At 33.8% G+C, this 72,089-nt stretch overlaps 5 protein-coding genes, 1 long non-coding RNA gene and 1 pseudogene across 10 annotated transcripts; 3 read left to right on the top strand and 4 right to left on the bottom strand.

Annotated features, from left to right (window-relative positions):
• Window positions 1-12,821: 12,821 nt before the first annotated feature.
• Window positions 12,822-14,342, top strand: LOC121225404 (galactinol synthase 2). The gene is made up of 2 exons (XM_041109712.1): window positions 12,822-13,267; window positions 13,364-14,342. The coding sequence occupies exons 1-2, from the start codon at window positions 12,950-12,952 to the stop codon at window positions 14,060-14,062; spliced, it is 1,017 nt and encodes a 338-aa protein (XP_040965646.1). The 5' UTR covers window positions 12,822-12,949; the 3' UTR covers window positions 14,063-14,342.
• Window positions 14,343-15,965: 1,623 nt separating this feature from the next.
• LOC107919279 (ADP-ribosylation factor 2-like) lies at window positions 15,966-22,054 on the bottom strand (annotated as a pseudogene).
• Window positions 22,055-33,957: 11,903 nt separating this feature from the next.
• On the top strand, window positions 33,958-37,197 carry LOC107920134 (alkaline/neutral invertase A, mitochondrial). 2 transcript variants are annotated; one of them, XM_016849668.2, is made up of 7 exons: window positions 33,958-34,802; window positions 35,385-35,544; window positions 35,620-35,831; window positions 35,909-36,227; window positions 36,321-36,402; window positions 36,492-36,540; window positions 36,635-37,197. In XM_016849668.2, exons 1-7 carry the CDS (start codon window positions 34,173-34,175, stop codon window positions 36,959-36,961), a joined length of 1,779 nt encoding a protein of 592 aa, XP_016705157.1. In that variant the 5' UTR covers window positions 33,958-34,172; the 3' UTR covers window positions 36,962-37,197. The 2 variants fall into 2 exon arrangements, with proteins under 2 accessions (XP_016705157.1, XP_016705156.1); XM_016849667.2 differs by having other exon boundaries at window positions 35,909-36,402.
• A 65-nt stretch (window positions 37,198-37,262) lies between these two features.
• Window positions 37,263-38,000, bottom strand: LOC107920136 (uncharacterized). The gene has a single exon (XM_016849672.2). It carries the CDS (start codon window positions 37,998-38,000, stop codon window positions 37,548-37,550), a length of 453 nt encoding a protein of 150 aa, XP_016705161.1. The 3' UTR covers window positions 37,263-37,547.
• LOC107920135 (intermediate cleaving peptidase 55, mitochondrial) lies at window positions 37,375-45,096 on the bottom strand. Of its 3 annotated transcripts, XM_016849671.2 has the most exons (15): window positions 44,795-44,838; window positions 44,144-44,218; window positions 44,031-44,053; window positions 43,646-43,909; window positions 43,268-43,360; window positions 42,929-43,135; window positions 42,548-42,651; window positions 42,336-42,402; window positions 42,106-42,213; window positions 41,735-41,827; window positions 41,024-41,114; window positions 40,810-40,880; window positions 40,505-40,560; window positions 39,848-39,908; window positions 37,375-39,370 (listed from the first exon to the last, which is right to left on the bottom strand). In XM_016849671.2, the coding sequence occupies exons 4-15, from the start codon at window positions 43,904-43,906 to the stop codon at window positions 39,275-39,277; spliced, it is 1,308 nt and encodes a 435-aa protein (XP_016705160.1). In that variant the 5' UTR covers window positions 43,907-43,909; window positions 44,031-44,053; window positions 44,144-44,218; window positions 44,795-44,838; the 3' UTR covers window positions 37,375-39,274. The 3 variants fall into 3 exon arrangements, with proteins under 3 accessions (XP_016705160.1, XP_016705159.1, XP_040965645.1); XM_016849670.2 differs by lacking the exon at window positions 44,031-44,053 and having other exon boundaries at window positions 44,795-45,096; XM_041109711.1 differs by having other exon boundaries at window positions 43,646-44,053; window positions 44,795-44,847.
• Window positions 45,097-45,498: 402 nt separating this feature from the next.
• On the bottom strand, window positions 45,499-49,115 carry LOC107920652 (rhodanese-like domain-containing protein 6). 2 transcript variants are annotated; one of them, XM_016850459.2, is made up of 9 exons: window positions 48,798-49,115; window positions 48,534-48,695; window positions 48,244-48,361; window positions 47,925-48,123; window positions 47,569-47,650; window positions 47,306-47,388; window positions 47,008-47,140; window positions 46,716-46,881; window positions 45,499-46,346 (listed from the first exon to the last, which is right to left on the bottom strand). In XM_016850459.2, the coding sequence occupies exons 1-9, from the start codon at window positions 48,945-48,947 to the stop codon at window positions 45,613-45,615; spliced, it is 1,827 nt and encodes a 608-aa protein (XP_016705948.1). In that variant the 5' UTR covers window positions 48,948-49,115; the 3' UTR covers window positions 45,499-45,612. The 2 variants fall into 2 exon arrangements, with proteins under 2 accessions (XP_016705948.1, XP_016705950.1); XM_016850461.2 differs by having other exon boundaries at window positions 48,256-48,361.
• Window positions 49,116-52,799: 3,684 nt separating this feature from the next.
• LOC121225402 (uncharacterized) lies at window positions 52,800-53,533 on the top strand. Its single transcript, XR_005923276.1, has 2 exons — window positions 52,800-52,917; window positions 53,241-53,533. It is a non-coding gene; the product is annotated as an uncharacterized lncRNA (long non-coding RNA).
• The last annotated feature ends 18,556 nt before the right edge of the window (window positions 53,534-72,089 follow it).

Genomic DNA, 72,089 nt, shown 5'->3' with positions numbered 1-72,089 from the left:
TCCAAATAGACAACTTACCTTATTTCCATTCATTCATTTAACTAATACATACCTGCAGATAAAATTCATTCACATGTCCGACTGCATTCAATATTACATTGACAAGAACTTTCAAAACACATGTTTTGAATAAATTCACCGGCACATAGCCTGCTAGGCTTAAAGCCTGCTTCCGTACACCGACATTAAGCCTGCTAGACGTAAAGTCTGAATATTTCACCGGCATTAAGCCTGCTAGGCACAAGCCTGAGAATCTCAAATACAAAGATGATCTTTCGTATAGTTCTTTATAACTACATAAGTCTTACTCAATAACTGTATATCCGTAACATTGGATTATATTTGATTCTTCGTAGTAAACTTACATTCGGATCACATAGGTATAACTCAAAAATATTACATTCAGCACAAAGGGTTTTGTAACCGATGTTCGAACTCCCCTATGTATATAAAATTCATACATTAATTTCCAACTTAGGAACTTGAATATATATACATGTTTGAACTACATGCATAAAAATATAAATAATTCATAATATTAATTTTAACTTAAGAACTTGTATTATACTTTTGAACCATATATTTATAACTCATAATTTTAAATTCAACTCAAGGAATAAGCCTTACATTCGATTTGCATATCTATGTACATATATATATATTCTACTGCTGGTTTCATTTCATTGAACTTAAATCATATTTAGCTAACATACCTAAAATTTGTATCATTAAAATCAACCTACCAAGACCATCTCATATATTCGGCTATCAAATCGAAAAATAACAAAGTTTTATTCAAATTACATATTTTAAGTTTCAACTTATCATTTGTATGATAAATAAATAAATATATATTCAATTTAAATAAAATTTAATTGCTAATTGACTTTCCTCGGATATCGACGGACACGATCGACTACTTGACTATCTTCGTTTTTCCCCGATCTAATTCTGTTCTCTTTATTTCTTAATCTAAACATTTTCAAATTTAGCTTTTTTATTCATCAAATCATTCAATTAAATCCAAAAATACATAAATGGGAAATATACCATTTTGCCCCTAACATTGTACACTTTTTGTAATTTAGTCCTTTTTGCACAAAACACAAAATACACAAAATTTAAACACACCATACTAGGGCCGAATGTTCCTAGTGTTCATACAAGTCCACACATTTCATTATTTCACCTTTTAGTCCCTGAAAATTTTATTTTCACAATTTGGCCCTAATTACTCAATTTCACCAAAAATTCAAAGACAAAACATGTTAATCTTTCACAAATCTTTCATATTTCATCATCAACCAACACAAAGCTCAAGCATTCATCAATGGCACATTTCAAAATCATCAACAATTCATAAAATTAAAGCATGGGTTTTGTAGTATTCGAAACAACGATCTCAAAAACGTAAAAATTATCAAAAACCGAAACAAAACCAACCTTGAATCAAGCTTTCTAATAGTCGAACCCTTGCTTGAGTTTTTTTTCTTTCTTTTCTTTTCTTAGTTTCGAATTAGGGAAGTTGAGAACATGGTTTTTAATTTTTTTAATTAACATATATTATTATGCATTATTAATTTACTATTTTAACCTAATTAAATAAATTACAAAACATATAACTTAAGGGCAATATTGACCATTGCCGCCCACTATCAACTAAATGGCCTAATTGCCATTTAAAACCCTCATTTTTAAAAGACAACAACAATTGGGTGCTTTTAAATTTGACCCCCTAAATTTCTATTTTACATGATTAAGTCATTTTATCAAATTGAGCACTCAAACGATTAAATTTTCATACGAAATTTTCACACATAGTAAGTCACATACTGCAAATACCAAAAATAATTTTAAAATATTTTTCTGACTCGGATTTATGGTCCCGAAACCACTATTTCTGATTAGGGTCAAAATTAGGTTGTTACAACTCTCCCCCATTAGGCATTTTCGTCCCCAAAAATCTTACCGGTGAATAGGTTTGGATAACACTCTTTCATTGCATCCTCAGGTTCCCAAGTTGCTTCTTCAAATTTGTGTTTATGCCACAGTACTTTGACTAACGGAATTTTCTTATTTCGTAATTCTTTAACCTCACGAGCCAGAATGCGAATCGGTTATTCTTCATAAGACATATCGAACTTAATCTCAATTTCTATCAGACTATTCACATGTGAAGGATCGGTATCTACGGAGCATCGAAACATGAAATACGTTGTGGATCTTTTCTAGCTCAGGTGGCAACAGCAATCTATAAGCAATCGACCCGATACGCTCTATAATCTCATACGGTCCAATAAATCTCGGACTCAATTTGCCTTTACGATTGAATCTAAGTATTTTCTTCCACAGCGAGACTTTCAAAAACACTTTGTCCTCAATCTGACACTCTATATCTTTTCTTTTCAAGTCTGTATACAATTTTTGACGATCCGCTATTGTTTTCAGACTATTGCGTATCACTTCCACTTTTTGTTCAGTCTCTTTAATAAAATCGATCCCATATATCTTGTTTTCACTGAGTTCAGACCAATACAAAGGTGTATGACATTTAGGACCGTACAAAGCCTCATAAGGTGCCATTTTGATACTCGATTGAAAGCTATTATTGTACGCAAATTCAATTAGAGGCAAGTATCGATCCCACATACCTTTGAACTCAAGAATGCAACATCTCAACATATCCTCAAGTATTTGAATGATTCGTTCGAACTGACCATCTGTCTAGGGATGAAAAGCAGTGCTAAAATACAGTTTAGTACTTAGGGCATCTTGCAGTTTTTTTCAAAATCGTGATGTAAACCTCGGATCTCTATCCGAAACAATAGAAATAGGTACTCAATGCAATCTCACAATCTGAGAGATATATAACTCAGCAAGCTTATCAAGCGAATAATCCGTACGGACCGGAACAAAGTGAGCTGATTTAGTCAATCTATCAACAATAACCCAGATTGCATCTTTCTTGCTCAGTGTCAACGGTAAATCAGATACAAAATCCATCGTGACTCGATCTCATTTCCATTCAGGTATCATGATCGGCAAAAGCAATCCAGAAAGTACCTGATGCTCGGCTTTTACTTGCTGACATATTAAACATTTTGAAACAAAGTCAAAAATGTCTCGTTTCATATCGTGCCACCAATAGTGTTGTTTCAGATCGTTATACATTCTCGTGCCACCCGGACGAATAGATAATCGACTATTATGAGCCTCATTCAATATCATCTGAATTAACTCTGAATTTTTGGAACACATAATCGATTTTTGAATCTCAAACAATCCTCAGCGTCAACTAGAAACTCTGAATCAACATTCAAGTCACACTGAACTCGTTTTGCAATTAAATCATCATCGGCTTCTAAGCTTCACAAATCTATTGAACAAATAACGGTTTTGCTTTTAACTCAGCTATTATCGCACCATCATCAAACATAGCTATATGCGCATTCATTGCATGCAAAGAAAATAATGATTTTTGACTTACAGCATCAGTAACAACATTATCCTTTCCCGAATGATAACCAATCACAAGCTCGTAATCTTTTAGCAACTCCAACCACCGTCACTGTCTCAAATTCAGATCCTTCTGTGTCATCAAATATTTTAGGCTTTTGTGATCAGAATAAACATGACATTTTTCACTGAATAAATAGTGGCACCATATTTTTAAAGCAAACAAAATAACTGCCAATTCCAGGTCGTGTGTCGGATAATTCTTTTCGTGCAGCTTTAGTTGTCTAGAGGCGTAAGCTATGACTTTGCCTTCCTACATCGAAACACAACCCAAGCCACTCAAAGATGCATCACTATAAATGACAAATTCTTTACCGATGCTGATACAACATGGCCTAGAAAACTTACTTCGTGTAACCAGAACTCACATTTACTGAACTTTGCATACAACTGTTTATCTCACGAAGTTTGTAACACAAGTCTCAGATGTTCAGCATGCTCGATTTTATCATGAGAGTAGATTAAAATGTCATCTATGAATACTACCACAAACCAATCCAGATACTGTCTAAAGATCCGATTTATCAAATCCATAAAAATAGCAGGTGCATTAGTAAGTCCGAAAAGCATAACCAGGAACTCGTAATGTCCATACCTCATTCGAAAAGTTGTCTTTGGCACATCAAAGTCTTTAACTCGCAACTGATAGTAACCCGATCTCAAATCTATCTTCGAAAACATTGAAGCCCCTTTTAGCTGACCGAACAAGTCGTCAATACGTGGCAACGGATATTTATTCTTTATAGTCACCTTATTGAGCTGCTGGTAATCAATGCACATTCTCATCGTTCCATCTTTCTTTTTCACAAATAGAATTGGCGCACCCCAAGGAGAGAAACTCGGTCGTGCGAAACCTTTATCTGTCAACTCTTGCAACTGTGCTTTCAACTCTTTTAATTCAGTTGGTGCCATACGATACGGAGCTATCGAAATCAAAGTCATCCTCGGTACTAACTCAATACCAAACTCTACCTCTCGAATAGGTGGCAAACCCGATAATTCTTCGAGAAACACATCCGGATACTCACACACAACTGGTACAGATTCAATCATCTTTTCAGTCACTTTACTATCAAGAACATATGCAAAGTAAGCTTCATAAATTTTTGTTACATACTTTTGAGCCAACATCGAGGATATCACTGCCGATAATCCATTCAGATCATTAGATTCAATCCGAATAATCTTGCCATTCTGGCATCTTAAATCCGTAGGACATCCAAGACCAACACCTCGAAACGGTAATAATCTATGACATGTCATTTGTATCCTAAGTATTCACAAGGTTCATATGGGCCTTAATTCATATCCATATCATTTAATTACTTATGCATTACTTCATCACATGAATTCAACTATATAATTTTCCACTTTCAATCATAACCCTTAACTATAATATCATTGCAATATGATTCATTCCACAATTAAATATTTACTATGCAAATAAATCCAATCAGAAACATACATAGATATTTAGTAATTCACAAAAATAACAAATAAATCAATTTATTCACTATACAAACTTACCTAAATCGAATCTGAAGCAAATACAACACCGATGACTACTCATCAATTTTTCCTTTTCTTCTTTTGTCTACCGATTGATCTATTTCTTGATATAGATGATAATTTTAATCCAATTAACCATTAAAATAACTTAAACATTTAAACTTATGCATATAAACCCTTTTATTTATATTTTATAATTTTACCCTAAACTTTTATCATTTAAAAAATTTAGTCCCTAAAGCCAAAACTTATATATTTTTCACAATTAGCCCAAAAACCTCTATGCTGAATTCATTATAGTCCATCTATAGCCCCTAAACAACTGAATTTTACAAAAATTCCATGTTAATTTGTAATGGCCCAAATTTAATGTTATCGGAATAGTGGTTTCGAAACCACAAATCTGATCTAAAGAGAAAATTTATTATTAATTTTTATGATTTATCGAGTGATTAGATATAAGTATTAGAGTATTGATAAGAAATTTTATTGATTGCATGCCTAAATTGCCTATTAGGACTTAAATGCAAAAGTGGGTAAATATGAGTTTTAGATGATAAAGGATTTATTTGAAGTGCATAATTAAAGTAGAGGTGCTTAAATAGTAATTAGACCATAAAATTTCCATGGTCAAAAATAGACATGCATAGATAAAAACAACTAAAGTTTTAATGATGGGTATTTTAGTAAGTGAATAATAAAAAGAATAAAAAAGGGAAAAGATGGCAAAAATATCATCTTCTCCATATGCTTGCTGCCGAATTTGAAGAGACTCCATAGCTATGGTTTTCATACTTTTTCAAGCTCATAGTAAGTGATTCTAAGCCCTGTTTTTAATATTCTTTACGTTTTTGAGATCCCGGTAACTTAATTTAGCTTATTCTAGCAATTATTTAACCTAGGGTTTATATTTGGAAAAATACCCATAGTTGAAAAGTGTTTATTTTGATGTTTTAAGGTATAATATGAAGCTATAAATTATGTTAAACAATTTTTGCTAGTCGATTTTAAGCGAAAACGAGTAAAACTCCATAATCGGTAAAATACCTAATGTTCACAAGTACATGCTAGAGTGGGAATTTGATGTTGTCATAGAAGCGAAAAATGTTCAGCATGTTATAAAACATAAGAATATGAGATGAAGTTTAATTTCCGAGCCTTGGGGAAAAAATGTAATTATGTAAAAGTTTAGGGGCAAAATCGTAAGTTTGACAAAGTTAGAGTCTAGGGCTGTTTTGATAAATGTGAGTATTAAATAAGTTAAATTTTCTATTTTAGATCAAGAAGAACGAAACTCGAAGTTAGACAAAGGGAAGAATAAAGTTGAAGACTAAGTTGGTGAATTGGGTTATATTTGATACCGATGTAAGTTTACGGTAAATAAATACAATATTTCAATAATTTTTATTAATATTGTTATTTTCCAGAAAATATGAATTTATATTATGAATTTATTTAATGTTGATCCAAGCATGAAATGATATAGAATTAAAATTAAAAAGTCTTGTTGATACATAAGGATAGTACTGGATACGAATGTCATGACATTTGGGTAAAGAGGTCCCATGTAAGACCATGTCTGGGACATGGCATTGGCACCGAGATGAGAAGTCCCATGTAAGACCATGTCTGGGACATGGTGTTGGCACCGAGATGAGAGGTCCCCTGTAAGACCATGTCTGGGACATGGCATGGGCACTGACATGAGAACATCCCATGTAAGACCATGTCTGGGACATGGCTTTGGCATGTTATTATTAGAAGAGACCCGAGTATCCTTATTATTCCAATGTAGCTCAACGGGCTAATAAACGAATCATGTTTAGGAAGGTTCAGTTAAAAACATAAATGGCAAGCTCAGGTAAGTTATAAGAGTTAAGAACTTATTATATTATCAATTGATACTCAACGTTTCAACAAGGGAAGAGTAAGTTTGATCACGAGTTAACTAAGTAAACAAGCAAGAGAATGAGAATGAGATTAATTAAAGAGTAAATTAGAGACCTTGACATTTGAGTATAATCATTTCTGTTAAATGTTGTTATTTATTTGCTAGTAAACTTACTAAGCTTAATGCTTACTTCTTTTATTTTTCTTTCTCTTATAGTATTGCAAAGCTGCTTCAAGGATCCTAAAGAAGTCGGAGATCGTCTACACTATCAAGAACAACTGCTCGGTATTTTATGATGAAACACGTTTGAGTTATGGCATGTATAGGGATTTAGTTATTTTGCATGTTTGTAATTATGATTTTGCTAAAGAATGGTGTGTAGGTATTTAATGATGAATGGTTATTAAAATGGTTAAGTATGAAAGTGTTTGTTGTTATAAAAGTCTAGGTGATAAATTATGTATGGAAATCATGAAAGGGTGAAATTTTGTAAAGAAACAGAATTCAGGCAGCACAGTGACGTGGCTTTGAAAAATCACCTAGGATGGTATAAAATGAATTAGATGGTGAATGATATATGGAATTAATTATTTTTGAGTCTATTTTCGTGGAAAAGTAACGGTATAGACAAAGAAATTTTATATTTTGACATATATGAATTTTAGTGAGACAGGGTCAGAACTATCTTTGGAGTCCCCTGTTCTGATTTTAGAAAATCACTACAAATTGTACAAAAAGATTTATGAGTTTTAATTTATATGTATTGATTTCTTATTGAGTCTATTTTCTGTAGGAACAAGTGAGAACACCATATGAAAATCCTACAATGATAAAATTTATTTTTAGTAACAAGAGGTCAGAACAGTCAATTAGTGAAACAGGGGAGATTTTAACTAATAAACTGTACTAATTTGCTGAACTAAAAATTCTAAAAATTTTATGGTAAATATATATATGAGTCTAGTTTCAGAGAAAATTTACGGAGCTAAATTTTGAGTTCCATAGCTCGAGTTATAATTAATTTAGTAACTGCTGCGCGATTGGACAGGTTTGCTATAAATAGTGAAATTAATTTTCAAAGCAAATTTTTATGCTCCGAATTAATAAGATAAGCTAAGTAATGCCTCGTGCTCGACTCCAGCAACGGTCTCGGGTAAGAGGTGTTACATAATTTTTATATTATAACAATTCAATCATTAAGTTCAAAACTAACTAAAATTACTTTATAAAATGATCCTATTTGGCCATCAAACTCATGAATCTATCAACTAACTTCAAAAACACTTAAAATTCATTCATGTCAAGTCCTAAAAATTTTAACAGTTTTACAAAATAGTCCCTAGGTTAGCTAGATTAAGCTACAACGATCTCAAAAACATAAAATTTACTAAAAACGGGAGCCAAAATCACTTACAGGCACACCTAGAAGCTTGGATGAACCTTAAGCATGTTTAAAAATGGTGTAAACGGTGTTGGAAAAGAATGAAGAAGAAGTTGACCATCTTTTTCTTTTGTTTATGTTAACATATTTACCTATTTACTAATTTAACCTTAAAATTAACCTTGAATTTTAATCAAATCATAACCTTAACTGTCCATACTAATGGTATAATTAACTAATAAGGCCATTCAATCATGTTTTTTTAGCCATTCAACACATTTAAACTAATAGTGATCGACTCTTTCAACTTTTACAATTTAGCCCTTTTACTTAATTAACAAACCAAACATAAAAATTACTAAATCAAACTTTAATACGACACTCTAATGGACTCGTAAATATTAAATAATTAATATTTACCAACTTACTGATCAAAATTATGTATTCGACACCACTGAAAAATAGGCTGTTACAATTGTCCTTCACTTCTACAAAGAATCCCATAAGCACTAACGTATAACATTTGACCAGAGTACTTGGCCTGTTTTAGAGTTCATCAACTAGATGTCGTTAGATAACTCTCATGTTGCTTTTGTAAGGTAATGCTTATTTTGGAAAAAAATATAGGAATGAGATATCTCAGTAGAGTCCCTCCAATAGGCCCTAGCCTCACGTTGGTTAGAAGAGGGCATTCAACATTAAGGACAAACTTGTGTTTTTTCCCAGCTCAAAACAAAGTGTAGGTTTTGTTTTCATTTCTTATAATTGTTTTCGTTCAATTTGTGTTATATTATATTATAAGTTGTAGCAGGGTTTATTTGACTATTATTTGTAATTTTGTATTATATTAATAAATCTGCCAATAAAATTTCAATACAGAGAAAACTTTAAAAATGATTACAATAATATTTTTAACAATAAAACTCTTAAATAATAAAATATTATCAAATAATAATTGTCAAAATTAATATTTACAAAGTAAATATCATACCCACATATATATTTATAACTATCATGATGATTTTTTATTTTAAATTATTTTGTAAAATAGAGGTTGTTTTACATTTATATAATCATTATAACAAATTAGATATAAGGAAGATTTGAAAATATGTAATTATGATTTAAATATTATTATAATGTGATAAATCATGAAAAAAAAACATGTTTAAATCTTAAAAATAAAAGTATTAAAAGGGTAGGTAAAAGGAAAATAATTAAATAATTTTTACGATAGTAGATGTAGAAGGCATGCATTGTCGTAAGTGAAAGAAACATGATAGCAGAGGGTTTCCTCCTAACAAATGGGGTGGGGTCTTTGGCATTTAGATTATGGCCACGAAATAGATTAATAAAAGAGGTAGTGACAGTTGTTAATTTACAAGTTACAAGCAACCCAAAGTCTAATCTAACCCCACCAAACAGAAAAATAAACGTAAAACATGGGGTGGGAGTTCAAAAAAGAAAATTATCACACCAATTTGGTCGGTGAGTCAATTATCAATATAATAAAAAAGATTATCCCATTCATTATGTGGGTCCTAACTAACTTAACTAGAAACTTTGAATTTTAAAATAAAACCGTTGATTCAAACAAGAAAATCACCGACTTCTAAACATGGAGATGACACATGGCTTGTCACCCCACACGAAATAAATAGAGTGGATTACCGACACCCCTTGGTGATGTTGCTTGTTTGTATTACACCATGGAGAATGAATATTAATCAATATAACATATGTATATAAAACCAAAAATAGAGGAATATATGTAAGAAGAGGCACTACTTTTTTTAACTGCAATAATTTAATCATATTTTCTTTAACATGTCTTCCTTCAATGGTATCATGATCTACGTCTTTTGAAGGTTTTTGACGCGCACAAAACATATTTTTGTGAAAATTCACTAGACATTCACCATATCTTTTCTTATAAAATTGTAGGAAGCGAAGAAATTTTAAAAATGTGGTTTCAGAATCCCACCTCGATGGTCCAATCACTGTTATAGAATCCATGCTTGTAATCTTTTAATTTTATTTTACATAATTTCTCCAAAGTTTTATATTTTATTCAATTTAGTCTCTAAAACCGAACCAAGTATAACTTTCACAATTGAGCTTTGTTTTTCATTCCAGTTTCAGTTACGTCCTTCCACAACCCTCAAAAATTCAAATTTATAGAAATTTAAAGTCACTTTTGACATGTTCACAATTTAGTCCCTAAATGCAAAAATTAACAAAATTTATTTTATCAAATAATTCTTAAACATTTCATAACTTCCAAATCTACCATAAACATTCAAAAACCTCAAATAACATCAATGGAAGCTTTTTATATCTTTGACAGTTTTGAAAATGGAGAAATGAGTTAGCTAGACATAATTGTAGCGATCTCAAAAATATAAAAATTACGAAAAATGAACATCAAAAGTACTTACATGCATCGTTGAAAGCTTGGACAAAGTTGCCTAATCTCAGCAATGGTGTTCTTCAGTTGGAAGAGAAGAAAATGATAAAAAGACAAAAAATGTAACAAAATATAATTAAGACAAAAAATGTGAGCACTAACCATACAAATATTTAAAAGATGTTAAATTGTTACATTAGGCCTTAATTAATTATTAATTAAGCCATTTAACCTTTATAAATAAAAAGCGATAAAATTTTACGATTTTTATGATTTAATCAATTTTCCTTAATTAACTATCAAATCATTAAAACTTCCGGACCAAAATTAAATACACCTATACAACAACTCTGTAAATATCTCAATTTATGGAACAAGGTCCTAATACCTCATTTTCCGAAACCACTTGACTTTAGAATCGAACCACTTGTACTTAACTAATTATCCAATTAAATGAAATTATCAAATCAAAATTCACTATATCATAATACTTGGCTCGTAAATATTAAATAAAAATATTTACGGAATCACTCGTTGGAATTGTGGTCTCGAAACCATTATTTTTGACACCACTTAAAAATGGGCTATTAAAACTTTGCCCTGTTAGGAAATTTCGACCTTTAAATTTTTACCTGCGAATAGATTCGGGTAATGTGATCTCATAGATTTTTTTTGTTTTCCCACGTAGCTTCTTTAGTATCATGTCAGTGCCACAAAACTTTCACTAACGATACTCATTAAATTCCATAGTTCTTTTATTTACAAAGCTAAAATTTTGACTGATTCTTCTACATATAACAAGTCAGGTTGTATTTCTATCTCATCGAGAGTAATCATGTAAGAGGAATCTGTTCTATACCGTTGTAGCATCGAAACGTGGAAAACATTATGAATCTTTTCGAGCTCCGAAGGTAATACTAGCCTGTAAACCATAGGACTAATTCTCTCAAAAACTTCATACGGCTAAACCGGAATACCTTCTTTCAAAGGGAGACTTTCAGAAATAATTTGTCACCAATCTAAAACTCGATATATTTTCTGTTTAGATCAGTATACAATTTCTGACGATCAGAGACAACTTTCAAACAATATCAATAAACTGAACATTTCCTTCTGTTTCACATAACAATTCAGTTTCTGCTAATTTATTATCATTCAATTCTGATCAGTACGAAGGAATTATGTAATTGCATCTTCATAAAGCCTCATAGTGCCATTTTGATATTCCACTGATAACGATTATCAAATACAAACTTTGTTCACGGTAGAATTTCTTTATACAATACTGTAGTTGCCTTCTAAAATCTGAATAACACGTTCAGATTGTTTATCAGTTTAAGAATGAAATGTTGTACATAAATTTAGTCTAGTATCCAAGGTCTTATGTAACTTACTCCAAGCCTGGAAGTAAACCTTGGATCAGAATAAGAAATAATATATATAACGGCACGGCGTGCAATCTAACAGTCTCAAACGTATCAACTACAATATTAGCTTTACTTGGGAGATAATCAATCACCGGATCAAAATCTTTTAATAATTCTAGACCTCTATACTATTCCAAATTAAATTCTGAAACTTTTGTTAGCATAGCTTTCAATTGTTCGAAACTCTGCTGATATTCACTTAGCCAAGCAAAACCGACATTTTTCTATAACAATGATAAAACTATCATTAAAAAACCTAAACAACGCATCTGTAATATATAATAAATCCAAAAAACTACACACTTATGCATTATTCCACTGAGGGTTCCTAATTCACAATTATCAACTTGTGTGCTCTCGCATATACACACGTATATGTAAAAGTAATAATTAGTGAATAGTCTCCCATCACATATGCCCTTGCAAAGTGAGACATACTTGAATAGACTAATTTATATTTGGATGAGGACATATTTTTGTGAATGAAGTATATAATTTTATTTGTAAAGGAATTTAAATAAAATTTAGATTTGATGCAGGGTTCAATATGTATATATTAAAAGTATAATAAAAAAGAGTAATATCGAAATTTATATTAATTATTAAAAAAGAAATATTATCGCTTTACTTTTTTTGGGTGGGCCAACGCGTTGTTTAGATTCCTAATTCCTATATAAACCCCCCCACCTCCCCACATCCTTCAGCACCTCAACTTCCACTTGCATAATACCAACTACCAAACCAAAACACCAATTTCCCCTCAAAACTAGAAGTCCCAACCTCATTTTCCTTCAAACCAAACACACCCTTTTACCATCATGGCCCCTAACATCACCACTACCAAAGCTGCCACTGTCACTGCCAAGGCTCCCAAGAGGGCTTATGTTACGTTCTTGGCTGGGAACGGAGACTACGTCAAGGGCGTGGTGGGTTTAGCCAAGGGACTGAGGAAGGTGAACAGCAAGTACCCACTTGTGGTGGCGCTTTTGCCCGACGTCCCAGAAGAACACAGGAAGATTCTGGTGGACCAGGGCTGCATAATCCGGGAGATCGAGCCTGTGTACCCACCTGAGAACCAGACCCAGTTTGCCATGGCCTACTATGTCATCAACTATTCCAAGCTGCGTATCTGGGAGGTATATTTTCATATCTTCTTTTTTCTTTTTTTGCATGTTTGAAAATGAATCATTTTCTTACTTTTTATATTCAAAAATAAAAATAAAAATCTGCAGTTTGTGGAGTATTCCAAGATGATATACTTGGACGGAGACATCCAAGTATTCGATAACATAGACCACTTGTTCGACATGGAAGATGGTTACTTTTATGCTGTGATGGACTGCTTCTGTGAGAAAACATGGAGCCACACCCCTCAGTACAAGATCGGCTACTGCCAGCAGTGCCCTGATAAGGTCCAATGGCCTTCGCAGCTTGGTCCTAAACCTCCTCTTTACTTCAACGCTGGAATGTTTGTATATGAACCTAGCCTTTCTACATATGATGACCTCTTGACTACCCTCAGAGTCACCCCTCCTACCCCATTTGCGGAGCAGGATTATCTGAACATGTACTTTAGGGACATTTACAGGCCCATCCCTCCCATTTACAACCTGGTGATGGCCATGCTATGGCGCCACCCTGAGAACATTGAGCTAGACAAGGCCAAGGTGGTTCACTACTGTGCTGCTGGCTCCAAACCCTGGAGGTATACCGGCAAAGAAGACAACATGGACAGGGAAGACATTAAGACGCTGGTGGCTAAATGGTGGGAGATTTACGATGATGAGTCGCTTGACTACAACAATGTCGTGGCTTCTGGCCAAGCAGCAGAAGCTGATGAGGATAAGCAAAGCGGCCTGCAACTGCTTTTGGCAGCTTTGTCAAAGGCCGGCGGCTTTGTTCACCGTATTAACGCCCCTTCCGCTGCTTAATTTGGTGACGATACAGATTAGTAATACAATACAATCCACCTAAGCTAAAGCAGTGTAGGAATGAATGTAAATGTGTTCTTTTTCTTGTTTGTAGTATGTATTTGATCTGTCCTTCCATTTTTGAAATGGACAGATGTTTTATCATCAGGAACATAAGGACTGTTATATGTTGTCCTTGTGTCTGGTTTGATTGGTTTTTTTTTTGTTTTTTTTTACATAAAAATGAATATTGGTATACCATTTATGGGATAATATATAGTTTTTTCTTTTAAATTTGTTATTCAGCCTCCAATGCACCAACCTTTTTCCTAGAAGTTGAATAATGAAGTAAATAAAATTAGCCCTTGTTTGATGGACTTGTCACGTACAAGTGAGGAGCTCCGCATAGCAGAGTCTGCAAAACGTGTATTACATTGTATAGTTACAACACAAGGAGTTAATTCAAGTCAGAAGTATATGAAAAATGAAAAATATGGTAGTTGATTCCCTATTTGAACCGCAAAAGACACTCACTTCGGTAAACACATTTAAGGATTGGAATATTGGATTACCCAAAGTTGATCGAAATATGAGAATATTTGGACTCGAAATTTGATGTGGGCTAAATTATTAGGTCTGTTTTTATATTATGGTCAGCCTTGCATAAACATTTTTTTACGCCGACTTGATCCTAAAATTTAATGATAATTAACCCAATTATCATTTCATGAAATCTAACCCAAACTTCCTTTAAAAAAAAAAGGGAATCTAACCCTAACCCTACTTCCATATCCTAATTCGCAAAAGCCCAAACTCGTAAGTCCATCACTCAAAAGAAAATCTATTTCTGTTTGCAGGAGAATATAATCACCGTCCATTCTAAAAATTTTAGTCGACAAAAATGCAACATATAATAAGGGATTCAATTTTCCTTTACCAATGGCCCATAACGACGGTAATCCTCGTACATACATACAAACATGGGCAGTTGCGATGCATAATTCACCCACTCATCCACTAGAATTTTTAGATCAACCAAAACTACTTGGTCTCAGTCTGTCATTCATGCAATTCACTGCACCGTCTCAGAACGTAGTTACGCAGGAGCCACTACTTAATACTAAGCTGCCCCTTGATGGTGCAGTGATGGGTAAAGAAAGAGAGTGTACCAGAAGCAGAGAGCAAAGGAAGAAGAAGATGATTAACAACAGCGGGTAAAAAATGATGTGGAATGCCACATTAGACTCCATTAGTGGGTTAGTAGTGGGGTGCCTAAAATATTAAAATATTTAATTATTGTAACAAAAATGATTAAATTATAAATATTTTTATTTGGGTGATTATAAAAATTGAATGATGAATCAAGTAGTATACTTTAATTTTAAAAAAAATTGGATAATTGAAGCAGATCCTTTAACTAATAAATGCATTTTGTATAAAACATGTCAATGCAAATTGTGTGTTTGTCGGATCATTTGGGTTGATTTCGTTCCACCCCGACTTATTATTACTATTATAATTATACAGAAGGGATTCTTGAAACTCAGAATTGCTTGGATAATACTGGTATTGAGAAACATTTTAAGTCTGTTGAGTGACGGAAAGCAGTCACATTGTCACTGGCTCTCCTCTTGTCCTCAATGGTTAGGTGCTTTGTGGCTTTAACCTTGCAGCAAACAAACCAGTCACATTGTCCAAAACAAAACTACTTTAATGTCTCTAAGGTATAAACATGTGAAATGGCCGAGATCCTAAGAAGTGAAGGAGACTTTTTTAACAGTTAAAACCTTATGCAAAATAAAATGAAATGGCCTCACTCTTCCCACCTCAGCTCAACTTGCTTAAAACTTTTCTTGGACAAACAAGAATCAACATAGTATTGATAATGGAACAAGTAAAACACATAAAATGTAACATGTTACTATGAAATGTCAACAATGAATTCGTTAATTAACTCTGAACAATGAATTCCATCTACAAAGCATATCTAAACACAAGCTCATCCATTTCATTTAAAAGTTGTCGAGCAAAAACAAAAAAACAAAACCCCAATAACGCAACGTATCATAAAATAGAAATATACATATCCGAATTCCACAAAGATTGCTACCCCAAATGTAAATGTCACCGACCTTCTACCAACCACCTCAAGCCTAGGAAAAATACAATGAATGGCAGAGAGAATTAGAACAGAACAATATCAATAAAGGACACACGTATCAGTCTGAACCTACCTTGTTAGCTATGTTGTTGGAGAGCCAGTCCAGACCCTCATACAACCCTTCACCAGAGGTAGCGCATGTACTCTGAATATACCTGTGACTCACAAGAGAGATTTTAAAACAGAACAGACAACTGGCAGACCAATCTAGAAATAAACAAACAGGGAAAAGGTTATACCAGTGGCGCTGACGGAGGGAATGAAGACCAAGTTTATCAGTGATCTCAGCAGCATTCATAGCATTTGGTAGATCTTGCTTGTTTGCAAATACAAGCAGCACAGCATCCCTCAGCTCATCCTACACATATTATAAGCAACAAAATAATTGAAAATAGTAATTACACATGCATAACAGCTACATGTAGACCTCATTATTGAAAATTTCAAGTTAACAGAGAAACCAAACCAACGAAGTTCAAAGAAGCAAACTGGCACCTCATTTAGCATACAGTGAAGCTCATCCCTGGCCTCAACAACACGATCATGATCATTGCTATCCACAACAAAGATTAGCCCCTGAGTATTTTGGAAGTAGTGCCTCCACAAAGGTCGAATCTGAAAGTTCCCATAAAGCTATTAGAACAAGACATGCTATCAGACTCGAGATATTTCACTCCTAAATTTTAAGAAACAGGCAAATGCAAGTGTTGAGAGCTGGACTGCAATGCAACATGGCGCCAACCACTGTCGAGATCAACAGCAGCTATCGAGCTCAACTGTTTTTGCTTGGCATGCAAGGTTGATTTTTGGACCGAATGAAGCAATCAGTTTTTAGCTATTTTGTTGTAATGTTATTTAGCTTAGTCCAATTGTAACTAACTCTCAAAGTTAGTAGGATTAAGTTTGTGACTTGATTTTTGATGTAAAAGCTAGTATGTCAGCTTATCTTTGTAGATTGTTTAAGTTTGTATTAGTTTTAGTTAAGTGAGAGTAGTTGTGTCATTAGGTAACTGTCAAATTAAGCCAAAAATGTAACTCTTTTATATTTTCAAAATTTGAATGAAAATCGTGATGTTCAGTTACAATTTTCCTGCTGTACATTCAAGTTTCATTTGCTGCTCTGCCAATTTTTCTTTTTTCCTTTTTTTTTTGCTTCGATCAATCTTGCTTCTGCTTGGTAAATTTGTTTGCTCGATGCTGCCAATGTTCCAACAAATGGTATCATGAGCTTGAATCTTTGAGGGGCCTATGCATTCTGTTGTTTTTCAAACCAAAAGCAAAGCTAAAATTTAGAAGTGATCGAGGCCTTTGAACTCAGTCTAGCAAAATGAGTTTCACTCCACCACCTCCACCACTGGAGAAAACTATCACATTTGGATAGTCAAAATGAAGACTTACCTCCAGGCACACGATCTCTAGAGTGTAATCGATAATGAAGCTGAACCACCTCCATTGAGGGCCAATCCCACTATTGCACAGATGAGGCAGCATGCTGAGGAGAGAGCCAAGAAGCATAAGGTTATGACCTGCTTGCAAAATGGAGTCTCTGATGTGATATTCACTCGCATCATAGCCTGTGACTCACCAAAGCAGGCCTGGGAGAAGCTGAAGGAGGAGTTCATGGGGACTGATAAGACAAGGCAACAGCAGGTGATCAATCTCAGGAGAGACTTTGAGAATTTGAGGATGAAAGAGTCTGAGACCATCAAGCAGTACTCAGATAGGATAATGGCCATTGTCAACAACATAAGGCTCCTGGGAGTGGATTTCACAGAGAGCAGAGTTGTTGAAAAGGTCGTCACAACTCTCCCTGAGAAATTTGAGTCAAAAATCTCTTCACTTGAGGACTCGAGGGACTTATCAGCCATTTCATTGTCTGAGCTGATAAACTCTCTGTATGCACTTGAGCAAAGGGGGGCAAATAGGCAGGAGGAGAATCCTGAGGCTACTTTCTAGGTTAAAGCCAGTGAAGGCTCGAGTGTGAGTACAAAAGGCAAAAAGCCTTGGCACAATAGAAGGGCAAAGTCAGGAAGAGATGAAGCAAAAAGGGTTTTCCCACCATGTGTTCACTGCAAGAAGACAACACACTCAGAAAAATACTGCTGGTTTAGGCCAGACATACAATGTAGAAAGTGCAAGCAGTTTGGTCATGTGGAGAATGTATGCAAGGGCAAGCCAAAGGAAACCACTCAGCAACAAGCTCGACCTGCTGAGTATTTGCAAGCTCAGGAGGAGCATGTATTTATTGCAACTGCTTTGTTGGCACAACAAAGGCCAACAATGATTGGCTGCTAGACAATGGTTGTTCACACCATATGGCAGCAGATGAGAAGCTGTTCAAGGGCCTAGACAGAAGCTTCCACTCGAGGATCAGAATTGGGGATGGCAAGCTGATTGAGGCTAAGGGCAAGGGTAATGTGTTGGTTAGCACTGGTTCAGGTAACAAGCTGATCTCAGATGTGCTTTTTGTACCTGACTTAGACCAGAACCTGCTTAGTGTAGGCCAATTAGTTGAAAAGGGCTATACATTGGTTTTTAAAGATGGCTGCTGTAGTGTTCAAGATATGCATGGTCAAGAGTTAGTCACAGTCTCTATGACTGATAGGTGCTTTATGCTGGATGTTAGCCAAGTGGAAAGAAAGGCATACACCAGCCTTGTTGATAGCACTGACTTGTGGCATAGAAGACTAGGTCATGCCAATTTCAGATCTATTGATCTGTTGCATAAACTAAATTTGGTTGATGAAATTTTAAAATTTGAGGCTAGTGGGAATGTTTGTGAGGTTTGTCAGCTTGGTAAGCAGGCTAGACTGCCTTTTCCTGCTGAAAGTGCTTGGAGAGCTCAAAATAAGCTCGAATTGGTGCACTCTGATGTCTGTGCCCGTATGAGAACACCTTCAATCAATGAGAACAGGTACTTTGTCCTGTTTATAGATGATTTAACAAGGTTGTGTTGGGTCTACTTCTTGAAGCAGAAGTCAGAAGTGTTTGAGGCCTTCTGCAAATTTAAGGCATATGCTGAAAATCAGTCAGGCATATGATAGAGCCTTGAGGACTGATAATGGCTCTGAATATGTGTCTGAGAGATTTCAGAAGCTTTATGATAGTGCTGGGATTCACCATCAGCTTACTACAGTTTATACTTCTCAACAGAATGGTGTCTGTAAGAGGAAAAATAGGACTGTGCTGAACATGGCCAGGTGCCTATTGTTTCATGGCAAGCTTCCAAGTCAGTTTTGGGTTGAGGCAGTTAACACCTCAGTATACCTGCTCAATAGGCTGCCAACTCGAGTAGTCAAGGATAAGACTCCTTTTGAAGCTTGACATGAAGCCAAACCAGTGGTAACACACCTGAAAGTGTTTGGTTGTGTGTGTTATGCTCTTGTTCCAGTGGAAAAGAGAACCAAGCTTGAGAGCAGGGCAACTCCAGGAATCTTTGTTAGCTATAGCAGCAACAAGAAGGGTTATAGAGTGTATGATCCTACAGCAAAGAAGGTTTTAGTCAGCAGGGATGTAAAATTTGATGAAGAAAAGGTGTGGAATTGGAATGGTGCTGAAGCTGACATGTCTGAAATGGACCAGTTAGACTTGGTTGCTGAACCTACAGAAGAAGGATCGAGTGATGATGCTGTTGATGATACACTAGTGAGGGGTACCAGAACTTTGGCTGATGTCTATCAGAGGTGTAATGTTGCTGTGATTGAGCCTTCAGATTTTGAAGAGGCTGCCAAGGACAGGAACTGGATGAAAGCTATGGAGGCTGAGCTGGAAATGATCAACAAAAATCAAACATGGGAATTGGTGAGCAGACCAGAACACAAGAAGGTCATAGGAGTTAAATGGGTGTACAGGGCCAAGTACAATGCTGATGGCTCATTGAACAAGCACAAGGCAAGGCTTGTGGTGAAGGGCTATAGTCAGCAATATGGGGTGGACTTCCTGGAGACATTTGCTCCAGTAGCAAGACTGGAGACAATCAAGCTTTTGTTTGCTTTAGTAGCTCAGAAGCAGTGGAGGGTTCACCAATTGGATGTAAAGTCAGCATTCCTAAATGGCTTTCTTAAGGAGGAGATCTTCATTGAGCAACCAGAAGGTTTTGAAGTTGCTGGACATGAAGATAAAGTGTACAGGCTGAGAAAGGCCCTTTATGGCCTGAAACAGGCACCAAGGGCCTGGTATGACAGAGTTGATGCTTACCTGATCAAGCTTGGATTTGTGAAGAGTCTTAGTGAGCCTACCCTGTATGTTAAGAGGTCAGAAGTTGAAACCTTGCTGATTGTCTCCTTGTATGTGGATGACTTGTTGGTGACAGGGAGAAAGTTGAACTCATTGATGAATTCAAGCTTCAAATGAAGCAAGTGTTTGAGATGACTGATTTGGGGGTCATGACATACTTCCTTGGCATAGAAGTTCACCAGTCTGATCGAGGCATCTTCATCAGCCAACAAACATTTGCTTTAAAGATTCTAGGTAAATTTTGTATGCTTAACTGTAAAGCAGTCAGCACACCAGTGGCTCAAGGAGAAAAGTTGACAAGCAGTGGAGATCAGTAGAGAGTTGATGAGAGGCACTATCGAAGCCTAGTAGGTTGCCTGTTATATTTGACAGCAACCAGGCCAGACATCATGTTTGGTATTAGTCTGCTATCTAGGTTCATGCACTGTTGTAATAAGGCACATTTGAAGGCTGCAAAGAGGGTCCTTAGATATATCAAAGGCACTGCTAGCTTTGGTATGATGTTTGAAAGTGGGAAGGAACTGAAACTAGAAGGTTACTCAGACAGTGACTGGGCAGGATCCCTCGTTGACATGAAGAGTACCTCTGGATACTTCTTCACACTTGGATTAGACATGTTTTGCTGGAGTTCAAAGAAACAACAAACTGTTGTTCAGTCCACAGCTGAAGCAGAGTACATTGCTGCAGCAGCAGCAGTCAATCAGGCCATTTGGCTTAGGAAGTTACTTCAGGATCTTAATGAAACACAAGCTGATGCAATTGAACTTTGGGTGGACAACCAGTCAGCAGTTGCTATAGCTAAGAACCCTGTGTTCCATGGTAAAACTAAACACTTTAAAATTAAGTTGCATTTTGTTTGAGAAGCTGAACAAACAAGGGAAGTCAGCCTTGTGCATTGTAGCTCAGGAGCACAATTGGCTAACATACTGACCAAGCCCTTAGGGGCTGCTCGATTTGAATCATTGAGAAGTAAAATTGGAATGTGTTGCATACAATAAAGGCAAGATGCCGAATAATGCAATAGCCACGACATGGATAACCTCTTCTCATACCACCAAATGATAAACTAGAAAGACGAGGTGGCATTAGTAGATGTAGATTATGATTATCTTATATGCTGATGCCATGAGCATAAAATCGTCCCTAAGCATATCCATTAGTTGAAACATCAATCTATTGTACAGTTTACCTGGGGTAAAATATCATGTTCCATCAAGCAATAAGACCCAAGGAAACAATATAATGGTAAAATGATGACTAATTATGGTTTGTTCTGCAACATTTTTCGGGTTCCCGTAATATTACCTTGTCCTGACCTCCAACATCCTAAACGGTGAAGCTAATGTTCTTATATTCCACAGTTTCCACATTAAATCCTGGGAAAGGTAGCAGTGCCCTGATAAGGTCCAATGGCCTTCGCAGCTTGGTCCTAAACCTCCTCTTTACTTCAACGCTGGAATGTTTGTATATGAACCTAGCCTTTTTACATATGTGGACCTCTTGACTACCCTCAAAGTCACCCCTCCTGCCCCATTTGCGGAGCAGGATTATCTGAACATGTACTTTAGGGACATTTACAGGCCCATCCCTCCCATTTACAACCTGGTGATGGCCATGCTATGACGCCACCTGAGAACATTGAGCTAGACAAGGCCAAGGTGGTTCACTACTGTGCTGCTGGCTCCAAACTCTGGAGGTATACTGGCAAAGAAGACAACATGGACAGGGAAGACATTAAGACGCTGGTGGCTAAATGGTGGGAGATTTACGATGATGAGTCACTTGACTACAACAATGTCGTAGCTTCTAGCCAAGCAGTAGAAGCTGATGAGGATAAGCAAAGCGGCTTACAACTGCTTTTGGCAGCTTTGTCAAAGGCCGGCGGCTTTGTTCACCGTATTAACGCCCCTTCCGCTGCTTAATTTGGTGACGATACATAGTAATACAATACAATCCACCTAAGCTAAAGCAGTGTAGGAATGAATGTAAATGTGTTCAATTTTTTTCTTGTTTGTAGTATGTATTTGATCAGTCCTTCCATTTTTGAAATGGACAGATGTTTTATCATTAGGAACATAAGGACTGTTATATGTTGTCCTTGTGTCTGGTTTGATTGGTTTTTTTTTGTTTTTTTTACATAAAAAAAAGAGATATTAAATAGAATTTTTTAGAGGCTTTACTTTATACTAATTTATAATTTAATCCTTTAAAAATAACTAGAACTGTAATTTTCTATTTTAGAGTGCTCAAGGCACCTGTTTGTTCCCCTCTTATTCGCCTCTAAGTTGAAATCTTTGCTTTGGTAGCAGTAATATTAATCAAATAGTTGATACACTAAACAGTAAAAAATGATGATGCCCAAAGCCCAAATGGTGAAAATAATCAAATAGTCAAAAACAAAGACGCGTGATTAAATGATTTTAAGATTTGTAGTTTAAATAATTTAGGAAAAATCTTCAAACAATTCAAGGGATTTTTCTTGAAAAACATGTGATTAATTTTTATTATATGTGAGCCTAAAATTAAACCTAAAATAATGAGAGAATCCGAACAGTGAAAGGAGAGACCTCAGCAAGAGGAAACACATATCGAAAATCGAAGATGATCTGACGATTGAAAAAGGATATTAGAGTTTGAGTAATTCAAGAGTTTAGTTTTGTTTTCATGGATTTTTAGTGGTTTTTGAAGCGAACTAATCATGGATTTGAAAACGGTAGAGAGAGTGTGATGCAATGCTCAAGGCCTGATTTTCAGACCTATGGATGTGATGGACATACACTACCTCAAGGCTCAATAACAAGGTCAAAGGCTAAGTAATTCAAACCAAGATTCGATCAAAAATAATATGTGAGGATGAATCTTTTCGAAGAAAGGGGGAATGGTACATGTGTGAAATTTATTAAAGTCAATTCAACTAAACTACTGATCTTCAAACTGAAAAGATTAGTCAACTTGTGACGAATTTTTGAATGAGATCCAAGAATTTATGGGCTTAGATGTCTGAATAGCGGTTGAAGATCTATCTTTTACCTTCAAAATGCACTTTGAATCCCTAGATTTTGAGTTCGGGAGCTTAAGTTATGACCGTTTTAGTAAAGACTGCGCAAGTAGAATTTCTGGATGAGATTATTATAGAAATTACAAGTTTGGAGTTTTTAATTCGAGTTTAAATCATATTGAGTTCGGGTTTTAGGCTTAATTTTTATTATATATGAGCCTAATGTTGTATTTATCAGCTCTTATTATTTTATTATTTTATTTTAAATTTTTTTATAATTATTACGTATTTTAAGTTATTTACGAGTTTCATGTCAATAAGAAAATTTAGTTTAAAACTACTTTTTGTTTAGGATAATTAAAGTTTTAGTATACTTAATAGTTTTATTTAGATTTATTTAGCTAGCCTATATAAAAGCCTTTACGTTGTACACAATTAAATAAAAATTCATCATTATTCAACTTCTCTTTTGAGTTAATAAATTCTCTTTAAGTTTTTCTTTTAAAGAATTTTTTTGAATTTTCTTTTAGAAGAGTTTTAACAATCTTTTCAGATTGTGGGGTGATCTTCAAATTTTTTCCTACTAAGTTTTTTTTTGGAGGGAAATTAGATCCACTTGAAGGGGGTTGTAGATTCTTTTTGTTTTCAAGTCGCAAGTCGCAAATTTGACTTGCTGCTCTAAACGTTCGAAAAAAATTTGAATTTTGACACAACTTGAAACGTAAGCGAATCTAAATCAAATAACAAAAAAATTAAAGAAAAGAATTAAAATAAATAAAATAGAACAATAAATCAAATACTAGAATAATAGAAAAGACAATAAAAAAGAAAATAAAGAAGATAGATGAAAAAGATGGAACGTGATGTGTAGAAGTCCTAAGGAGCCTTGAAAATAAGAAGAATCCACAACTCTCTTTAAGCGACTCTAATTTCCCTTCCGAGAAATAAAACTTAGGAAAAAAATTGAAAATTATCCGCACAATTTGAAAAGATTGCTAAAACTCAAAAGAAAACTTAAGAAAAATTCTTTAAAAGAAAAATTCAAAGAGAATTTATTAATTCAAAAGAAAAGTTGTTGAAATAATGAATTTCGATTTAATTGTGTACAATGCAAAGGTCTTTATATAGGCTAACTAAATAAATCTAAATAAAACTATTAAGTATACTAGAACTTTAATTAACCTAAATATTTAAACTAAATTTTCTTAACATAAAACTCCTAAATAACTTAAAATACTTAATAATTATAAAAAATTAGATTAAAAAATAAAATAATAAGAGCCGATAAATACAATATTGGGCTCAAATATAATAAAAATTAAGCCTAAAATCCGAACCCAATATGATTTAAACTCGAATTAAAGACCTAAAACTCATAATTTTCGTAATAATCCCGTTCAGAAATTTTGCTCTAACAATCTTCACTAAAGGTCATAACTATTTTCAAGAGAAACAAATAGAAACATCATCCAAACCCCGTACTAAGAGATAATTAATTTTTAGTAAAGAAAGGTAGAAGCTGTCAAACAACAGAATAGGGATAAATTTGAAGATTTTACTATACTTATTAGCTAAATATTAAAGTCTGAAATTTTTATGGTAAAAAGATATTTGAGTATGGTTCCAAAAACATCAAGAGGATCTTAATTTAGAATTCTATAGCTCAAGATATAAATAATTTAGTGATTATGACTCAAGTGGACAGCTTTGATATGAACATAAGTAAATAGTGGAATTATAGATAATATTAAATATAAGCATGTTATATACATTAAGTATGTGGAATGGAAAGGAGGAGGAGGAAAATATATGAATATTCAGCTAGCATGAGTTTACATTAAATATGGCTAATTTGCATGTTTTAGGTTTAGGGACTAAATCGAATAAAAGTAAAATTTTAGGGGCAATTTTGTAAAAATGTCAAAAATGACCAAATTGTATGAAATGGATTCTTTTACTGTCTAAATTAATATATATTGAAATAAATTATTAATATCAAGTGGGTTTAGAACTTTAATTTTGTTGTATGATGATATTATAAAGTGATTTTGTTAAATAATAATGTTAGTATCAAATTATGAAAATAGTTAAAATATTAGGGTTTGGTATTAAATTTATGTTTTAATTAAGGGTTTTATGATATCCTAGAATATTTTCATAAATTATTAATTGAGAAAAATTAGTTGATTTGATAGATTAACTAGTTAAGGGACTAAATTGTAAAAGTTGTAAAAGTTGGGGTAATTGTGTAAATTCAAAAAATTGAAGGGTATAAATTGTAAAATAAATTGAAACTGAAATATATGCTAATGAATAAATAATTTTATATTTTAGATCAAGATTTCGTAGATACTTGTGAAAAAGGAAAAATAGTGGAATAGTCCCTAAACTCCTGCAATTATTACAATTCAATTCAGGTAAGTTCGTATGGTTAAATTTTAATAATTATATTGAATTGGAAAATGATGTTACGTATTTAATATATTTTTGAAAAATGGAATGTTGTTAAATTATTATGTATTTAGCATATTGTTAAAAAATGAAATATTGTTAAATTATGAATTGAAAAGAATATCCGGTTAAAGTGGAACGCGGGATTGAGTACAATCGTTCTATGGCAAAGGATGAATTGACGGAAAATGCAAAGGATGAATTGACGGCAAATTACCCAAGTAAACCGAGGTTCAACATTTGTTGCGAATTTTCATATTTACTTTCCGTTTAGCTCTCACGAGCTTCTATTAACTCATATGAGTTTCAGTTTAACCTTTATGGGTTTTTGTTCAGCTCTTTTGAGCTTCAGTTTAATCCTTATGGGTTTCCGTTTAGCCTTTTAAGCTTCAGTTTAACCCTTATGGGTTTCCGTTCAGCTCTTACGAGCTTCCATTCAGCCCTTATGGGTTTCTGTTTAGCACTTATGTGCTTCTCTGCAGCCTTAGGGCTTCTGAATACGATGTACTCATATCCATAAGTCATTCCTCGATTTGGTAAGATCTGATAAGTGACATATGAAATTAATGTTTGAAGACTTAAGGTTATTATTGGTGTTGATCTGAAATAAGTGTATTCATCGATTGAAATTGTAATGAGTAATAAACTCAAGTGTGATATATTGATAAAATAAGTTTATCAATGTTGAATTTATATGAAATATGTTCAAGTATGCTAACAAATGTTGTTGTTGATGATTATACAAGTGCCAAGTTACTGGTTAAATGGTAATATGTTTATTTATATGATTTGTTGAAAGGGGAAGTGCTCAACTGAAAATATACTTGTGCTCATGAAAGAGTGGTAAGTTTTAAGTTATGGAATTTCTTATGAAATGGTTTATCATGTGATTAATTTTAAAAAGGGCTATGTTCAAATGCATTAGCTTGTGGTTATGGTGGTATGGTATATTTATGACTGGTGAGTTATGCATATGGAATGAGTGAGGAAAGTAAAGAAATGCAAATGAAAATTTAGAAATTTGGAATAGTTAAAGTTGTTGAATATACTTGATGAATATTGGGGTATCAATATTGGATTATCCTGGATATGTATAAATTTCTTATTTAAAATGAATTGATATGATTAAAGTTTATACGAGCGTACTAAGCATTCATTGCTTACGTAATTGTTTTCCTTTACTTTTCAGATTATCGGAAGCTCGATTAGGTTGGAAGCTTGTCAGAGATATATCACACTATCCATCGGTGCTATCGGTATTTTTGAATGTTTTAATTTTAGTCATAATGGCATGTATAGGTATTTTGTTTAATGTTGGTCTATATGTAAATTTTTTAGATTAGCCACTAATTTTAGCTTGTGTTGAATACCATTTTATAGTTTGTAGATTTGTGATTTGGTGGGGCTAGGTTAGTAACAAATTGGATGAGAAATATGGCTTGTAAAATGACTTATTTTCGTCCACACGGGCAAAGACACGGGCGTGTGTCTCAACCATGTGTGACACACGGCCAGGTGACACGGCTATTTGTCCCCTGTATCTTAAATTTGCACAAAATAGAATGCTTACACGGCCTAGTACACGGGTGTATGACTTGGCCGTATAACCCAAGTTAGTAAACTCACATGGGCACGGACACGGGCTAAGACACAGCCGTGTGTCCCTATTTTGGATGCCCACACGGCTTGAGATACGGGTGTGTCTCCAAGCCGTGTGAGTCACATGGCCTGACCACATGGCCGTGTGACCCTGCAATGTTGAAAATTTTAAATATTTTTGAAAAATTTTCTAAGTTTTCGACTTAGTCCTTATTTGTTTCTAATGCATAATTTGGGCCTCGGGGGCTCGTTTAAGGGACAATATGTATAACTTTGATTGGTTTCTAATATGAATGGTAGATGAAATGAAATGTTTGATAATTAATTTTGTAAACTCCGGTAATGTTCCGTAACCCTGTTCCGGCGACGAATTCGAGTTAAGGGCGTTACAAAATTTTTCATCTTTTTGTAAAACTCAAAAATAAAGAATATATGCGTTGAAAAATTCCAAAAAAATGAAATAGCTCTAAAGCAAGAATGTGACATATCACTAAGAGTAAGATTCAAACTATGACAAGTTCAAGGCATATATAATGCTCTCGGGTTTATTTCAAGAAATTGCTTTTGAACACCTTGGTGCTTCCCTTTCATATTGGAACCGTTATCATAACCCTGACCCCTTAGATCATCAACATTAAGATCAAGAGACTTCAAAACATCTTGTAATTCATTAAAAAGTCTCAATCCAGATGTATCATCCACCTTCAAAAACTCTAAAAGATACTCCTCAATTTTTATTTTATTATTTGACATATACACACATTGTACAATTACAGTCATTTGTTCTTGATGACCAATATTAGGGGTACCATCAAGAATTATAGAAAAACATTTCTCTTCTTTGATGGTCTTAATTATATAACCTTTAACACTAATGGCTAAAAGGGAAATCAACTCATTTTGAATTTTATGCCTAAGATAATGATAATGAATTTCACGGTTTTGAATGCGTTTAACATGATCTTGCATTATCACATCGAATTTCGTAATCATTTCAATCAATCCTAGGAAATTACCATTGCTATCTTGATAGAGTTTTTCATTGGATCCTCGAAAAGCCAAAGTATGAGTAGTAAGACATTTCACAGCTAAAAATACTCTAAGTAAAACTTGCCTCCATCACTCTTTCTCTTTCATAATTTGTTCTTGCAAGCTTTTATCAATTGTTTCAATTTTATCCGACCTTATTCTCATTTCATTACAAGTATTCATATTAGTCATATATTCAACACTGTTTTTATGTTGTTTGAGCTTCTCTCTAATATGTCTCTAATCACTTAAACCCTCATTTGCTAACAAACTTTTGTTACTAATAAATTTAAACAACTTACAACAAAAACAAAACACTTTGTCAACATGTTTGCAATAAACCAACCATTTTCTATCATTAATCTCACCAATGCTTAACTTCCTAGAAAAATAAGCATATGAAAAATGCCTATTATTATTGAAAGGAAAATCTAGATTCATTTCTCTTATAGACCCCTTTTCAACTAAAATTTTCATTATTTTGTTATCAAGATTAACCCAAATTCTAGTATCATAAATATCCAAAAAAAAAAGGAATTGTTTGTTCTTCACCACTGCCAATATCAAGAGGAATTGTTTGTTTTTCATTAAGACCAAGATTTTCAATATTGGATACTGTTAAAGTTTGTGTGACCTGAATCTCATCTCTTGTTGAAGAAATAAATACACTGGAAAAATAAGGGATCTGTGGGGGCGAGAAGTCAGGGCCATAGGCTCAAGTTCGTATAGATGTGTAGACCATACTGCACAAGTTGAGTCTGTATAAAACTATACTCCTACTATTTGAATTTGATTATAACAAGGTTTTCAACCCTTAAATAGATGTAGTTTAAACTCCTCTTGTATCATTATTTTTTAACATTAGTGAATTTCTTCTCCTCTACTCGTGGTTTTTCCCCCCGAAAGGGTTTCCACGTAAAATCAGTGTTCTTTTTTTCTTTTCTTATTATTTTGCGATTATTCTACCGTCTTTATTGACGTTTATTATAACAAACTAATATAAGAGTTTTTTGGGTTTCTTGTCTTGATCATAGTAATGGTGTCATTGAAGTATGATATTTCGCTGTTAGATCACTACACTAGATTCGCATTGTAACAGGTAATGATGCAAGCAGTTCTTGTGCAGGTAGATTTAAAGATGCCCTGCTAGGGGTAGATAAGATGCATTCGACATTGACTAATGAAGATAAACATCATAAGGATTGAAAGGTTCTAACGTAATTACATCTGCATCTGTCGAATGATATTCTACAAGATGTGTTGAATGATAAGACTGCTGCTACATTATGGGCAAAGCTGAAGCAGCTATGCATGTCGAAAACCTTGACTAGCAAATTCCATTTAAAGCAGCATATTTATTCTCATCTTTTGGAAGAATGTACGTTTTTGGTTGAACACTTAACTGTGTTTAATGAAATTATGTCAGCCTTAGAAGCCATGGAGGTTCAGTTTGATAAAGAGGATCTAGGGTTAAATCTACTTTGTTCGTTGCTTCCGTCTTATTCAACCTTCAAAGATACGATTTTGTATAATCGTGAATCTCTCACAGTTAATAAAGTCTATGATTCCTTAACCTCGTATGACAAGATGAAACATCTTGTGGCTGGATCTGACTTTCAGGGAGAGGGTCTTATTGTTCGTAAGAGAAAAAAATGAAATACTAGTGATAATTGTGGGAAGACACAAAAACGAAATCCTGGCAATAAATCTAAGGGTAGATCGAGATATTCAAAAAAAGGTAAAACATGTAACTTCTGTAAGAAGAAATGACACATTAAGTCTGAGTGCTATAAGTTACAAAATTAGATCAAAAGAGAGGTTGTGAATCAAAAGGGAAAATAACCAAAACAATCTGATGAAGCTAATGTATTAGAAGACTACATCGATGGTGTACTCCTAGTTGCTTCTGCTATCAACTCTAAAGTGAGCGATGAGTGGATCCTCGATTCTGATTGCACATCCTATATGAGTCTCAATCAATATTGGTTTACAACACATGAAACAGTGTCTGAATGTGTTATTTTGATGAGAAATAATGTTTCACGTAGAATTTTAGGTATTGGCATGATCAAAATTAAAATGTTCGATGGAGCCATAAGAACATTTAGTGATGTACGACATGTGCCAGAATTGAAAAGAAATCTGATTTCATTGAGTACTCTTGATTCAAAAGGGTATAAGTACACAGCTAAAAGTGGGGTCCTAAAGATTAGCAAGGGTTCCCTCGTGGTGATGAAAGGGCAAAGAAAGACTGCCAAGTTATATGTTTTGTAGAATTTCCAAGTTCGATTCACCAGAGGAATCTAGAACACGAAGAACATGCTAGATTATATTCATTCTGGTCTCTGGGGACCATTTAGAGTGCCTTAGAGGGGTGACATTAATTTTATGTTGACGATTATTGAAGATTTTTTCAAAAAAGTTTGGGCATTCTTCCTAAAGTAGAAAAGTGATGTGTTGCCCACATTTAAGAATTGGAAGATTATGATCGAGAAGTAAACAGGAAGGTAGATAAAACACCTCCGGATAGATAATGGTTTGGAATTCTGTTATGATGAGTGTAATGAATTGTGGGAATCAAAAGGGATTGTAAAACACTTGACAGTTCGCCATACTCCACAGCAAAACGGTGTTGCAGAACGAATGAATAGAATAATCATGTAAAAGGTTCGATGTATGTTGTCGAATGCTTGTTTACCAAAGTCGTTTTGGGCTGAAGCGCCTCTACTGCATTTTTTTGATTAACTGGTCTCCCTCCATTGTCATCGAGAAAAAGACTTCACAAGAGGTATGGTTTGGTACTCCTGTTGATTATTTTGATTTAAAGATTTTTAGGTGTCCTGCGTATGCTCATGTTGATAATGGTAATTTGGAATCTAGATTTATATTAAGTGTGTTTTTCTTGGATATAAGGTTGGTGTTAAAGGGTATAAGTTATGGTGTCCTGAAAATAGAAAAGTCGTGATTAGTAAAGATGCTATTTTTGATGAAACTGCTATGCTACCTAATTTACCTCTTAAAAACTCTTCTGATAAAGACTAGTAGAAATCAAACACATATGTGAAGTACGTGGAGCTTCAAATTGATCTAAGATCGGCAATAGAGTCTACTAATTAGGTTAGCACAGAAACTCATAGTAGAGTTTTTCTTTAAAACAGTCAGCAACATAATATTCTATTGCTAAGAACAAACCTAGAAGAGAAATTAAACCTTCAAAGAGGTTCGTCGAGGTTGATCTAGTTGCTTATGCTTTAAATGTGGCTGAAGATATAGATGCAAATCAAGAACCATCTACTTATTCCAAGGCAATTAGCTGTGAAGATTCAAGAAAGTGGATGATTGCTATGCAAGAAGAAGGTTACAGTCAGGTTTCAGGTGTATACTTCACATATGTATTTTCTCCAGTTGTTAAACATAGTTCGATTCAAGTCTAGCTTGGTATTGTGGCCATGTATGATTTGGAACTTGAGTAGTTAGAAGTGAAAACAATATTCTTGCATGGAGAACTTGAGGAAGATATTTACATGCAACAACTAGAGGACTTTTTAGTCTTAGAAAAGAGGACTTTGTTTGCTTCCTGAAAAAAGTCCCTTTATGGCCTAAAACAGTCACCTAAGTAGTGGTACAAGATGTTTGATTCATTTATGACTACTCATGATTTCAAAGAAGTAGTTTTGATAGTTGTGTTTATTTTAAGAAAAATTGTTATGGTTCATCTGTATATCTACCCCTTTATATTGATGACATGTTGATAGCAACCAAAGATAAATAAGAGATAAGAAATGTCAAAACCCAGCCTAGTAAAGAATTTAAGATGAAAGATTTGGAGCAGCAAAAAAAATACCCGGGATGGAGATTCTCAGAGATAGAAAAGGATGTAAATTGTATGTAAGTCAGAAAGGGTACATTGAGAAAGATCTTTGTATGTTCAATATGCAAAGTGTCAAGCCTGCTAATACTCTATTAGTAACCCACTTTAGAATTTCATCGGCTTTGTCCTGCAACCAGATGATGAGATTGACTACATGTCACGTGTTCAATATTGAGGAGAAATATTGGTGTCTACTGCATAGATGCCAAGGAGAAGTGTTGAATGGTGGCTAGCCATGCAGCGACAAGAATTTTTTTGATGCACAACTATGCAACTGAAGTATGGTTGCATGCAAGTATGATAGAATTGCATGATAAACTAGTCTAGTTCAGTTGTAGCTTGTTTTAATGATGTATAAAGGCTTGTTAGCTGATATGTTTGTGTTTAGGTACTGATTTGGCTGATAAGTCAGAATGTTTAAGTGTACAAGAAATGTTTTATAAGTTTCCATGCTGTTAGTGGGAGTTGTTATGTATTTGGTAAAGTTTGTAACTTAAAGGTAACAATTCCTTTTGAAATGGATGATGAAAAACATTTCCAGCTTCTTCTTGTTTTTTCAGTTTCTCATTTTTTTCTTTGTTCTTTGTCTTTTGTTGTTGATAACCCCAACAGATAGCCAAGATAAAATATACACACACAATTCTTCAGGCAGTTCACTTATCCGGTCCATCAATGTTTCTACATAAAGATTAATTGATTCTTCAATACACAAGGCAGCATAAGACACTTAAAGGATATAGTTCTCAAACACATACTTAATTTGCATATATACAGTTTGACAAAGGAGGCACAAGATATAACAGCTAACAGAATTCATGTTTATTCAACTTACTGCAACCACATTAAACAAGGGAAATTAACAATTTTTATGATATTTCACAATTGATAGACATCAATTACACGATAAAAACACCAACAAAGATTTGGTTTTCACCCAATTATATATATGTTTTTCGAATGTCAATTCACCTTCTTTGCTATGTGTTCTATTCGCGGCTTTCAAAGAAAAGTTCTAAAGTCTTGAGAGAAAAGTTACTTATTAGGGTTTAGGGTTTGATATAGACCTCATCATGGGTCGAGAAATTTGGCCTGGCCTGAAGGTTCGCTCGAAAAGTGGGTAAATTTGGACAAAAATATAGATTTGAGTATCATTAAAACTAATTTAAGATTAGAAATATATTAATTATCATAAAAAAATACTGGGAATCGACTATCATTAGATCTCACAATTTGGAGTTGATGTATGCACTCAATGCAAAGTATCATAAGGTGAAGTTTAATAACGTTTTCAGAAAAGGGAACTAAGCTACACAGTGAATGGCTAAAAAGTTTGTGAATTATCATTCTCCAGTTAATTGGATTGTATCTATTCCTACAACTTTTGTAATCTTACATTATTAGAAATCTAAATAAAATCAAATCTTTTTTCACTCACCGCAAAAAAATAGTAAACTTTTGTTAGAAATTATCCAAAAAGACATTTTTGTTATGAAGGAGAAAGAAGAAAGAAAATTAGCCTACTATTAGCATTACAATGATACTATATATATAAATCTCTTTCCTTCTAACATATTCATGCATTACATTACATGATTCATGTTCCCAGCCTTCTCTTTTCCCCTCCTCAAGGAACCGCATAAATCTCTCTCTCTCAAAACTCTTTTTCCTCCACAAACTATCAACCCATTTCTTATTCAACTCTCAAAACACAAGAACAATACATAAAAAATATTCATGCTTCACTCTTCTGTATCTCCATATCTTTGTTAAAGTTTCAGCTGTCGATATGAACAACCTCAGCTCCCTCTGCAATTCCACAATGAAGCTTCCTTCAAGGGTCCTAACCCTCAGGAACGCATCAGTTGTGGGGTTCAGACATTCGTATAATACCCCTTGTGATCAAAAGCTTACTTGCAAGAGCAAAGCTTCTTTCAGTTTCAATCAAAACTCTCAATTCCACGCGTACCCTTCTCCATTCTTAGCCTTTCAAGGCGTTATCTACAATACACAGAAGTTGAATTGCTTACCAAGTTCAAGTTTTGTTTCAAGGCCTTATGGTGTCCCTGTAGAAGCTAGTGCGGTTGAAACCGACAAGAATCCCGAGAGACTTTGTGTGGAAAACTGCAACGACGAGAACATTGTTGGAGGAGAAGTTCCTGGCGCTGAATATGGAAACAGTAGAGCATCACATGAGAGCGAAATTGACAAGGAGGCATGGAGTTTGTTGAGAGATGCAGTAGTGACGTATTGTGGATTCCCCATTGGTACCATGGCTTCTAATGATCCAGGTGATAAGCATCCTTTGAACTATGACCAAGTTTTCAGTCGCGATTTCGTGCCTTCGGCTTTGGCTTTCTTGCTTAGAGGTGAAGGAGAGATTGTCAAGAATTTTCTCCTCCATACTTTGCAGTTGCAGGTACCTAGGCTTATTTGTCATCTTGGATAATAATGTTCTAGCAGCATTAGTTGTGCATTTCCTTTTTTTTTTTGTTCTGGTCAATTCCATTGAATATATGTTTAATCACCATTTATATGTCACACAAGTATGTCATTTGTAATTCATAGACAGACTGTACAGATATGAAAGGATATCAACCCATCAATCACATATTAAAAACTGATGATAGTTTGGTATTCTTTTTATGTTTATTTAAGGTTAATCCAGGTTCAATTTTTGGGGGAAACACTTCAAGAGTAAAATCCTGAATGCACCAAGTCCATACGTGAGAGTGCACCTTTAAGATTGCCTAGAGAGGGGATTAGGTCCAAACAAAGCAGAGAGTTACCCTGGCTATATTACCACACGTAAAGTTGGTACATTGTGCCTTTCAGATTCCTTTTGATCACTGTAGAACTTTGAGAATTTGTTAGTTATGTAAATGCCTCTTTTGCACATGCTAGAGGCTTGAGACACATCCACACACATGGATATGTGGTTTACTATTTTTTGCTGATCAAGCTTGCATAATTATCCATTTGAAACTTGATTTCAATGTAGAGTACGGAGAAAACTGTCGACTGCTATAGTCCCGGACAGGGCTTGATGCCGGTAAGTTTCAAGGTTAGAACTGTACCTCTTGGTGACAATAAGTTTGAGGAAGTGATAGATCCAGATTTTGGTGGATCAGCTATTGGCCGTGTTGCACCAGTGGACTCCGGTTAGTTTATTTGCTACTTTGTTTTCCGTTAACTAAAAGTGGCTTTTAAGTTGATTGAGGTGATGCTGCTGATAGGACTGTGGTGGATTATATTGTTGAGGGCATATGGGAAGATCAGTGGCGACTATACATTGCAAGAAAGAGAGGATTTTCAAGCAGGGATTAAAATGATCCTCAACTTGTGTTTAGCTGATGGATTTGATATGTTTCCATCTCTGTTAGTCACTGATGGATCCTGCATGATTGACAGAAAGATGGGTGTTCACGGCCATCCCCTTGAGATCCAAGTGGGTTCACTTATTTCTAGTTTTTAAACTCTCTGTTTGACCTTGTTATGTTTTGTTGCCTCATGTTTGATCTACAGGCTTTGACTTATGCTGCTCTGCGATGCTCTCGTGAGATGCTGACAGTAATTGGATGTTCCAAGAATTTGATGACAGCCATCAACAATAGACTCAGTGCACTATCATTTCACATTAGAGAATACTATTGGGTGGACCTGAGAAAAACCAATGAGATATACCGATATAAAACAGAAGAGTACTCCATGGATGCTACCAACAAGTTCAATATTTATCCTGAACAAATTCCTTCATGGCTTATAGATTGGATACCTGAAGATGGTGGGTATCTAATTGGCAATCTACAGCCAGCTCACATGGATTTTAGGTTCTTCACGCTTGGTAACCTCTGGTCCCTTATTTCATCACTGGCCACTCCAAAACAGAACGAAGCTATTCTCAAATTAATCGAAGCTAAATGGGATGATATCGTAGGACATATGCCTCTCAAGATATGCTATCCTGCATTAGAGAACGAGGAGTGGCGCATAGTTACTGGCAGTGACCCAAAGAACACGTCAGTACCTTGTCTACCTTTATAACCAGTCTCTATATATGCATGCATGTATACCTACTGACACTAGTGTGCTTAATGGACTTGTGCAGACCATGGTCCTTTCACAACGGTGGATCATGGCCAGCACTTCTTTGGCAGGTAAACTTAATTATCTAGTTTTGTTGTATGATAGGCTTTGTTTGAAGACTTGAATTATAGTGGCAGGCTCTAAATCTTTATATTACTACGTTAGTTCACATTGGCATGCATCAAGATGGGCAGAATAGAACTAGCACAGAAAGCAGTTGGTTTGGCAGAGAAGAAGCTTTCAGTTGACCGTTGGCCTGAATATTATGACACCCCAAGTGGGAAGTTTGTTGGAAAACAATCTCGACTTTATCAAACATGGGCTATTGCTGGTTTTTTGACCTCTAGAATGATGTTGGAGAAACCAGACATGGCTTCCTTGTTATTCTGGGAGGAGGACAACGAGCTTCTTGAGAATTGTGTTTGTGCTCTTACTAAAGGTGGCCGCAAAATATGTAGTCGTGATGTTGCTAAATCTCAGATACTTGTGTAATATAATATTTTTAACTGAACACCGTTGGTTGTTGTACAGCCACGAGTTTAGAGTAGAGTAATTTAAGAGACCTATAAGCAACATTCATCTTGGAAGTTCGTCATACAAATATGTAATTTTTCCAATCAGTATTCCAAGTTGATTGGTATTGAAACTGGGAATGGGATCAAAAGAGAACAATATAATATAATATATATTTATATTATATTCTCTTTGACCCCAATGCCTTTTTTATATATATATATTCTCTTTGACCGATAAAGAATAAATGAAAAATGAAAAAGTAAAGAAAGAATAAACATAGGCAAACAAGACAATAGCATATTTTTAAGTTAAAAATAATTTGGCCAATAGGTTGAAGCAACAATGAATATGCTGTAGTACTAACATGCAATGCAACAAGTTTCCCGAGATTGAAACTGTAAACACCTTTTTTTTTTTAATTATTATATATTGATTGATTACTAGAAGTAATGCTATTAGTTAAAGACACTCAACAGGAAATGAAAGCAATCCAAAACCATGAATATTAAATTAACCCAGATATGAAGGGTTCTTCTCCTAATGGAAATTAAGACACCTTGTCTTAGTTCTTCTCCTTGGATGATTCCTCACCTTCAATCTCAAAAGCAGATACAGGGTAAGATCTGGACAGCCCAGCAGGGGTCTTGAAAGTGATTTTGCCAGTGGCTGGATCATCAACATAGATATCACTCAGTGTGACCCAAATCAAAAGCTCCTTGCTCTTAACCCCATTCAGCTTCTTTATCCTGTTTTTCTCAATCACTGCAGTGACTTCAGTTGCATAGGAAACAGGCTTCCCAATCTTTTCAAACTTGTGGGTTATGCTCTTCTTCTGTTTAAGCCACACGAACCCTGTCTCCTTCACATATCCACATTCTTCAATGTCTTTCAAAGGCAAAAGCCCTCTGGGCATGCCCATCTCCTCCTGCAAAGACTTGGATTTCACTTGACAGATCTCATCTCCACGGTATACTTCTGAAGCACTGGCTTTGATCTCTTCTGTCACCAAAGACATCTTTTTTCCTCCTCTCTGTAACCTGAAACTGGTGTAAACTTGTCTTGTTAGAGAAGATGCTTAATGGCTGAGTAAAGGGCAAAAGACGATGGGCGTTGATATAGTTGTCAAGCTATTTATCCACCCTTGTGGTAGGAGAATATTTCGATAATGCCATTACGGCAAGTGGCACGCGTGCATGGCCTCCAAAATGACCTGTTCAAATTTAGGCTGGGCTTTGGGGTAAAGCCATAAATAATGGCTGGTCCATTCTGGCAGACTGCTGCTTATTGCTGGTTTAGCAGGCAGTGGTTAGGTGAACTAACTGGTACAGCCGAGAGTAATTTAGGTGAACAGAAAGAGGCATTAGATTCTGCGTAGCTAGTAGCTTTCTTAGGTATTAATGAAAAAATAAGATACAGTTGGAAACTTGCTGCAGAAATTAGGAGGATAAAAAAGGATATTTGTCAAGGGAATACGCCAAGTGTGAATTACGTGGGATGGGGATTCCAGTTTTTTAAGTAACATATCGTGTTATAAACATGAACCATAAAAACTTGTGGGAGCTCCTAAAGAACAAACATTTACCCCATTCAGAAAACTCACTGCTAATACACATTTTAACCACTTCGTTTGTTGATATTAAAACAAAGAAAATTGAAAATGACATGATCAGCCTGTACGTCCTTGTATCATCATTTCACCATCCTAAAGCACAGCGTCAGGTGAAAAACATTATCATACAAAGAATTTACTCAAATGGTGGAAGCAGCAATCCCTAATATTTTGCTCTGCCACTGGGAAAGTTGTGTCTTAGCTTTGTAAAAGCAGGTCATTGATGATCACAGTAAGACAACTTTGTAGTAGTGTCACCATTTTCCTCACCCAGAGCCTGAACTATGCTAAGTAAATGGAGAGCTTAACCTTTGAAAGCTAGTATTATTCAAAAGAGGGATCTATTTCCCATGAATACAGGTAATTTCATGGACTGTCGATATAAAACAATTAGTAGATGTTGACAAAATTGCAGATCAAAGGTGAAAAGAATTGGCTGATAGCCCTTGTTTACTGGAAATATTGAGCACAAAATGGAGAACATGGAGCACTCTCATTGACGAGTTTGGGTATAAATAGATGCACGCATGACCGGCTAGTTCTGCATGAAAACTGGAATAATATGCAAAAGGATATCGTGTCTCGGGTTCAAAATAGACACAGGCTTAGAAATCTCCTTTTCTGACAGGTGGTGATCTGTGCCCAACAATTTTCAAGGAAGCATCAACTGATTGCAGCTTTTATACTGTTGTGGCCTCCATACCCTTCGTATAACTGTAATTGTTTAGCAAGGATTCAATGTGTTTGATCTCTTTCGGCATTGATCCAGTGAGGACCTGTTTCAAATTTCAAACAATCAGAAGGATTACTGAATACAAGCTACTAACGTAATAATGATTGTGACACTTTAGTTATAACTAGGCTAACCATGAGAAAAAAAAAACTTCATATCGATATTAACCTCTGGTAAATTCCCCCTCCCCCCTTCCCTTGGGAAGCTTGAAAGATTAAGCTTTCATTAGATAAGATTCTGCTCTTTTTTCTCCAACCACTTTAAATTGGCTTATGTATAATGTTTTACTGAATATGTAAGCATCAAATAGGAAGAAATCCTTAAGAACCAAAAAAATTTGTATTGAAAGCCATCTTCGAGTGATTAATATCAGCAACAAGTCACATCAAAGACAAAGTTACCCTTAAGAATGAAATGGCAAAACTAACAATAATCATCTTTGAGTGATTATTATCAGCAGAAAGTCCCACGATAGATAAAACCACCACATTTTATATAGTATTGATACATGAGTTTTTACCTCACAACCGGTCTCTGTAATCAAAACTTCATCCTCAATCCTTATGCCTGTGCCTTGGTACCTGCAATACGTCCTCATTAAGCAACTTTCACCAAATGTGTCTGATCCTTTTACTCTACGTAGGACAATCTTAGTAAGGACTCTTTACCATGACAATGACTTTGAGTGCAAAGACACGGACATTTCCAATCAGATGTCCTTGTATATACAAGTATATTTTATTCTGGTAGAAAAAATTCATAAAAATATATAAAACCCAAATCTTATTCTTTCCAAGTTGTAAATGAAAGCTTCTTAAACAAAGTAACGAAATGTTTATCATCTACTGACATCTCAGTCAAATGTGAAGTGTTAGATTCATAGACAGTCAACAAAAACCACATTAAGTATATGCACTCAAAAAGCCGTAGATTCATCTTGCTTATGGCAGTTCAACCAATGACATAACCACCACATAAGAGGTATATGTCAAAAGAAATGATCATTAATCAGGTAGTGCACCGTAATAGAATTTTTCATGAGTGATTTTTCACACTATGAGTTGCCATGATCATATAATTAAGCATAGCAAGTGACATCAAAGGCATGGTTGGTAGGAAGCTTCAGGTTAGGTTTTGAATTTAAAAATGTAATTTTATTTAGGTATTCCATAAATACCTCTCCGGACCATCAAAACTAGATGGGACATAGATTCCAGGCTCAATGGTTATAACCTGCAATCGACAGTAAATTCACATCAACATTCTAGAAGATAATACCGATATTACCAATGCAAACACCAAGGAAACAATTACTCCTATTGCATACTGTATCATTTATTGAAAGTGCAAAAAATGATATTCCAGCATATAGCATGTAAGAATAGAAAACTTTAATATCTAAAACTTGCTACTCCCAGCTAGTGCAAAATTTGAAGTTGGTTGAAAACATCGAAAAGGGTTTCACTGAAAGAGTTAACTTACTACTCCTGGCTTCAAAGGACGGTCATAGCTGATCATGGAACAATCATGGACATCCATTCCTAGATAGTGACCTGGACATAAAATTTATCAGGCATAATAATTATTTGAGTCACAATTTCTAAAACCAATACAAACGATAATTAATATAGAAATCTTATATGTCATAACAAGGTAAGGTTTAGTAAAACGCTTGCCAATGGAAGCTTAGTCTAACCTATAGAAGTTGGGTTCAATTGGTGATACAATCTAAATGCATCCCTTTTCAGAATCCCAATTTCCTTCAGTCCTTTGCATAGCAATTCAACCTATTAAAGCACACAACTTCACATGATCAAAACATTCCTTTACAGCCCAATACAGCTTACAATTCAAGCAACTTTCAGGTAGATATTTCCACAAGAAAATGAAAACTGGTAAGATCAAACAAACAAGCAATTAATAAGATCAATGGCTCATCTGAAGTATACACCATGAATATTAAAGAAGTAATAATTGTTACTTTTTAGTTGAAAGCTTAAAAAAGAAAAAATAGGAAACAATAGGTATAAAGTACCATAAGGTAAATATGTGACTTGTTCTTATTCAGAATAGATTATAGCTATCGTGAACTTTAACAAATTACCTAACAAGAAACCTAACAATTATAAGGATGAAAACTAGCTACATGGGTGTATGTGCATACTAAATTCTTTTTATAAATTGATTATTTTATTTTAAATTGCATGTATAGTTAAGATGTGCTCGTAAGAAATGAAAATTTCTTTCTAAACTTTGGGAGGTAGATTGCTCATCATTTATGAAAGAACCAGTATATTATCCCTTCTTGTGGAGAAACATCAGCACCCAAAAAATGACAGATGGATAATGACAAAAGTAAAATGCAATGGCATTTGAAAAACTATGATTTTGAGTTCTTAAACTATACTGAATAGTTGTGTATTTGACGGATGCTAGCACCAGGTCTGCAAAGCCTTATACATTCCTTGTTTGTTTGTAGTATGAGATCATAAAGCTCCTCCTGAAAAATTGAAATCCATAACTATAAGCCTCTCTGCTCGGGTCATATGGCAAGTAAAATAAGAAAGTTCAATGTGCATGTATTCATCCCAGAATTACTTAGAGAATCATCCATAAGACATTAATAAATAGTATCTAATAGATGAAGACATGTTGCACATTTCAAACCCATCAGACCAATTAAAAAGAAAATATCTCCAGAGAACAGTTTCAATACTAGCTTTCTGTATGCAAAGGATACAAATTCAAGTGAAACAAATCGATCATACAAAAGCATACTTGTATAGAAGAAAAGGTTCCACAGGGCGACCATGTACGAGTAAGATCACTGCAATAACCATGCAGCTCACATCCAACGTCCATCAAAACAAGATCCCCATCTTTGATCTAAAAGACAAACAAGAAGTCAAATCTTAAAATTGATCATCCTCACAAACACACATAAAATCTTATTTGCACTTGGTTGGTGATTTAAAAACCAAATAACATCTCACAATAATTAAACTTACTTTCTGATCATTTCGAGAATAATGTATAACACTAGCATTAGGCCCACCACCAACCACAGGGTTAAATCTGGTGAAGGACAATGAGAGTAATGAGTTAAAACTATTTGGTAGATAAGTTCACAATGATACTAATGATATTTGTTGCTATACCAAACATAATTGGCATTAAAAAAAGGCATGCTTTCAAGTCTTTTACAAAGGCAAAAGCTTACGCCATTCTCTGAGCACCTCTCATTCTGCATTCATATTCAACCTTAGATGATAGCATGCCCTCATGAGGATATGTTTTGGAATGCAACATTGTCTGCAAAAGCGCCTGTCCAAGAGCAAGATATATGTTAAATATGAATACCAGACAGGTAATTACCTTCTCCAGACACAAAATATTCCATAACAGAAGGGCATCTATTTTAAGTGCAATCTCAGTAATACCATAAAATAATGTTGATTTACCACCTGATACTAGGATATTTCTAACCTAAAAAAGCTTGATAGCTGAAACCAAGTAATGTAAACTAGACATGCATCAGACATGCATCACATTATACAAAATTCAGGCCAAGTGGAAACAACAGGGTTAGACAAGAAAGTACCTGACAAGCAATTGCTGCAGATTCTTTCATTAACTTAAGTTCAGAAGGAGACTTTACCCATCGTAGCTCATGGGTGAAAATAGAAAGGTCACTCACTTTCCCAACATGAGCTGCATTTTGAAAGGTTTCCAAATCTGTGTAGGTCGGTGTAGCCCTCAGCTTGTTGTGGAACAATTTGGAAGATCTTTTTATCATATTTGGAAGGATCTGCCAGGCATTATTTTAAAAGCATTAAGAAAGAAATAAAAGGAAAAACAAAGAAGTTACTTTCCTTATCATATCATATATGATAAAGCAAGACATTTGAACTATCATATCTACAACGGATTATCATATCACCTTATCTAATTTGCTCACTGGATAAGCTTCTTCAGCTTTGAACATCTCTAGTGCTGCATCAACTCCTGCTATTAGTCCTTGCCAAACAACATCCTACATAAACCATAACTTCATAAAATTTTGAATGAACTTAAAACATGTCATGCATAACAAAAGAACAAGAAGAAACTAGATCATTTCAGCCTCACTGAAAAACTAAATGATTAGAAATATCTTGATGTTTTCAAGTCAACCTACTCCATGCCCAATGGAAAAGTCCAAATGAACCATCCATCTTATAATTAAAAATGAAAAGAAAAAACTAAAGCCTTCTTACTGCAAAATTAGACAACAAAAGCATTTAGTATCAAAATATCCAGTTATACAACATCAACATACATGAGGTTTTGGTTCTGGCATGAACATGCATAAACCACACTCATGACCTAATACTGCCACCCCACCAGGTTGTTGGCAACCAGTAAGATACAAGTAATCAGCATCTTGTCGAAATGTATAAGGCACAACATCAGTCATCATCTTTACAGGGGCAGCAGCAATGATGGCCAAGCTATTTTCAGGAAGAAGTTCCAACAATCTTTTCCGTCTAGAGATGTATTCTTTGGTAGCTATACCAGGTGTAATCTCCCCTTCCTTCATTAACTGAGAGGTAAACATGAAGTAAAATGCCTTAGAACAAGTACCAAACTAAACTTAATGCATTCTTAAAACCTTCTTCTCTTTGTCCAAGAAGCTGACAGCATGAAATTGCCATTTTACCCACCAAAGCCTTGTATTATTTGCAGACTAATCATACAAAAGCAAAATCATCAGAATTCTCAAATCTCTACCATGTTTTCTAACATCAGAGTGATGAGGACATGTTAAGAAGCACACCTGAGGATGAGATGCTGAAGTAGGTTGTCCAAAATCTGAGACTTTCCCAGTAGAATATGTACAGCGACGGATAGCCTATCAAGTAAGTTTTTCAAAATGATATTAACAGTCGTAGAACAATCACTCTTATATTGAGAAACAACAAAAAAGAATCAGTCATAGTTTTCCAGCAACAATTAATAAGTATTCTACATCTCTGATTAAACACGTGATAGTACGAATTGAATAAATGAAGGTAGTACCCGTCGGTCTCCATTCAAAGAAAAAGAACCAGGAGGAAAAGATAGTAAAATCTTCGTGCTAGAAAACTTGTCATGTAGATAGAACGTGGAAGTATAATAACCCGTTCATAAATCAAAACGTTGTAAATAATAATGAAAATAAATAAATAAATAAATAAAAGCAAATTTAATAAACATAAGCATCGTTAAGATGCGAAGATCGTAAAGCAAAGTCCTCAAAATTCACAACCAACTTGAAAATTCAATTAGCAATCATATACTAATGTCCCAAAAGAAGGAAGATAATAGAAAGATGTTTAATTGAAGCAAAAATTTTGAGCACCAAGCATTTGAAAAGTACCCACTTGACAATTCCTTCCAATAAGCATAAACCACGAGTTAGTTGGTAGAGGAGGAAAAAGAAAGATACTTGTTTGAAGGATAATTGGTGCAGCAGTTTCCTACTCAAAATCTTCATTGTTCCTTTCCTGTTTGCTTCCTCAGCTGGGTTAACAGCTATGCTTTGCTTCCAGTGTAGTTCAGAGTTCAGACTATAGATAATTGGTTCAAAGAGTTTGTGTTGGAGGTTTTGGGAATCAAAAGTTAGTTTCAGTTTAGGGTTTAGTACTTTAAAAGCATTCCCAATCCCCCACACTTACTAACACCGTTCCCGGACTAGTTTAGGGTTTAGGAGGTTCATCATCTATATTTTTTAAATCCAACCTGTGGTTGTCACCAGCTAGTTTCATCGATTAAATTTTGTTAAAATATTATTAATTTTTAAAAAAAAATTGTTCAATTGATTGATTAATTAATTTTTTAACCAGATATTGATCGACCCAAATAATATCGGTCCACATGCAATAGAGTAATGTTACAATCAACTCTAATTTTAATTAAATAAATTATTATAAATTCATAAATTTTTTAAATTATAAAACCAATTCAATTGGATTTTTGTCTCAGTTAAACTAGTTCCAAGTGCTTTGCTCAAACCGATTCAACCCAACGATTCCCATGGGTGCAGTTTTGATTCCAGCAACCATGTATTAATCCATAACAATGGACTATTACATCATTAAGAATGGCTAAAGTTTCTGACATAAAAAATTAACTAGCTGATTAGCATGCACATGGGAAAATTAGCTCATTTTGAAAGACTAAATCTCTTCAGTTCCAGTGTCAGACCTCATTTCTAAACGGAGAAATGAAGAATAAAAAAAACTAGTCAAATACATATCTAATACATCAGAGAAAACGTCGAAGAAAGTCCTTTATATTGTCCATGTATGGAGACCGAGTTGGAATGATGTGACCAAATTCATGTTCAATAATAACAGAGCAACCATCTTCAAATCTTGATGCCAGGTATCTGCTGGTATGGCTTGTTATCTGTCTGTCCTTGCCGGGATCACTACCAAATATATGAAGTGATGGGCAATTAATGGGCTTTTGCCCGAAATCTGCCAATGGGAGAGCAAATCCAGAGCACAATATCACAAATCTGAGATCAATTTCACCCTTTAGCTTATCTCCTTGTGCACAAAGTAAAGCAGCCATTGCTGCTCCTTGTGAAAATCCCAAAATCCCATCAAAGGGTCCTTGCTCGGAGAACATTTTTTTCAAATAGGCTAGTGATACATCAAAGCCATCAGTTTGTCCCTGGTACTGAAGAGGGTCGAATGGCTGATTTGCTATTTTCCAATCAGCTTCAACCTTCCCACCAAAATCAGATGCAACCGACCATGCATACTTCCTTTTGCAGTTCTCAGGTGGAGGAGCATGTTGTCCAGAAGGTGGAGCACAACTATTTTTTGCTTCTGTACAAGACTGGTAAATGAATGGCAACTCATGGGGTGCATCAATAAAAACAAGTTCAGCAATGCTTTTAAGTTTCTTGGCTAGTGATGCGCTTCTTCCTTTAAAACTGGAGGCATTTTGCCGAAAACCATGCAAGCATAAAATTCTTAATTTCCTTGGAGCTGCATTGCCTCAGAATAGAAGTTATAACAATTTTAGGACCAGAAAAAACAAAATTCAGATCAATTCTTACCCTCAACTTTAAACCACTTAGGATATCAAGGTAATCTAGTATTCAGTATTAAAAATGCAGGTTTCAAGATAAATCCCCTAGCAAATGAGCTTTACACATAAGTTGCAAATCTATTTGCAATAAACAATATGTATGCTTTTGTAAATAGATGCTAAAAGTGGCATATCATAGACGAGATTAACAATAATAGAAAAACAGTGTAGAGTATCCCCAACACCAATTAAATTAATCAGTTAACTACTTAACATTTCTTGCTTAACCTAAGACTTACTCTTATATAAGAGATTACAGACCTTACCATTTCTTGAAGGCAGCTGAGATGAGATTTTGGAATCTGAACAAACAGTTTTCAGATCATTTTTGTCCAATACTGTTGCAAGCTCACCATCTTCCACAGATGGAATGGATCCAAAATCCATACGATGTTTCTGGCACAACTCACAAACATATGCATCACTCTTTATCTGCCACCCAAATTGGCAAAGTTCAGAAACACCAATGATGAATATAAAAAATAAAAGGTGTACCAGAAGAAGCATAAACAGAATCTTGTTAAAAAAGATGGCTCAAGAGATAATTGTAGAACATACCTGACAACTATCACAGACCAAGACAAGTATTCTGCAGTGAGTGCAGCGGCAGCGTGAAGAATAATTGTCGTAAGAAGAGCCACAAATGAGGCAGGCACCCATAATACTAGTATCTGAACTCCCAACTGAAATCCTACCAGCAATACAAAGAGATATAAGGAAAAAACATCAGCTTTCACAATTCATGAATTGAACTATTATGCTAGTATGCAATTTCTATTACCATCCTAAAGTGATCAACAAATACGATATCAATAACGTTTTCACAATAACATGTTGACAAACTACGAAACCATACCGGTGATCGAAAACAAAGTTCTTTCCTCTGAAGAAGCCACCATCAGGAAATTGTTCCAAATAGCGTTGTATTCCCCCATATAACTGCAATAAAGCCAATACAGCCAAGACTATCACAGTTGCCCTCATCATATGAAGGGTTGAGCTTACTTGCTTTGGGTGATATTATCAGAATAAATACACATCAAACTTATAAATTATTCCATAGATAAACAAGAAACTGAAGCTGGTGACATGATTTTCTATTTGGTTTCAGAAGCTGACCTGAAAGACATTCTCAAACCCAGCACCTTTTGACCTAATATAAGCTGATGCCATCTCACAACGGATTCCTCCAGTGCAATACCTGTAACAGAAATCTGTTAACACAGGATACTCAAAATGGTAGAAGATGAACATAATTAGCAGAAGATCAGTTTCTATCATTCAGAGAGGGTGAATAGTTGCAACATTCTGTAACCACACCTTCAACCAAAAAGAATATCATTTAACAATAAAGGGATATAAAATTGCAAGTGAAGAGTTGCTTGATAAAATATGAATTCAGAGACAATAATTTACAGGTGTGAAAGAACTGGAATAAACATCGACAGAACATTATCAGGATTTAGAATACTAACATGAGGACATGTTTTCCTCGCAACAGTTCTGAATTATCATCTATCCAAGAGGGCAGATCACTGTACTGCCTGATACCTGGATCTAGTGTTTCCACACTTGGAGCATGAAACTTGCCTATTCTCGTCTCATATAAATTTCTTGCATCCAATAGAACCAGCTGCTTATCATCGGTAGGACTTCCATTCTTCATAAGTTGCCCTGAGAAGCACAAAAATTACCATCAATAAACACATAATTAGAAATTACAACCATTAGCCAACATGAAACATATATGATAAGTAGAAAAATGTAACTAATAAGCCATTAGAAGGGATAGACCAAAGTCCATACGAGCACTTTGAAGAACAGAATGGAACTCGGCAGCAGAGAGATGCCTCCCAGCATTAGAAACCTCCGGTGGATTTAAAAGGGGATAAGAACTAAAAGTAACCAATTCCTAAGAACAGATACAACAAAAATATTACACTCGCAGGAAAAATCAACATAGAACGTGCAAGTTTGGGATGGTAACAGTACAAATCTATAGAAGCAAGTGAAGGACAAAAGTTACAATACAAGTTTAGCAGCTGAAAATGATAACAAAACAGGTCCTGAAAGGTTGAACAAACCTTGACAACACGAATGGAAAGAGATGTAAAGCCACACTCAACAGCGACCTTGTCGTTCAAAGGATGATGCGAAGAAGCAAGCTTGAAGTCAGTTCCTTGGAACAAACTATTGGACTTCACGGCTTCTATGTGTTTTTCCAATGCCGACAGCAAACCACCAACCTGCTTATTAAGAAGAAGAAGAAAAAAGACCGAATCATCCTTAGAGTAGAAGGAATGCAAGTGTAGAGAAAAAAAGGTTGGAAATGGGCAGGCAGAGGTTACGGTGACATTGACGCCATTAGGAGAGAGGCGGACTCGGCCGAGAAGACCCAGAGAGTTGCAGTTGGAGTGGTAGAAGGAGAAGAGAGAATTGAGATCAGTGATGGAGGCGAATTTGTAATACAGAAGCACTCCATATTCATCCTTTGACATTGCCTTCAGTTTCAGAGTAGCGTGGGAGTTTCCTTTTGGACTTCGAGCCCTAAATCCTATATCCAAAAGACCCCGCCCTTAATCTTTGCCTACGCACTGTTGTGCGCTTTTTTATTCTCAGCATTTACTTTTTTTTTTTTGGGTGAACTGCAAAAATGGTCGTGTTCCTTTTATTTTGATCACCAACTTTTAAATTTATTATTAAATTTTTTAAAGTTAAATATTTTCGAAAAATATAATTTTTGGAAAATAAAAATTAATATATATTTTTTGTTTAGATGATTTATTTAAAATATTTCTTATTAATTGACAGATATCTTAAAAAAGATTTTAAAATTGTTTTCAATTAAATAAATACACATTTGAAATATTCTTATATATTTCATTGTTTAATAGAATTTATTTTATATCTATTAATTTTATTTTATATATTTTTCATATATTGCAATGATTTATTTATAAATAAATACATCAAAATAAATATATAATATTACTCAATTATTAAACTAGAATCATAAGTTTTCGTACTTTTCGTAAATTTGAAATTTACTTCATATATTTTAGATATCAAAATTCAAGTTTAGCTGTTAGCACTATTAAATATATTTTATTAAATTTAGTTTAATTATAACGTCATTTTTTAATTGCATGACTATCAAGTGAGTATTTTTTTTGTTTAAAAATGTGGCATCGACAAAATTGACGAAAAAATTGAACACTGTTAACAATTGGACTTGATTTTTAAATATGAAAAGTAGGGGGACTAAATTCCTAATTTGTGAAGAGTATATAGATTTATGGCATATTTTAACATCTATACTACAGAACATTTATTATTAATATATTTATTATTAAAATATTAATATCAAATATCTTTCAATAATATAAAGAATATAATTTAAAATTATTATTTTTAAAATTTATTATTAGAATAAAGTTGAAATATTAAATAATTTGTTAAAATAATAAATTATATTAATAGTTTATTATATGGTTAGATATAGATAATTAAATATGTATGTTTAATAATATTAAAAATTATAATATTTTATAGTTTAATAATATTAAAAATTATAATATTTTATATTTTATATTATTAATTTAAAAAATAAAAAATAAAAATAAAAATTTATTATTAATATAATAATATTAAGCTTAACTTGAGTTAATTTTTGTATAAAAATAAAATTATCCATAAAGAAGCTTTTTTTCAAAAAACGACTTTCGTTTTTTAAGAGAGCAAGTCATTTAACAGAAAAAATAGCTTATTTTATGTTGACTTGTAAGTCATTTTCCGTTAATCAAGCTATTTTCTATAAAATAAATATAGGGAAATGCAAAAAATATTTTTCGTAAGTCATTTTCCGCGAACAAACATTTTCCGTAAGTCACCCTTATGTTAGTTGTGTTAAACTAGTAAGGAAACAAAAAGCTAACATGAGCCTTCTTTTATTAGTCTAATAAAAAATTTAGTCCTCTAATATTTATAAATTTTATCAATTTGATCTTAAATATAAAAATTTAACAAATTTAGCTTTCAATATTGATAAAATTTGTTATTTTAGTTCAAATTTTAATAAATTTAGCCCTCAACATTTACAAATTTTGTCAATTTAGTTCTAATTCTAAATATTTCAAAAAATATATTTTTATTAAAAAAACATTTTTAGCCTTCTATTAACTCTTTCACGAGCAACTAAATTGATAAGAAATCAATAAATTTTTACACATAAATTTTTTTCACTCATAAATATTACCCGCAATTATATGGGCTACCAACAATGTCCTTAAATACATCACAAGGCACGGAGTTAAAAAGAAACTGAAAATTTATCTTGTCGAAACCCTTTTTTGAAAAACAAAAAAAAATTAGTTATCGACTTAAAAATGAAAATGGGAGTTGCCACCGATCTTTTATTAAGGTGTGACCAGTTCACCATTAAAATAAATTTTAGGTCTGCGAGATTTGAGAAAATAGGTTCGGGAGTCGGTTACGCACGAGAAAGGGTTAGCACCCTCGTAATGCCCAAAATTGGTACTGAATTGATCATTTTATGTCTTAGTGTCGAAACTTTGAAAAGATTTTAAAATACAATCCTTTGAAAAGAAAATTTGAGTAAAATGAATTGAACGATGAGATTCACTTATTTCAAAGAAATAAATCGTCACACCCAGTAAGTTAGAGTGCAACATTTTAAATCCTCAAAATTAAACTTATCTCTTGACTTTAAAAACCTGTGCATTTTGAGAAAGATATCCGATTATTTGGGTCAAATGAAAAAAAATCAAAACCCAGTAAGTTAGGGTTCGATTTCACAAAATTCCTAAATATCGAACATTGCCTTTATTTTTAAAATCCTCGTCTCGAGAAAATAACACATCATATCCAATGCGTTAGGACACAACATGTCGAATTCCCGAAAATGGGTTTTTATTTGAAATTTGTATGTTTGAAAAAATTTCGATTATTTAGATTCGACGAGGAAAATTGGAACCCAATACGTTAGGGCTCAATTCTCTCGAGGATTCCAAACTTCGAGTATTTTTGAAAGTTTTTGAATGAAATAACTTCGACACTTGTAATCTTTTGAATGAATAACGAAATAACATTTTACATCGAGAAAAGCTAATTTACAAACTAAAATCAATACTAATGAGTTACAAAGAATCAATTCATGCGAATAGGTTATACAATAAGCATAAAAGCAATCATACCGCACATTAAACCAATATTAATATTATGTTAGAAAGGTAAATGAATTAAAAGGTAATTAGGGAATCATCTAACAAAAACAAAAATGATGAGAAAAAATAAAATATTTGAAATCGTCAATAATAAGTTATACGTATATGAATAAAGAATTAAAATGAATAATATATTTGCAAACTTGAAACATTCAAAAATAGAAAAGAATGATATACCCATTTTAAAATAAGTAATAGATGGAGTGGAAAACTTAATATAAATAAATTACACATAATGATATTTAAAAGAGTTGAAATAAATAAAACATATAATAAAATAGGGTTTGAAATAAATAAGTTATTTATACATAAAATATATGAAGGGATATGTAATAATATGAAATCGATAATATATTATGTATATATATAAATAATTTAACACAAATTATATATACATGTATAGAAAAATATTAAGTAAGAATATTATTGTATAAATCTTAAAGCAAAGAACTATATAAGTGTAGTTAAAAATGTATTCTAAAATAAAGATGTAAAATATGTATAAATTATATTGAAATTGCAACAAGAATGCATAAGATTGTACATGATAAATTTAAAATAATGTTAATGATATGTTTAGAACAATAATATGTTATAATATTAAAATAATATGGTAATAAATTTAAAATATACTAAATTTAAACATAAAATAATGCTAGATGTAAAGTTAAATACATTTTAAAAATGATGAATATTAAACTAAAATAAAATTTGAATACATTTAAATTAAACAAAAACAGGCTAAATTGCGTTTAATTCCAAAATTAAAAGAGAAAATAAAAATAAAATAACATTAAGGGCCACAGAGGAACGCGCGAACAACTTGGGGACTAAAAGGGTAAATATCCCTTCCCTCAAAACGCAGCGTTGCAACAGGACCAGATTAAAAAAACGAATGAAATTTAAGGTATTAATCAAATAAGATAAAAAATAAATTAAAATAATTAAAAGAGTAAAGGGTCCAACTGCGTAAATAAACCATTGAGATGAAATGCGCGGATCCTTCCCTCGGGTCGGGTCACTGCGCGGGTCAAAAGGCCACTAAACGACGCCGTTTTTATATCACGCATAAAGCCCTAAAAACAAGGCACTAAACCACTCAGCAGACCCGCAAACTCTAAGCTAGAAACCCCCTCTGTGCGCCGCTCGACGGACTAACGTCTGGAGGTCCCAATTCCTCACCCGTTTCCGATCGTGACGGAAGGAGTGAAAGATCGACCACCAGGTACGTTCGTCCCTCCTCTCTCTCTATTTCTCCTCTTTACAAACGATTGATAAGCGCGAAAAAAAAGAAGAGTAAAAAGAATAGCAAAATAAAAGGAATAAATCAGAAACCCAGGAAATCACCTTTTTTTGTATTTTGATTTTTTGTTTGTATTGATTCTGTATGTAAAAAATAGAACAAGTTTACAGTGTTGGAATCAGTCTTATATAACCGAATCGAAAAGAAAATCAGAAATAAATCAAAAAAAATCCCAAAATCTCTTCTTTCCTTGCTATTTTGTTTTTTTATTTTCTTTCGTTGCTGGTTGTTTGTCCTTCTTGCAGGTACGGGTACGGAGCTGTGGACGTGGCGGATATGGAGGCAAGCACGTGTGACGGGAGGACCTAAGGCGATGTGTTGCGAGGCTGCTGCGGTGCTGGGAGGGGGCTGTTGCTAAAGGCTAGGGTTTCTGATTCTTTTTGGGTGTTGGGATGTATGATTGTTGGGCTGGGTGTAGTGGGCTAGGCTAGTGTTTGGGCCACTTGGATTTAGGCCTGCTATTGTAACAAAACTGGACATTTTATTTATTTTATTTTATATTTTGGTTTTAATACTAGGGCTCGGGTTTTAATTCTTATTGGGCCATTCGGGCCATTGTAATTTTGGGTTTGTTTTGTTGGTATGGGCCCAGGCAAAAATGGGCTCTTACAAATTTGACCTCGAAAATTTTAATGAACGGGGATTACTATATTTGTACCTAGATTGTAACAGGGTGATAAACCAAAATCTATAACCTTGAGTGGTGAAATCTCCTCTTTGTTCAACAAGAAAATTTTCAAGCTTGAGGCCCCTGTGGAAACCGCCATAGAATGACAAGTATGAGTGATTTTGGAAGAAATTATTTTATGTATCTTTTCATTATATTATTCATAGTTCCGCTCAATTAAAAAAGACACATTATTTTTTATTTAGAAATTTAGTTCAAATGTAAATATGATGTGGGAAAAAAAATGATGTGTCTTCTTTTAATTGGACGGGAACATGGATGATGTGATGGAAATGGTCCATAAAATAATTTCTCATGATTTGGGTGATGGATTTAACAAAAAAAGCGATCGTATGTTTTTATTATTTTTATACATTATTTTTAAAAAAAAGTTATTATTTTGATATTTTTTGTAACAATCAGATTTTCGTTGGTGTTAGAAAATTCGTTTCGAGGTTGAAATTCTTAAATCAAGCTAGCCCAAAAAATTTTAATCAAGTAGTTACGAGGTGAATACAAAACTAGAAAAAAGAATTATTTATTAAATAGGTCCTTAAGTATAGTACATGTACTAAAATGTAAGGTGATTAGATTAGTGAGAATTGATTAAGGAAATAACTAGGTCATTAGTATGTAAATATATCAAGGACTAAAGTGTAATTAAATCATATTAAAATGTGTTAGTGGCCTAGCATGATTTAAACCATCCACTTTCATTATTATAATCCTAAACTAGATGATATTCATTGATTTTTGTTTTATTATATTAGTAAAGCTTAATTATGTGTATGTAAGTATGATAGTGGGAGACATGAAAATATATATTCATTCAATTTTCTTCCCTACCATCGAAGGAGAACGAAAAAGAAAGAAATAAAGAAACCATAGCTTATAATATTAAATTATCATGGCTTACTCCATAGAAATTTGAATTTTTAAGTATAGTTTAATTTACCATTATTGAATGTATAGAAAACTTGAGAGAAAAAGCTTGATCGTGGATATCTAGTTGCTTTAAGCTTGAATTATGGTGAATATAAGCTTATAGGATAGTGGATTGTGTTAGGAATAAGTTATTACTAAGAAATGGTTACGTGGCCATGGATGGATGTTTAAGTACTCAATGAGAGGAAGGGTTGAACTTTGAGAAATAATTGTATTTTGAATAGCTTGAGACTCCTAGATTATAGTTCTAAAGTTGAATCAAGATTCGAACAAGTAAACCTTGAGTTATGAGAATTTCAAACATTAGTGTTGTAAAGGACCTAAGAGAAAAGTATGAATAATATGTTTAATGTAAATGCTTTATAAGTTATAGATGAGAACCTAATATCATTTCTATACTCGAATTACTGAACGAGGCTGAAAACGAGGTCGAAATGTCAAGGAACATAAAAGAGGCAAATATGGACAACGAGTAACAGATCCGGTTCATGCTAACCTAACTTGTTTTTAATTCATGATTTCATTAAGTAATTGTGTCTATAACATGTTTAATATCTAAAGGTAAGTAAATGTGTATTATGCTATGCTAAATTGGAAAATGAAATGATATTGGTATTTGATCTCATGAAAAGTATAATGTGTGTGTGTTCATGCCTTGTAGAATTCTGAATATAGAAGGTAAGTGGCTAAATAAGTGTATAAAGATTTCATTATGATGCTTAAATGAATTATACTTGATAACTTGAAATGAACCTTGTTGAGTTATGTTATACTGTTGAATGCAGAGCGTATATTCAATGATAGTTCTCTAGAGCCCTAAAGGTCGAGAATGTACCGTTCACATTTTATTTGATTGTTATTTAGAGCCCTAGGGGTTAAGAACATATCACTAGCTCCATAAGCCCTTAGGGTCATAAGCTTATATTGAAGTTATTTAGCAACAGGTGCATTTCTGAGGTGTGTTCTCTAATTTCCTATTGGGTCAAGAAGAGTTCTTTAATTCCCTATTAGATTAGGATGTATCACTAGCTCTAATCCCCTGTTGGGTCATGAGCATAATTTGACGTATTAATATGTAAAACCATCATTGAATTTGAAATCGAATAATAGGGGACAAAACATAAGTTTATGTGGCTAATGCTTGTTGTGATATGTGATTATGATGAAACATAAATATGAACCATAAGTGATATAAATAAATGAATCCAATTTATTCGATTTGTAAAATTGAGATTAAGATTTGACAAGCACGTGAAAGACCATACGAATACGAATTAAGAGCCCTATGGGCCAAATGATGGGATTTATGTATTTTCATCCAGTTATCATTCTTGTATAGACATAATTATCGATTTATACAATGTTTATATATATATAAACATGTGTGTATTGAATTCAAATTATGCTACTACCACTGAGCTCTCGATGTTTAGCATGTAGATTTGTTTGTTCCATGCATAGGTAAGGAATAGGTGCCATTAGCTCTTAACCTTTAGAAGCATAAAAAATCCTCATCTCAATTCATCCAAAGTTTGTATTGTTCATCTTCAATATTAGAAGTTACTTGGCATGTAGCTAAGCTAATAGGTAGTTGTTAGAGTCTATTATGTTATGTTGGTCATTTTGGCATTTGTATGATTGTTGGTCATGTTATGTTGCTTGCTTGTCAAGTAAACTAGCATGATGGATAAACATGATAATTCGTTTAACATGTACGTGTTCATATAAAGGTGTTATAATGCGTGAATGATGTTTTGAACTTAGTTTTTGAGCATTTTTTAATCATTATTTTGGTATGGTGAAATTAGGGGTCAAAATAGGTGAGTTTAAAAGTGATTTTTGGGCCCTAACATACATGTATTGATACATGACTTGGTTGTATCATAACAAGTAAGAATGCAAAAAGCTATAGTACAGAGGACTAGTATTGATACTGTAATACCCGATTTTAGCCCAGGTAAAAGGTCGAATTACAAATAGGCCTATATGGCCCAAACCCGAAATAAACAGCGGCCCAAAATTAACCCAAGCCCAAAACAGATTCAGAAACCCTAGGGTTCCTAAGGACCAACAGCGCCGCAGTCAAGCCCCCGCATCTCCACGATCGTACCTACACAGCAAGAAAGGGAATAAACAACAAAGAAGGCAAGAAAATCAAGAAATTGCGAATCAAAACAAATATCAGAATAGATTTTATTTTATTTTCTTGTTTTCATTACGGCTATAAAAAGCCATCTCAAATACTGTAAAAAGGGATTTTTGACATATACTAGGATACAAAGGAAAAAAGCAATAAAAATACATCAGTTTTCTTTAAGGTGATTGTCAAAGTTTTTTTTTATTTTTTGATATGTTCTTGAATAAAAGAAAAAAGAAAGGAAAGAAATTCTTACCTTCATACAAGCCCCGTCGAAACCTCGTTTATTCCGTCCAAATCGGAGTCTGATTCAGTTTTTGGATTGAAGGCGGCAGAGGAGTGTGAGAGGATTTAGTTTTTTTTTTCTGATGGTTTAATGAGAATGGAAAAGATTATGATTTTAGGGTTTTAGATAGCTTTTGTATTGTGCATAAAATAGCACCATTTAGGGCCTGTTCAATGGCTCCAAAACGATGCTGTATTGGTCATTTAATCTTAACGACCCGCGCGGTGACCCGGCTCGGGGAGGATCCACGCGTTTTGTGCTTTTGGGTAATTTACGCATTTAATCCCTCTTATTTTGTAGTGTTTTCAAATCAGATTTTATTTATTTTAAATTTCAGTTTACATTTTTGTTTTTGTTTCACTTAGATCCTTAACAATGCACAGCGTTTTGGGGGTGAGGAAATATTTCCAATCTGCCCCCATGTAATCCGTATATTGCACTTTATCCCCTCATCTTGTTTATAATTCTATTCTATTCTTGTTAATTTAGATTCAATTGTGATTTAATCTGATTTACATTTGTTTTTTTAATTAAATTATTAATTAAATTATTATTATTATTATTGGTGGTATATTCGATCATATTTTTCATTTTTTTATACATTATCCTATTATACGTTATTATTTTGAGTTTTACTTATATTATTATTATAATTTTTTTAATGTATTATTTTATTAACTCAACATAATATATACTTTTTTGTGGTTTTATTTTTATAATATATTTTTAAAATCCATTTTTATGTACTTTATATTTAAGTATTTATACAATAAATATTCTTATAATATTTTTATACAAGTTCAATTTATATCAAATTATTTCTTATACATGCATATATACATAATAAATCATCGATTACATGTTATTATATTATTTCCATTTATTTCATATATAATTTATTTCTTTTTTAAAATACCCCATTATATACTTCATTTATTTCAACCCTTTTTTATACGTACTATTATATATATACCATTATATGATTTTTTTTCAATCCCTATGCATAATTGATTTAAATATATATATATATATTATTTTATGTATTTTGATTTATTTTGTATATAATATCTACTTTTAAATTTATTTGGATACTATTATTTTAGATGGTATTTATTTTTAACTATATTTTTTTATTTATTTCAAATTTCCATATATGTATATATTTATATTTTTTTCTTTGTTTTCATAAATACATCATGTATTTTATATATATAAATTTTATAACCCAAAATTTTATGTGTAAATTATCTTTATGTCTTTTATTCTTCATAATTTCAAATGTATATATATTTCGTACCTTTTACTCTTTATATTTTTGTTTATTTCCTTCATTTGTTTATTGATCTATGTTTTCATTTATATTTTAAAAGAATATTTTTATTTTGCTCATTTATTTGATACTTTGCATGTCGTTAGTTATTTTTTTATGTATATTAACTTCGTTTATTTATTTTTTTACATTATTTCTATGCCATTGTTGTAGTTATTATTGTATTTTACATTTAATGAAACATTATATCGTTTTTTACTCAAATTCACAAAAAATAGAAAACTTCGAAAACAAAGGCAATACTCGTATTTAGAATCTTCGAAAAGATTGAATCCTAACGTATTGGGTTCTAATTTTCTTCGTTGAATCTAATTATCGAGAATGATATTTAAACAAACAAAATAAAAACTTTATTGTCGAAAATTCAATATGTTGTGTACATTAGCATTGGATGTGAGGTGTTGATTTCTCGAGATAAGGATTTTTTTAATTAATAAAGGAAATATTCAATGATTAGGATTTTGAGAAATTATGCCCTAATGTATTGGGCTGCGATTTCTTCATAAATCTTAAACAATCGAATATTCTGTTAAATTTTATTACACGAGTCTTTTGGACAAACTCATCTTAAAGAAATAAAATATCGTGCCCTAACGCATTGGGTGTGACATTTTCTTTTTCAAAGTGAGATAGTCTTAATAAATTAGGGATCGTATATTTAACTCTCGACATTAAGAAATCAATTAATAAATTTGGTACCGATTTTTGGGCATTACGAGAGTGCTAATCCTTTCTCGTACGTAACTGACTTCCGAACCCGTTTTTTCTGAAACTCGTAGACCAAAGTCGTTTTTAGTTGATCCAATCACACCTTAATAAAAGATTGGTGGCGACTCCAATTTTCATCGACAACTAATTTTTGTTTTTTTTTAAAATAAAAAAATGGTTTCGACAGCTTGGCGACTCCACTGGGGAATAAAATAAGAGAGTCGAGCCACAAAGTTGATTAATTTCTGTCTTATGGTCGAAAAATAATTTTTAAAAATTCATAAGATCCTTTTACATTGATTATTTTCTTGCTTAATTGATCTAAGTATTTTTGCATTATACATTTTATGAGTTGAATGATTTTACCCTTCTAAGTGGGAGTGATAAATTATTCCTTCGTGCGGTTTTCACCTCCGTATAGGATAGTGGATCGCTTTCGGGATACATCTGTACCTATGCCTTTGTGAGATTTTCATCTCCGTATAGTCATAGGGAAAATGTATTCCCCTGAACCGAACTTGATCTATATGAGCCTATAATGGGTTAAGATCGACGAATCTGATGGTTCGGGTACCTTTTCCCTAGAAGCCAAACCTCATATAGTGAACCTTAGGAATTCACTCTAGGTAGAACTACACTGAACCCTAGTAGATACCCGAATATGTGTTTTATTATTTGTTGATTGTATTGGATTCTATGTTTATACATGATACTGACTTTTTGTGTTTTGCTTTGATTGCATGGCATTCCAACTACATGGGATTTCATTCTGAAAGGCCCTGGTTCATATTTGGTTGCTAGATAGAAAGCTTATCATGGAAAAAAGGTTTCTTGATAAAGTGGAAAAAATACGGCTGCCCGAATATATTCCAAGAAATAGAACAAAAGAAGGTTGATGAAGAAGTATACGACTTTACTTCATGGCCCTAGAATTCAAGTTGATTATTCAAGAGTTGCCGACATCTAAAGAAGCAGATGAGCATTACGAAGACGGGCAGATACTGGATCACGCAAAAAGGAGTTAGTAGTCCATTGGAAATTCGCGTGATTTGTCTTAAACATCCAGGTGAAGGAAAGATTGACGTTGTTTCTTGGAATATGAGGGCAAGGCCGTACATGCATCTGTTTTATGTAAAGAAATTTACTTTCTAGTAAAGTTTTCTGAAAGAAATCGAATTAGAATCGATGCCTTTTTGCATTCATTTCATACATCACATCATATGCATTAAAGACTATTAAAAGACTCTAATTGAGTAAAGTTATTTCAGCTAATCTGGAAAACTAACACCCTTACGGTACCCAAGCAAAGACTAGAAAAATGGACCAAAGGTTGGAGAACTTAGAGCAAATGCAAATGCAGATGCAGGAACAACTGACCAAATTTCAACAGGAAATGAGAGATCAGATGCTAGAATTACAGAGAACTATGATGAGCCAGTTCAACCGATTGCTAGTTGGAGAGTTAGAAGAAGTGAAAGACTCAGTGGTCCACTTTGAGAAAGATAATGAAGACCCTGTTTATCCCTCAGGTTTTACCCCGATAAATGTCCAGCCATATATACGTCCACAAGGGGCACCCCTTACTATTAAATCCCAACAATATCAGACTAGTACCTTAGCACCAATGAATAGTCCGATAGGCTCAAGATCCAATCTGAGGAACAAACTGGCCAATCCTATTACTCTTGATAATCCAGCAGAAACAAAACAGGCGAGGGTAGAGTACCCAGATACTATAAAGGCCCCAAAGAGGAAGGGGAATAAGGGGGATAATGCAGGCAGATATACTAAGGGCCACTCAAAACCAATCGCTGTGGGCCGGCCAAAGACAGAAACCACCAGCCATCCGAGCCCTTTAAAGCGGGAATTTTACACAAAGGCAAATATAGAGAGGCCTCTGTTTACGCCTATACCAATGTCATATAGCGAGCTATATCAAAGCCTATTTAATGCACATGTGGTGTCCCCTTTCTACCAGAAACCAATGTTTCCTCCATTTCCTAAATGTTATGACGCAAATGCTCAGTGTGAATACCATGCAGGAATTGCGGGGCACTCGATAGAAAATTGCACCGCATTCAAAAAGATAGTTGAAAGACTCATTAATATAGGCATTGTCAAGTTCGATGAGGCCCCCAGTGCAGAAAATCCGCTATCCAACCACATTGATAATGGGGAGAATACAATGAATGAAGAAGTGTTGGGAAGCGTTTACATCAACGCCGTATATGAAGACGCAATTGAAAAAGGACCTTGTTAGATATCCACCCTTATAAACTTGAGAGTGCTCTAAATAATCGGATTGTAAAAGAAATTTCTGTAGCATCTAGAGCTTATTTAGAGTAATGTTCAGAACACACTTGTTGCTTTTAGCCTAGAGGAAATAAGAATTCTTTTATGAAATAGGCTCATGTCTGAACATCATTATTCTAATAAAATACATCTTTGCATTTATTTTTTAGCCAATATTTTTCATTCTTTTTGAATAATTATTCTTTCATTCTTTTGGATTTTCGTCCACAATCATTCTTTTATAATCATATTGTATAAATAATTATTCATAAATTCATATATTCTTTTGTAAATTCTTTGGTATTTACTATGGGTCCCCAGATATCAATAACATAAGTGACACTGCTACAGATTTCGAACCTCCTTTTGAGCGAGACAGGTGTTTAGAGGGATCTCGTGACTTTGAAAATGACATAGATTGTAGCCTATTTCCAGACTTGTTGAGGATGGTAGAACAGGAGGATAGACAGAGCCTACCTCACAAGGAATCATTAGAAATTGTAAGCTGGGTGAAAATTAGAATTGACCTGACTGCCAGGCCGAAGCAAGACCTTGTTGAGTTACTTCTAAAGTTCAAAGATGTCTTTGTATGATCATACCGGGATATGCCCAGGTCAAGCGCTGATAATGAAATCTACATAACAACACGATGTCAAAAATTCGCAGTGTGAACGATGCAATGAAAATTCTTTGCTGGGGCAATGCCTTTCTAGTTGACTCATCATAGCTTTGCCCATTTAAAGTCGAGTTTCCGTCTCTTCAAGTTTTGTTGGATTTTATCCTAATTGAAGAGGAAAATCCAAAGTTTTCTTTCGTAGTTTCGCCCTAGGAGGCTCTATGAAAGAAATATGATATCAAATAAGATTCTTCAAAAGGGATAACAAGGACTTGCCTAACCCTACGAGCTCAGATTCGCAAAAAAAAACAGAGGTCAAGGCGAAAACCCGCAAAGGGCGCTTTGACCAAAAGTGGATTTTGAGATGAAAACCCGAAAAGGGTGACTCAAATTTTGAGCAAAATGGGGCATGGACGTCATCATCATCGAGGGTTTCTTATGGGCATTACTTTATTTTGAGATCATTAATTACTTCAGCAAACAGGTAAAGGTTGCTTTATATGCCAATATCATCACATGCCGATAGAAAATTTCAGAGAGGATTACATTGGATAATGTGTTGAGCTTGAACAATAGTACGATGGCTGAGGTCTGTAATCAATTCAAAATCAGACACCATGATTCGTCACTAAATTGCCTAGAGGTGAATATCAAAATTGAAGGAAAATGGCTCAGACTTGCAATGACTGGCATGAGAAATTACCATTTTACCCTCATTGCTTGTCGAACATCTATCAAGACATTCATCGGGGCAACACCTTTCTCTTTGGTTTACGAGATTGAGGTAGTTTTACCTATTGGGATCCCCTCTCTTCGGGTATTAGTTGAGCTAGAGCGGGATGAAGCAGAATAGATCCAATCACGGTGTGATCGGTTGAACCTAGGAAAAGGGTTAAAAGCTATTTATCAAGGTCAGATGTACCAGAGATAAATGATACAAGCCCATAATAAACAGGGTCATCTTAGAGAATTCCACGAGAAGGCTGGATATGGCTAAACCAATTAATTCAATAGGTTATTAAAGGTTTATCTTAGGTACTACATGAGTGCCACTTAGAAAGATTGGACAAAGCTCTTCAACACAACTTAATTTAAATACAACTTGCAACATAACATGACTACCAGCCAAAACCCCTTTGAGATTGGCACAAGGTATCAACTTTCAACACTTGAAACCATCATAGCAGGTTATAAAAGGGTCTAACCCAACTATTTACAAGTTTGCTAACAACTATACAAGAATAATCAGAGTTAGCCCAAGAATGCTAACATAAAGGAAACCAAGTGCACCTACCAAGTGGAGAACTTGGTACTACTTAAGCAACACATGGTATTTTAACCACGAGGCCAACACAAAGGGATAATGTATAGGTATGAAGGACCTTTAATAGTTTTTAAAAAGGTTATTCAAGTTGCCTATAAGTTGGAGTTTCCACCACACATGAAGTTACATTTTGTCTTTCATATCAGCTTACTAAAGCCTTACCATGATGACTTGGATAATCATGAAAAAGGCATCTCAAATTGGGAACCAATAGAAGTATGAATGTCATAAAATAAAGAGTAGAGTGTATCTTGCTCGAGCATATCTATAAGAAAACATTATATTTTCCAAGGTTTGAATACTTTTTCAAGTGGTAGAGGCAATCAGATAATAAAGTTATTGTAGTTTAAGGATCAAATTAAGGAGTTTCACTTAAAGGATAACAACGAAGGCATTGTTGAATCATATGGGGGAAAATGACATGACCCATAGTCATTCAAGTGAAACTCCTTAATTTGATCATTAAACACAAAAGGCCTATATGGGGTACCCAAATAACATAAGGCACTGGAGGCACCTAGAAGGTGCAAGAGATAGACCTTTAGGTGTCCAACAAAGACTCTAAAAGCCTTTAGAAGGCTTTCCATTTCCTTACTATAGCTAAACTACCTTAGTGTAGATATTTTAGGCTAAAATTTATCTTGACCGTCTAATTGGGTGAATATTAGTCTTTAAATGTAAGAAGTAGCAACTATATAGACCCCACTCTTGTACATAACATGCATTCTAATAAAGCATCCAAGCATTCTTAAACACTCTTGTTCCCACGTGTTCTTTGTCTATTTCACCAAGTTCACTTAGCCAACATTTTATCTCTCATTTAAGCTGAACTTAGGCATATTGATCATTAGATGTTTAAGGCTAAAGCCATACTCAATTAGACTTTAGATTTCTAGGATGTGATACATGTCACTTCTTAGAGAAGAAGGTAGCTTATATGGAGGAAGAATATACTGTGGCTTTCATTGGGTTGGCAATCTAACCTAAAAGGTTGGTTGCAAGGCTAAGGAGAGCCCTTAGATGTTAGCATGTATAGTTGGTAATATGGTAGTGTATAGATTGGTAAAAAAGTTATAAAAGGTCTTATTGGGATGTAATAGAAAGACTTTCGAGTGGACCTTAATTAGGCATGCCACTTGGACTTGATCTAATGGTTCCCATATGAGAAGTGCATAGGATTCTTGAGTTGGGTGAGCCTTTCTCATTCAAAATTGTTGGCCCCAAAGTAGTCAATCCCATATGAGTGGACTTATAGTTTTTCTACTAGTATTGGTATGTCTAGTATTGATTTTTTCAAGTGTATCATTTCGAATGTATCGCTACTTTTAAAAAATATTTTATATATGTATATAAAAATATTTATAATTCAAAAAATTAGATTAAATAAATTTCAAATATAAAACACTTGACAATTATATAAAATAATTTTCAATAAACTTCAAAAATACAATTCATCATTAAATATCCTAAATGCCTCCATTTAACTTTTATTCATATTTTTTTACTTCACTTACCATATGACTACGCAAATGAACCAAGACAAAACCAAGAACATTCTGTCTCATTTTCTCTCTCTAAATTTTTCTTTATTCTTAAGAGCTTAAAGAGGACAATTCTTGCACAATGAGTTATCTATCAATCATACCAAGTAAAAAAAATGGCAACCACCACAAAACCTTTTTCTGTACTTTCTATAGCCAAAGAATTTTTTGCCTAGATTTCCATTTGACCATGAGAGTTTTAACTTCATAGGAAAACCACAATAACAAATGAGAATCACATTGGTTACTTCCATATTCATCCTTTTGTTCCTTATTACCTTCTTTCCTTCTCTTTTCTAGTCTACATTAGATATCTCAAATTGTTGCATTAGAAATCTCTAATTGATGTTATAAAAAGAGATTTTACGATTCCAAATAATAAAAGACAAAGATTAGATAAAAAAATAGGTGTTCAAATTAAATAAATAATTGTATAATATTATGTGGATATTAGGTGGAATTTAAGTTTGTTTTATAATTCCACATAAGCCTACCGTGAGTCACTTAACGGTTGGGTGACTAAAAAAATTAATCTCAAAAATATTGGTGACCCAATAGTATTTTTTTTAGTTAACGAAAACGAAAACTTAACTATACTCAGTGACTATTAGTGTAATTTATCCTAAAAAACATTCAAGAAACAAGTTAAACTATAAAAATAGTCACCTAACTAGGGGTGTGCAAAATTCGGGTAAAACCGAAAAAATTCGGTTAACCGACCGAATTTGGTTAATCGGTCGGTTAACCTAATTTTTTCGGTCGGGGGTCGGTTAATTATTTTTTGATTTTTTGGTTAACGGTTAATTCGGTTCGAAACCGGTCGGTTAACCGAATTTTTTCGGTTAACAGAAAAAAATTAATAAATAAAATTATAATATATAAATAGGCCCACTATTCACCTAAACCCAATCTAAACCCAAGTATTCAACCCAACCCAATTACCCAACCCAACCCAATCATAAAATTAAATTACAAATAATTTAATAAATAAAAATAAAATTTTAAAACTAAGACTAAAACTAAAGTCTAAAAGTCTAAAACTAATTTAATTATATAGTGATTCAATTTGGTTAATTTGGTTAATTCGGGTAATTCGATTAATTCGGTTAATTCGGGTAATTCGGTTAATTTGGTTAATTCGGTTAATTTTTAACCAAAAATAAAAAAACATATAATTTTCGGTTAATTCGGTTAATCGACCGAATTAACCAAAAAAATTTCGGTTCGGTTAATGGTTAAAGATTTTGAAAGGTCGATTAATTCGGTTAATGTTATTTTGGGTCGGTCAACCGGTCGGTTAACCGAATGAACACCCCTACACCTAACTATGCCTTTCGTTCTATTTTGGTCACCTAACTATTACATTTTATATTTAGTCATTAAACATGTCAAAATTAAATATTTTAGTCACTCTCCTATTAGTTGTTGTTAGATTAGTAACAAATTTAGTCAAAGCTAATGTGGGATTTTTCTATTGGTCTAATAACAAATTTAGCCCTCTAATGTTTATACATTTTATCATTTGATCCTAAATACAAAAATTCAACAAAAATTATCCGTCAATGTTTACAAAATTTTTCATTTTAGTTTGAATTATAAAAAATAATAAATTTAGCTCTCGACATTTGAAAATTTTTTAAATTTAGTTCTAATTCTAAAATTGTGAAATCCTACACCCAACCTGGTCGTTTGATTTGAAGGCGAGATGTAAAATCTGTTGTCAAAGCAACAAAGACTATTATCAATTATTCCATTCAGTAAGAAATTGGATTAAACATTAAAACATTTTTATAAAATCTTAGAAAATATATAAATGAAATTTTAGGACTTTAAAATTATGTTGAAATAATTTAAAAATCCGAAGCCGAATGCGAGCCTCAGGAGGTTAAAAGGGATCAAAATAGTACAAGGACCTATATCAAACATTGTGGTATCAATACAAGTCCCCAATTGTACCTGTCGAAACTATTTTTTTATTTTTTTTGAAAAAACAAAAATTAGTTGTCGATGAAAATTGGAGTCGCCACCAATCTTTTATTAAGGTGTGATTGTATCACCTAAAAACGACTTTGGTCTACGAGTTTCAGAAAAAACGGGTTCGAAAGTCAATTACGTACGAGGAAGGATTAGCACTCTCGTAACGCCCAAAAATTGGTACCAAATTGATTAATTGATGTCTTAATGTCAAAAGTTAAAAATACGATCCCAAATTTATTAAGACTCTCTCACTTTGAAAAAGAAAATGTCACACCCAATGCGTTAGGGCACAATATTTTATTTCTTTAAGATGAGTTTGTCCAAAAGACTCGTGTAATAAAATTTAACAGAATATTCGATTGTTTAAGATTTATGAAGAAATCGCAGCCCAATACATTAGGGCACAATTTCTCAAAATCCTAATCATTGAATATTTCCTTTATTAATTAAAAAAATCCTTATCTCGAGAAATCAACATGTCACATCCAATGCATTAGGACACAACATATTGAATTTTCGACAATAAAGTTTTTATTTTGTTTGTTTAAAGATCATTCTCGATAATTAGATTCAACGAAGAAAATTAGAACCAATACGTTAGGGCTCAATCTTTTCCGGAGGAGCACTGATTGCCTAATCCTGTAAACTCGGATTCAGTCAAGAAACACTTCGCTTAAAGAAAGAGAAAGGACCAAGGTGAAAACCCGCAAGGGGCACTTTGAGTCGTAAAAAAAAAGATGGAAAAAATGAAAATGAAAAAGGAGAGGCTAGTGTGAAAACCCACAAAGGGCACCATTTCTCAAAGGAGATTTGAGTTGAAAACCCAAAAAGGGAGACTCAAATATTGGTCAGAATGAGGCACGAGGTGATCAGAGTAACTCGAATATTGATCAGAATGGGGCATGCAGTGATCTTGTTATGCTTGAACCAGTAGGAAAGGGTACTCGACATCTTAGGGCATCGACAGAGTACTGTAGATCTCCTAAACACATGTCTTCAAAAAGTTTGTACAGAGAAGCTCATGCTGCGATATCTGGGGCACCCAATTTTCATACTATTGAATTTGTTGTTCTTGGAATACTTCATTCTTTTCCAAGATACACATTCCCAATCAATTTGTTTGTTATCCTTCTTTACTATTTGTTATAATTTATTCCTTTCAAGCTATGCTCAGAACTAACTTTATTCTTATCCATTGTTATGACCTTTTTTTGCAAGCATGTTGTATTGGAATAATGATTAATGGAATAATAAAACTTTCACAATGGAAGTTTTGCATATTACTCTAAAAGTTTCTAAATAATATAGGAACCTGAAATAGGACTATTGTTTAGAATGCACCAAGTTTAAAGGTTGGAAATATGAGAAGGAATAGTCTAAATTGAGACTATTCCTTCAGATATCCCTTCAGATTTTGTTGTCAAAGCATTGATTGAACAAAATGAAAAAGTGTCGTGTTGGTGACAAAACTTTAATAGACAAACAAATAATGATCACCGAATAATAAGTAGAAGCTATTCTTGGAGAAGAGGATCATTCATTTGTGCATAAGCATTTGGTATGACACATTGGGAATGGTGTAAAGAACCAAAGAGTTTCACATTCTGTATTTCTTGAATTATGATAGGAGTGGATTGAGAAAAAGCTAGATTCTTCTACCCTTGGGTCACAGTGGGAGAAAGATGATACAAATTTTGGCGTTCCAGTGGGTTAAACTTTGAAGTTCACAGTGGGGGGCAATTTGATCAAGTGTTTCTTTGGAGATGCCAGACGAGCAAAAAGGCGTTGTAGCACATAGTGTTAAAGCCTTAATAAACTTCGAGCGATGACAACCTAGGTGGGATCATTCTCGAAAAAAATATTATTATGCATTCATGCAAACACCATTCACACATGTCTAATCATGAGCATTTGATTTATTTTATGTCATCCTAATCATTAGGCATAATTAGGTTCATTATACAAGTCATGTTCTCCATAGAACAAATCAGTGAAGATAATATATCTTATCTCCCTAAGCAGTAGTGGAGCAGATCGAAGACGGAGAATCTTATCTTCCCAAGGTAGTAGGGAAGCAAATTTAACCCCCTAGCCTTATCTCCCTAGTCAGCAGCGGAATAGGTTAAAGATTGTGAATCCTATCTCCCTAGTTAGCAGTGGAATAGGTTGAAGATTGTGAATCTTACTTTCCTGACATTATAGTGGAGAAGATTAAAGCTGAGGGTAACGAATCTTATCTCCCTGGCGTTAAGACTTGAAATAGATGAAGTAGAGCGGATTAAAGCTGTGGGCAGCAGATCCTATCTCTTTGGAATTATAGTGGAACAGATTAAAGTTAAAGGTAGCGAATATTGTTTCCCTAGCGTTGCAATGGAGCAGATTAAAGTTGAGGGCAGCGAATCTTATCTCCCTGGTGTTAAGAGTTGAAATAGCTGAAGTGGAGCAGATTAAAGCTGTGGGCAGCGAATCCTATCTCTTTGGCATTATAGTGGAATGGATTAAAGCTAAAAGTAGCGAATCTTGTTTCCCTAGTGTTGCAGCGGAGCAGATTAAAGCTGAGGGTAGCGAATCTTATCTCTCTGGTGTTAAGAGTTGAAATAATTGAAGTGGAACAGATTAAAGCTGTGGGCAGCGAATCCTATCTCTTTGGCATTATAGTGGAACAGATTAAAGCTAAATGTAGCGAATCTTGTTTCCCTAGTGTTGCAGCGGAGCAGATTAAAGCTGAGGGCAGCGGATCTTATCTCCCTGGCGTTGAGACTTAGAATAGCTGAGGTGGAGCGGATCGAAGCTGTGGGCAGCGAATCCTATCTCTTTGGCATTACAGTGGAATAGATTAAAGCCGCAACGACGAATCTTATTCCCCTTGCGGTGTAGTGGAACAGATTGAAGCTACAACGGCGAATCTCATTTCCCCAACATTACAATTCAAAAGACTGAAGATGGAAAATCTTATCTCCCTGAAGTTGCAGTGGAGCGGATTAAAATCACAGATCTTATCTCTCTGAAGTTACAGAGACTAGATCGTATCTAGTCTTATCTCTCTGAAGTTGCAGTGAAGTAGACTCAAGAAAGCAAATCTTATCCCCCTGAAATTGCAGTGGGGCAGACTAAATAAACAAATCATGTCTCCCTAAAGTTGTAGTGGAGTGGATTAGAGTGATGGATCTTATCTCTCTGAAATTACAGTAGAGCAAATCGCATCAAATTCATCTTTAAGTTGCGGCAGATCAAGTTCAAGCTATAAGTCTTATCTCCCTGAAGTTGCAGTAGAAGCAGATTAAAGTTAGCAAATTTTGTCCTCTTGAGAAACTACAATGTACGAACCCTATCTCCTTGATATTGCAGTGGGCAGATTGAAGCACTAGTGCCTATACTTCTGAAGATGCAGTAGGAGAGAATGAGGCTACTTGAAGAAGAAGAGTACCAAGATCCAGAACGACTAGGCAAAATCGGGCATTTTTTTAAAGGCTTTGTTCCGTTCTCGTTACACGATAACGAGCAAAGAGGGGTAGCTGTAATACTCGATTTTGGCCCGGGTAAAAGGCCAAATTACAAATAGGCCTATATGGCCCAAACCCGAAATAAACAGCGGCCCAAAATTAACCCCAGGACCAAAACAGATTTCGAAACCCTAGGGTTTCTAAGGACCAACAGCGCCGCAGTCAAGCCCCCGCATCTCCACGATCTACCTGCATAGCAAGAAAGGGAATAAACAACAAAGAAGGCAAGAAAATCAAGAAATTGCGAATCAAAACAGATATCAGAATAGATTTTATTTTATTTTCTTATTTTCATTACGGCTATAAAAAGCCATCTCAAATACTGTAAAAAGGGATTTTTGACATATACTGGGATACAAAGGAAAAAGCAATAAAAATACATCAGTTTTCTTTAAGGCGATTCTCAAAGTTTTTTTTATTTTTATTTTTATTTATTTTTTGATCTGTTCATGAATAAAAGAAAAAAGAAAGGAAAGAAATTCTTACCTTCATACAAGCGCCGTCGAAACCTCGTTTACTCCGTCCAAATCGGAGTCTGATTCAGTTTTGGGATTGAAGGCGGCAGAGGAGTGTGAGAGGATTTAGTTTTTTTTTCTGATGGTTTAATGAGAATGGAAAAGATTCTGATTTTAGGGCTTTAGATAGCTTTTGTATTGTGCATAAAACGGCATCGTTTAGGGCCTGTTCAATGGCTCCAAAACGGTGCTGTATTGGTCATTTAATCTCAGCGACCCGCGCGGTGACCCGGCTAGGGGAGGATCCACGTGTTTTGTGCTTTTGGGTAATTTGCGCATTTAATCCCTCTTAGTTTGTAGTGTTTTCAAATCAGATTTTATTTATTTTAAATTTCAGCTTACATTTTTGTTTTTATTTCACTTAGATCCTGAACAATGCGCAGCGTTTTGGGGGCGAGGAAATATTTCCAATCTGCCCCCAACTAATCCGTATATTGCACTTTATCCCCTCATCTTATTATAATTCTATTCTTTTCTTGTTAATTTAGATTCAATTGTGATTTAATCTGTTTTACATTTGTTTTTTTAATTAATTAATTAATTATTATTGGTGGTATATTCGGTCATATTTTTCATTTTTTTATACATTATCCTATTATACGTTGTTATTTTGAGTTTTACTTATATTATTATTATAATTTTTTTAATGTATTATTTTATTAACTCAACATAATATATACTTTTTTTGTGGTTTTATTTTTATAATATATTTTTAAAATCCATTTTTATGTACTTTACATTTAAGTATTTATACAATAAATATTCTTATAATATTTTTATACAAGTACAATTTATATCAAATTATTTCTTATACATGCATATATACATAATAAACCATCGATTACATGTTATTATATTATTTCCATTTATTTCATATATAATTTATTTCTTTTTTAAAATACCCCATTATATACTTCATTTATTTCAACCCTTTTTATACGTACTATTATATTTATACCATTATATGATTTTTTTTCAATCCCTATGCATAACTGATATATATATATATATATATTATTTTATGTATTTTGATTTATTTTGTATATAATATCTACTTTTAAATTTATTTGGATACTATTATTTTAGATGGTATTTATTTTTAACTATATTTTTTATTTATTTCAAATTTCCATATATGTATATATTTATATATTTTTTCTTTGTTTTCATAAATGCATTATGTATTTTATATATATAAATTTTATAACCCAAAATTTTATGTGTAAATTATCTTTATGTCTTTTATTCTTCAT

Source organism: Gossypium hirsutum, chromosome D13 (assembly GCF_007990345.1).
Source record: "Gossypium hirsutum isolate 1008001.06 chromosome D13, Gossypium_hirsutum_v2.1, whole genome shotgun sequence".
NCBI classification, from domain to species: domain Eukaryota; kingdom Viridiplantae; phylum Streptophyta; class Magnoliopsida; order Malvales; family Malvaceae; genus Gossypium; species Gossypium hirsutum.
The sequence above is the reverse complement of the archived record's forward strand: the minus strand, read 5'-3'. Positions and strand labels throughout refer to the sequence as shown.

Coding starts and splice junctions, on each gene's coding strand:
- LOC121225404 (XM_041109712.1), top strand. CDS start 12,950: ATGGCCCCTAACATCACCACTACCAAAGCTGCCACTGTCACTGCCAAG. Junction 13,268..13,363: donor CCAAGCTGCGTATCTGGGAG/GTATATTTTCAT, acceptor AAAAATCTGCAG/TTTGTGGAGTATTCCAAGAT.
- LOC107920134 (XM_016849667.2), top strand. CDS start 34,173: ATGAACAACCTCAGCTCCCTCTGCAATTCCACAATGAAGCTTCCTTCA. Junction 34,803..35,384: donor TCCATACTTTGCAGTTGCAG/GTACCTAGGCTT, acceptor ATTTCAATGTAG/AGTACGGAGAAAACTGTCGA. Junction 36,541..36,634: donor GGCCAGCACTTCTTTGGCAG/GTAAACTTAATT, acceptor TTACTACGTTAG/TTCACATTGGCATGCATCAA.
- LOC107920136 (XM_016849672.2), bottom strand. CDS start 38,000: ATGTCTTTGGTGACAGAAGAGATCAAAGCCAGTGCTTCAGAAGTATAC.
- LOC107920135 (XM_016849670.2), bottom strand. CDS start 44,842: ATGAAGATTTTGAGTAGGAAACTGCTGCACCAATTATCCTTCAAACAA. Junction 44,219..44,794: donor ACCAATTATCCTTCAAACAA/GTATCTTTCTTT, acceptor CTTACTTGATAG/GCTATCCGTCGCTGTACATA. Junction 39,371..39,847: donor TTACAGAGACCGGTTGTGAG/GTAAAAACTCAT, acceptor AATTTGAAACAG/GTCCTCACTGGATCAATGCC.
- LOC107920652 (XM_016850459.2), bottom strand. CDS start 48,947: ATGTCAAAGGATGAATATGGAGTGCTTCTGTATTACAAATTCGCCTCC. Junction 48,124..48,243: donor AAGTGCTCGTATGGACTTTG/GTCTATCCCTTC, acceptor TGTGCTTCTCAG/GGCAACTTATGAAGAATGGA. Junction 46,882..47,007: donor TGGTCTGTGATAGTTGTCAG/GTATGTTCTACA, acceptor TTTGGGTGGCAG/ATAAAGAGTGATGCATATGT.